At 40.1% G+C, this 53,628-nt stretch overlaps 1 protein-coding gene across 2 annotated transcripts; it reads right to left on the bottom strand.

The window, feature by feature from the left end:
- Positions 1–4,798: 4,798 nt before the first annotated feature.
- LOC135256903 (adenylate cyclase type 3-like) lies at positions 4,799–28,441 on the bottom strand. 2 transcript variants are annotated; one of them, XM_064339164.1, is made up of 20 exons: positions 26,267–28,441; positions 24,721–24,870; positions 20,174–20,304; positions 18,958–19,069; positions 17,929–18,056; positions 17,667–17,825; positions 16,300–16,450; positions 15,982–16,098; positions 12,744–12,886; positions 11,908–12,069; positions 11,626–11,713; positions 11,312–11,428; positions 10,203–10,483; positions 9,125–9,206; positions 8,433–8,591; positions 7,444–7,590; positions 7,212–7,319; positions 6,720–6,846; positions 6,482–6,606; positions 4,799–6,147 (listed from the first exon to the last, which is right to left on the bottom strand). In XM_064339164.1, the coding sequence occupies exons 1-20, from the start codon at positions 26,933–26,935 to the stop codon at positions 5,968–5,970; spliced, it is 3,336 nt and encodes a 1,111-aa protein (XP_064195234.1). In that variant the 5' UTR covers positions 26,936–28,441; the 3' UTR covers positions 4,799–5,967. The 2 variants fall into 2 exon arrangements, with proteins under 2 accessions (XP_064195234.1, XP_064195236.1); XM_064339166.1 differs by having other exon boundaries at positions 27,501–28,441.
- Positions 28,442–53,628: the final 25,187 nt, after the last annotated feature.

The raw sequence follows: 53,628 nt of genomic DNA, 5'->3' as shown, positions 1-53,628 counted from the left end.
ATTGGAAACATCAAGAAGTTCTATAATGAATCATATTTATTGTTCAGCACAGTAATTAAATCATGAGCATATAAATCAGATTTTTTGATAATGTAATTAACTGTGTGGTTATGTCAGTTTACATAACCTGAGACAGGTCAGTACACATTGCCATTGTAAAATGTTAAATTGATCAAAAATTGTATTTCAGCAAAATTGTTTCTAAAAACCCTAATTTCTTAAAATGTTAATCTTTAAATTCCTATGACTGCTGACTCAGTGGTGTTGAACCATCAAATAAAGTGCTCAAACCCACAATATAGAACCATCTGCAGGAATGTGGAAGTCTGAGAAATTAATTCACTAGGTCTGTATGTGCATACTATTAAAAGGTTATGTGAGCCCTGTTGTAATTGCTACATGTGCTGTGAAATGGAAATAGACATCATTTTTAAGTGGAGAATTTTGTTGCCCAACGTTTATTTTCGACTAATGTTTATCCCAATCATCTTGCTACATACAGAGAATTTCTTACAGATACTGTCACAAGGAGAAACATAGCACTGTCAGCAGTAGTCACTTAAAGACATTGCCCCTTTTTTAAGTTTGTGTCCAATCTTACATAATGTGAGACATGATGAATATATACAGTACAGGCCAAATGTATTAGGCCACCTGTAGTTTTTTTTTTTTGTTCTTTTTTTTTAAATTAATTTTATTTACTTTAGGTAGAGAAGAATTCTGTTAATATATGCACATTTATTGAACAATAAACCAAAGTACAAACTTTTAGTTTTTCAATTTCTACCAACACAAAATGATGAATTTTAATAAAAGTAATCTTAGACACAGCTTTCCTCGAAATAGCGTCCTTTGACTTTAAATACAATTACATTAATTATTGGAAGCATATCCAATCATTTTGTAAAGTGGGTGTTGGAGGGATGGGATGGCGGTAGAGGGGCAATTAAATTGAGTGAAATCTTATCTACCTTATCTTGTTTTTTAAAACCTCAGGTAGCCTAACGCCTGTCAGATATACTTGCTTAGATTATGGCCTTAGAGAGGGAAACAGTGAATTAGATACAATATTATATTGTTTCTAAGAATGTGGCCTAGGCTCCCCGTAACAACCATCAAAGCAAATGTGATTGGGGAAAATCTAGGCAGACAATCAATGGGTCTCACCTTCTGCAGAGTTTGTCTCAGAGGCAAACCAGAAGATGCAGGACACCATATTGGGGGTCAGAGACCCTGCACGTCTACATGCCTAACATTTCCCTTGAAGTTTGAATGCAATCTTTAGGTAGACCAATCCTCGTCATAAATGAGTCTAACCCCCCTTCCCTTCTCTCCTACACCTTAACTCGGCATCACCCAATCTGGGCAAACATCTTCAAGCCATGCTGGGTAAGGTATTTAAGATGGCCACAGGAAAAACACACAATGATGTGTTGCGGTTGGTTTCGGAGCCTTGGAGCAGAAGTAATGCCGACCAAAAGTTCTTCTCCAGGGCCTTTCCAAACTCCTCCTATGCCCTGGCTTTTGCTTCTCCACTGATTCAGCAGACTGCCGGTAGCAGTCTGCTGAATCAGTGGCTACCAACACCAACCAGGCCTGGAATGCCTCCTTCTTCAGCTTAACAGTTTTGGTTTGTCATTCAATGCACATATATTAATAACATTGGGCCTCTTCACCAATATCTTCCTAAGTCTTTTCTTAAATTAGTTCTTGAGAAAATTCCTAAGAAAAGTCTACGTCAGATTCACGACGTGTTCTTAAACCGCAGAATTGTTCGCACGTGTTCTTAAAATGATGAATCCCATTGTCCTAGTAAGTGTAAAGCGCGTGCCAGTTGTTCCTAATTAGCATAGGTAAACGCCCCGCCAATAGCCTACCCATAAAAGGGCATGAGACTGCAGGGCAGCGTGCACACACAGAAATCGAAAAGAAAAGTTGAGAGCGAACAAAGTCAATAATGCCCAAACGAAAATCTAAAGACGGTGGAGCACCGGATTCCAAACGTAAGAAAAACTTCAGTAGTTCTGAAGTGGAGGTTTTGCTGCGGGAAGTGAACAGTAAACGACCTGTCATATTTAGTAGCGTCAGTAGTGGATATAAAAGAACACAAAAAAGATGCATGGGATGATATTACTCGTTCAGGCAACGCTGTATCCGGAGTAGGGCGCACAACTGATGAAGTAAAAAAAAAAGGCAAAAATTAAATAAAAAAAATACTGGTGGGAGTGGACACGAGGAATTGCCTGTTATGCATTCAAACGACAAAGCGCTTCTCGTCACATTAATACCGCTAATTAAATAAACCGGCAGTAAAGTGCATCGGAGTAAACCCGTCGCTGCACAAAACACTGCACAAAAAATTTATTGCCAGTCATTTTGGTGTCACCCCTCCAGTGACGCCTCTGAATAAGTGTTCTCTTCTTCAACATGTCTATGTGTTTAAAAAGTGTTACCTAAGTGCTTAGTTTGTATTCAAAATTTAAACATTGGCTTTTGCAGTATAGACCAAACATTGCATAATTGAAACCCCCAAAAATAAAACGTCACTACAATGGTTTGATTTTTATAATTTATTTACAGATGAACTCCCGCTGAGGCAACCACTCTCTGAGGCGGAATCTGGCACCTTAATGCTTTGTAAAATAATGAAAATAATTATTTAAAAATATTATAAATGATACAAATATTATTGTAATTTAAATCCTATAATATTATACAACTGTAGAATTGAAGAAAACACAATAACCAATTATTTTGCACAAAACACTTGAGTGTGCGTAGATTCTGTTCTTATCTAAGAACAAATCCTAAATAAGAAAACATTGGTGAATGTCAGAATCTTCGTGAAAACTGCGTAAGTGGGTTTTAAGAAGAAAATTCTTCTTAAGAACGGTTGGTGAATGAGGCCCATTCTTCTCAACCTTAGGTTTTTTGAAAAAATCACAGGTGGCCTAATCATTTTGGCCTGTACTGAATATATGTCAATATGACGAAAATAAGACTGACTAGTAGGTATTCAAGAAGCAGAGAAAAACAGGCTGTATGCTTGGCATGGAATATGCCTTGTTTAGTTTCTGTGAAACATGTTGGCAAACATTTAGCTGTAACTTGTGCTCATTTTTGAATAATAATTTGGCATATCCCTTTTCCCGCAGAAAATGTTTAAGTATTTTTAGCATAATACAAGTGTCTTGGATGACAAAAATACATTGCAGTGAAAATATTTTCTGTAATATTATTTATTTCATTTTTATTGAATGTCCCTTGTATTGTTGGTTTCACCATAGTTGAAAATGTTTCTTGAGATTAAGGCCAGAGGCTCATGTCCCCTACAGGGGACAAAAACATATTTAATATCAATCTGGAAAACCTTGTGTTCATAGTAGGATCATGATAATCAGTACATACCTGTTTACATACTCACCCCTCACCTTAATTGATGCTGTGCTACAGGTACTGTTACCGAAACAATATGTGTGTTACATCAATACTATGTGTGTTACAGGTACATCATTCTGATACTGTGTGTTGTAGGTCTGAGCAGGAGTGGCAGCTAGCGGTATTGTTCCCTTTTTTAAAAAATGGGCTTTAACAGGAACAATGGGGCCATAGTACTTTCACAGGAAGTAGGAGGTGCCATGAGCCCTCTGTGTGTCACCTCCTTAAAGGCATAGTTCACTTTCTGGAGTTTTTTTTTTATATATGTGCGATGAAAGACATCTTAGATATTTACAGAATTTTCTGACAAATTGTCAGGTTTACAATGGTTGGTTTAGGTTTGTGGTTCAATGCAAAAAATATACCGCACATAACTTCAAATCAACTAGTGCAACACCACGTTACTAGAATGTGTACATATAATGCATTAAATTCCTAGCATTTATACACAATTACTATAAGCAAAATATTTTTATAATGCCCTAGTATTTATTTCCTTTAGTGCAGTGATCTGAGGTTATATAAGCTTTAGAAAGCAATTCTGACAGAAAATGAGATTAAACATTCATCCATCGATTATCTATACCTGCTTATTCATGGTCAGGGTCACAGGGGGTGCTGTAGCCAATCCCAGTGTGCATTGGGTTAGAGGAAGGAATACACCCTGGACAGGCCGCCAATCTGTCACAGGGCACACACACCATTCACTCACCATTCGCTCACACACTCATATCTATGGGCAATTTAGAGTCTCCAATTAGCCTACCTGAATGTCTTTGTACTGTGGGAGAAAAACGGAGTACCCGGAGGAAACCCATGCGGACAAGGAGATAACATGCAAACTCCGCATAGAAAGGCCCAGGCCTGGATTCTAACCCAAGACCTTCTTGCTGTGAGGTGACAGTACTATACACTGCACCACCATGCCACGCCTGAGATTAAATATAATTCATAATCAAATGAGCTATCCAGCAGCCCCCATATCTAAAATATCCTTAATCTTAAACAAAAACCGCCTGGGCGGTCAAATCTATCAAATCATTAAGTATGTGCCTTGGTAAAAGGCAAAAGAGAAATATCCTTTCCAGAACTCAAACCTGGCACTTGGTCACTGTTTCAATTCCATATGCACCGAGAGAGTAATCCCAAAGGGTTTTTTGTTTTGTTGCAAATATACATTCAATTACATGCCAAGAAATGTTTTAAACCCAGATTTTAGTGAGGAGCCCTTTCCGCAGAGACATATTACATCTGAATTTAAATTAGGAGATTTTATCCCAAAGGGAATGTGTTTTTTATGGGAATTAGTTTACCACCAACAAGATTCACAAACAAGTAAAACCGTACCACACTACAGAGATGGTGTATCACATTTAAAAAGTTTTAATCAAAGAATTCAAAGAACAAATAAATTATTTGAACAACATTATTCACAGTTCCCCAATCCTGAGTTTAAGGGCTTGAGAGATTAACATCAAAGGCTGTGTGGCCTCTGCCCACATATCTACATCCTGATTCCAGGCATTATACAAAAAGGGGGAGAGACAGTATGGTGTGAGATGACATTGTCCTAAGAGCAGATATCAAAAGGAATAGTCGGAAACAACATTGTTAGTGAAGGCTGGATATCTGATTTCACCATTTCACCATTTGAAGAATGGATCAAAAATGTCTACTTTCTGATTCCAGTGCTTTTGACACTGGTCCTGGTCTAAAATATTGTATAGCTTAGCTATTCTTTCTCTACTATCCCTGAAGTTATCTGAATGAAAGCGATGAAAAATGGTACACACATGGTTATGTATTGGACCTTTATACATTATTTCAGAACATTTTCCTACTTGAACAAAAAGCATGTTACAATCGGAGTATAAAAATATGCCTTGTAGGCAAAAGTGTGCTTTAGTACTTTGCAAGGAGGACAGGCAGGAGAGGTGGGGGTGAGAGTTTACTGAGTGGGATTTAAATATTGCACTTTCATCCATGTCACAGAGGAAGGACACTGAGGAAGAGGACTTTAGTCTAAGGTGTCAGACCTGCCTCTGCAACACCACCCCACAGGTAAACATACCTCATTCATGCACAAACGCACAGACACACACACACACAACCATGCACGCACGCAAGCACACACACACACACACACACATACACACTAGCCTTTAGGTTGTATAATTCCACACGGAGAGCTGAGGCAGCCTGCAGGCTTTTTGCTGTCATTTTTCTTTGTACTGAGCAGAATCTGAGAAAAGCAGTCAAAAATGTTTCTGCAGTATGGAAGTGTAGCACTAAAACTCACCTATGTGTAGTTCATCTTATGTATTTGTGCATCTTTGATTTTTCAAGTGTGCATAAAGCATATGTGTGCCAGGGAGCATGAGATCAAGAGAAGATGGGCATGTGAGTTTGTGTTTGAGTATGAAAGAAGGCGTTTGTGACAGAGGGTGTATCAGTGTGTGTCTGAGGGCAGGTCAATGTGTGAAAAGCGGTGTGTCAGTGTGTGACAAACAAATTGTCAGTGTGTTAGGGTTAGGAGTCAGCCACCTGGTGGGGCAGGTTGACAGCAGAGCCGTTGATGAAAGAGCCCTGTTTGTCCCGCCCCTTCATGAAGAACGTCAGGAGCTGCCCTTTTCCCTTCACAAAGATGGGCCCTCGCCTCACAAAACGGAATCCATACTCCTTCAGGACAATATAGCATTCCTCCACCACCTGAGGGCGTTAAAACCGTGCACATAGTTTGGGATACTCGAGGAAGAATACAATTCGACAATAAGAAACTGAAGCGAAATAAACTGTAATGCCCTGTCCTGTTCACTTTTACTGAGGCAGTGCATTTGAGCTGACAAACTATTGACTGACTTAACTCTATTTACGATCTTAGTAAAATGAAGCTGACCAATGATTCCACACTTTCAATCCAAGTGTCTAGGAAAATCATGAATTTACTATCAACCATTGCAATTTCCTAATTTTCTCCCTTCTCTCTGAACAGTAGCTGTTCTACTCTTCCATTCATATGATTGCTTGTACAGGTGTAATATACCTGGATGTTGCCCATGACTCCTGTTGACTCCATACGACTGGCCACATTGACGCTGTTTCCCCAGATGTCATAGTGGGGTTTCCGTGCCCCGATTACTCCGGCCAACACTGCACCCTTGTTGAGCCCTGAAGAAGAGTGTGGCACTTCCTGTTACACGTGTACATCAGCACATTCCGTATGCACACACACGCATGCACACACAATGATGCAGGCTCACACACACTCATAGTACACTGACCAATGCGGAGCATGAAGTTGTTGAAGGACTGGCAGTTGATGTTCGTGAGAGTGACCTTCATGGCCAGGGCAAAGTCGGCCAGGTCTGCAAGGTGCTGCCATCTCTCCCGGTCTGACATCTCATCCTTCTGCAGAACACAATACAGTCATTGTCGTCTTCATCATCATCATCATTTTCATCGCAATCAACATTATCATCACCACCACCTCATACCCTTGCCTGGAAGATATTTGTTATGTTGGATATTCATCAGCCTTCATCATCAACATTACCATCTCCAGCAACTACATCACTTCCTCCACCACAGACCTCTTAAAGCACCATATGTAGGCCACACCATATTTTAGGTTTAATCATGCTCATCATCATCATCATCATTATTATGAGTGTGCTAATGTATCTGTGACTCAGACAGGTGTGTATGTGCTACACAGTTGTGTCTGATGTAGGTGTGACATACTCAGGTGTATCTGTGATTTATTTGAGATTCACCTTGTATCCATTTGTGTTCGCTTCAGGTGTGACACCTGATGCTGCCATGTAAGTGCTTCCAATGGTTTTGATCTTGGTAATGCAGCGGAACTGAGGCAAATCCAGGAGCTGTCAGGGGTCAAAGGTCATTGACAAAAAATGCACTCTCATGGTTCAAGTAACTGTGCTATTTCACAATGAGCAAAGCTGCTCTGGTACAGTAGCCTTGGAAGATGGAAGTGCAGCTACTCACGCTGTCAAAGTCGGAGATGATCTCATTAAGGAACCTGAGACATTCGATGCCACCATTGTTGATGCTCTCCTCTGTGTAGAAGTCGGAGAAGTTTGGTATGGAGGCGAACATTACCCCAATCTCATCATAGGACTGGCTGTAGAGTTCCTGCAGAAAGCCACGATCCAACTCAGCCATAACACTTGATCCTTGATAGATTTATCAATCCATAATGACTTTTTTTATCCCTTAACATTTGCAAGCTGAAAGTCTGGTTACAAGTGGGCATAAATTCATCAACACTCAGGATCATTCATGTCTTCCATTATAATAAGATATTATAATGTTTAGATTTTGGCATTTACAGGAAACTTATCCAGAGTGACTCCTGGTTTTTCTGTAAACTGCAGTCTGTGTAAACAGTTATGTAAACCGTAGAACAGTGGGCAGGGTATGGGGGCTAACACATTCTCCTACTTTTGCTTTCAAATTAGTTTGTGCCAGTCCTGCAGTCTAACATGCTGCAAACCCAGAATAAATCTACTCAATCAATCTGCTGGAAGTGGGGTGAGGGGTGTCACTACAGTCCCGGGATTCATGTCCTGTGAACCCCATCTGGATCCATCAGTGTGGTTATGTTGCTGTCGTTGGTCTCAATGACTAATTTTAATCAACTGCCCGTTAAATATGTATCAACTTTTAAATCTTATTTGTCTTGCTGAGGGGAGACTCTTGTTATTTTTGTAATATGAGACAGAAGCAACAGTAAAAATTCAGAAAACTGAGGATAGATATAATATTTTTTACATTCTGGCCAAGACTCAATCTAGTTACAAGGTCCAAGAAGTTGTATAATGAATTTAAGCTTCACAGTACTGTTTCTTATACATTTCTTGTTCATTGTAGATAGCAATACACAGTAATAGAAGAAACACACATAAATAAATAATGCCAATTGTTATAATGCTTCTCCCAGTCCATTGTGTTCCTTTTTTAGCTAACTACCTCACCTCATCCCTTTTCTTTGATCCCAGAAAATGTCGAGCAACATGTTCCGGCAGCATGTTTGTGACCAGCGCTTCATTCCAACGCCTCATCTCAGAAACCTTATCCTTCTGGTCATGCACTTCAATCTTCCACAGAAAAAGAGTGCGTGCTAGCTTCTCAATCTGGGGGGCAGTGGAGAGAACTGTCTTCAGGCGTTGTTTGCAACTTTTGATCAAAACATTTTAAAAAAAGCAAGAGTGGACAGTCCACCCTCTTTCCAAAATTATTGCTTTATTCAGACAGGGACACAGTTGGAAAAGGGACTATGGCTGAGAATGTCTGCTGGCAGGGGACTGAACCTCTGCCTGAGCAGGGGGAGTTGCATAAGCTAAGAGAGTTGGAAACTACCAAATGAGCAACGTCTCTCCAGAAAAATTCATTTTAATGTTACAGTAAGCTTGTGTAAGCTTGTGGCCAATGATGGTTGTAGTCAAAAAGCTCATGCATAGCTATCAAATGGTGTAGTGGAACAGTTGTCCACATTTTGTGCATTGTAGGAAATGAAGAGATCGCCATTTCTAAAGCCAAAGATATGCAACATTATCACTATATTTGTAATATTATGCAGGGGTGCTATTCATGTTGTCTAGAACTTGAGTTGAGCCCCATATAGGGGAAAGGGACCATTGAGCAGGATGAGGGCGAAGATACATACGTGGCGGGCAAAATAGTAGAAGCCGAACATCATAATGATGATCATTACAGTCATGGAGTACTTTGAAGGAACGATATAAGGCCTGTGAACAGAAAGACTACATTTACAACCACTAAAGCTACTGCCACAGGTGTTGTTTTCAATGCAACTGCTCAATCATAACAACCACTAGTACCAATAGTAAGCACTTGCACTGTACATGTTGAAGTGGACATGGTTGTAGTAATCAAAGGCAATACTGAAGTTAATTTATGATTAATTAGCCTGATCAATAAACAGATGTTGTAATCACCCTCCTCATTTTTTCTTTATTTTTTGTATGTAACATAGACATGCACGGTTCTCCTCAGAAACGGGTTGTGTTGCCAGCTGCTTCTTTTGACACCACAGTCTACAGCTAAGCTTGCACAGAAGAGAGTTGGAGGAAAACATTTCTTTTGCATGCACCCTGTCGACTAGAAGGGGTCGCTAGATAGTGATGAACGTAGATCCCTAACAAACTGAACACTCCCATACCCTGGACTACACATTCACTAACTACGCATCTCCCTATGGAGCTACCTGCCATAGTTGGCACTAACACGGTACTGATGAGGCCATGAGGCTCATTAATGCACCACAGCGTAGCACCATAACCGAATGAGCCATCCAGCAGCCCCACCAACTAATTTTTGAGAAAAATTTATCTAATTCTTAAATTTATTGTTAAATTGGCATAGTTGCTCTGTGTAGTTAGGACTAGAGAACTCTATATACAGAGTATATATACAACATGAGGAGTTTTTAACAAAGCCTCTTGGTGTAATGTGTTTACATTATATTAAACACAGCTGGTGTTTTCTCACTCAAGCAAAGAAGCTGCAAACACTGTATTTGACTGATGTAATTTCAACCACGTTATCTTCTGACATACAAATTAGAGATGCTTCATGATTTACGGATAAATTCACAAAAACAATTATAAATCAAATAAAAAATTAAATGGCTTATTAATTCAACTAATTGGAAAAATTATTCAGAACATTTTATGGGTTACAGCCCTATTAATAATATGTACACAAAAAGAAATAATACTCACGTGTATTCCTTAAAGCGGACACGGTCATATTGGTCAAAGAGGTCCCACCAGCTGTAGATGTTGATCACACCAATAGACAGGGTGATGAGCAGCATGAGGGTGAGCTTGACCATGTGACTGACCTGCACCAGCATGGTGGTCGCTACGAGTGCCAGCACAGTTATGTAGCTGTAGTATTTGGGGTTATCCACACAGCCCCCCTCTCCTTCTGGCGGGCCTAGAAAAAGCTCCATATTGCTGCTGCTGTTCCTCAGTAAGAAAGGGGGCTGCAGGCAGCTTAGCTACAACATCGGCGCAATACAAGACCAACATCAGAACAGAATCAGAACTACACCAGAATCAGAGAAACATCAGAACAACATTACAGCAACATCAGCAGAAAATCATCACAACATTAGGGCAACATCTGCTCAGCATCAGACAAACATCAGCATATATTATAGCGTTGATGACACTCGGTGTTTCACAGTGTCTGTGTGAAGTGATAAGGGCAGAGACACACATTCCTCCAAGCTGAGCACCTGCCCCTTTTGCCCCAAGTGTTCAAGTTTCCCCTTCAAATAGATTAAAAAAAATATATCTATTATTGTTGGTGTCATTAATCTTTCATTCATCTTGGCAAAATATATCCTGTACAATAACTGTGTGTTGTTGGTTGCTGTGCCCTTTTCTAACTTCAAGCACTTGCCCCTCAAAAAGTCTCTGCACAGCCCTGACACACAGATACTATAAAACTATTTAATAGCTGTATTTATTTATTGCCAATTATTTAAAAACATATTTATTTGATTATATTTTAATCAATCATATGAAAGCAGTGACAACTATGACAAGTTGGAGACAGGAAAACAGATTCTTGCTCTTTTAAAAAGATTTTTCTCCAGCCTGGACGCCACAATTTTTAGGCCACACCTTTTCCTGTTCCTTTAAATTTTTTGTCTTGAAGAGCTTTAAGGCTAATGTCTTGGCAAACAAAAATAGTTTAAGTGGTGAAGAGAAGAAATCAGAAGAAATGAGACCGAGAAGACAGGATGAAGGCAAAAGAAAATTAGGAAGAGAAAAGGAGCTGGAGGAGGAAAAAGAGGGAGGAGGAGGATGGCATTGCTCACCATGTCCACGATGTCAGCCATGGTCAGGACAAAGATGGCTGCCATGGCCCATGTATTGCGGGCCCAGCGTGTTTGATCAATCCAAACAGAGAAGGAAACCAGCTTCTTGGGAAACATCTGTTCGACAGATAGTCACCAATTATTTGTCAATAAACGGTGATCCATTTTCAGAAATTCATTAACCCCAACATAATCAGCATGACTACCAATGTGATCTCATGAATTTAACATCTATCTGTATTTGTCTGCATAGATGGATTGCAATGATAGATTGGCTGGATGAAGTATACTAGTTGAAAGAGCTGGGCACTTACCTTGGGAAAGATGGCTGCCATTGAGCAAATAGTGAGAATAAGTAACAAGATTTCCCCAACAAGAAGTGTCACATAATTTACGGTTAGCCTAAGGAATTAGAAAAACAGAGAGGTATTGGTGTGTGTGTGCACAGCACAGGAGTAGAAATGCAGGAGAATATTTTAAAGATGTAAGTCAAAATTGAGAGAACACCATTTCCTGACATTCCACCATCATAACATTTGAGTTTAATAGCATCATTTGTTTAGTTGGGATGGCATGTTGATATTGAGTACGCATACTGTGGATCAATGAAGGTCTCCATGGCAGCGGTGAACAATAGGACTACACAAGAGCAGCTGAATGCAGCTCCAGTCTGCTTCTCCTTCTCCACCGAGTAGCGCATCTCCAGCTCTGGATCCATAAAACGCAGGGACAGAGAATTTGTGTGCTTCTCTTTGAGACTGCAAGAAGGGAGGAGGGTGGAATGGTAAGAGGAGATTGAAGGGCGATGGGAGAGGGAGAATGGGATGAGAAAAGGGAATAGTGAAAGGAAAAGAAGAGGGGGAAATTAGTACAGAAGAAGAAGGGGCGAGGAGAAAGGGGAAGGAGATGCGAAGAAAGGGGATAAATTAGTGTATATATTCTGTTGTACTATTACAGTAACAATGCTTGGTGGCCTACGCAGTCCCCCAGATCCAGAATCAGTCCTTGCCCTCCGCCCTCTCTGTTGTATTCTTTTGCTAATTTTAACCAGGAACATGACAGTGATCCCCACGGATGATATATTTGCAATGACCTAAAAGAATGTCAAACACCCAGCCACCACTTGATATGTTCACCAATCTCATAGAACATTACACAAAGCCACTCAGTAGTGGGTAGATGCACAATGTACTAAAAACAGGAGTGCCAATCATTCTCACACCTGTGTTTTTTGGCTATAAAATTATTAATTGTTAAAAACATTTCCCTGAGCAATTGTATTAGTATACAACAGAAAATATAGTCCCAATTTTGGGCTACCTGTGTTGTTGTTTAAGATTATCAAGAGTGCCAATACTTTGGGAAGGCACTACCTATGTGGCATGCTTTCAGAAGATTGTTATTGGCAGTATCTTGTAGTTAGCGCACTTACGCCTGCACAGTCTCCCGCTCCAGCAGGGCCTCGTTCAGCAGTTTGTTTAGCTCCAGCTCATCCTCCTGAGCATTGACCACCCTCTCTGCCAGGCTACGCAGTCGAAGCTGATGCCGGCGGTTCGGAAAGGAGGGGTTCACCACCTAAGACAAGACAGGGATCGCACATGCTCATATGTTTTGTGGAGACAGTAAAAGCTTTTCCCTCTTGCCCTCTAGTGGTGTGGACACCGGCACCCACTGAATTTGGAACCATCACATATCCAACATTCATTAAAATAAATTGGACAAACACACCACAAACTAGCACTCCGAGCCTTCAGGAGATTCTTCTGTGCTAAAAAGGCCATTTGTTCCCTTATCTCTTCTCCCTTTATCACACGACAATAAAACAAAAGGAGACTCCCTGTCCCCTGATGGCTTATTACACCCTAAACCACATCATAAACATATTTTAAAAAATACTCTCAACAGTGATCTTGCCTCATATATCTTTACATGAAAAAATCTTACACCCTTTCAGCTTTCAAGACAGTGCCTTAAATCACTAAATAAATCAGTCAGAAAAAAGTTTTAAATGTCCATATCTAATGTACTTGCATTGCATTCACTTCTAGTATATCCAATATTTGCATCTTTATGGTTATTTTGCCCATATAAATGTTTTTGTAATCCAAAATAGTTCAGTTTAATTGCAAGCTGTAGCTAATTCCGAGCTCCAACGTCATTTTGAACTCAATCTGATGCAGTACATCTCCTCAGAGAAAATTCCAGGGTGTGTTCCAATACTTGAAAAATGTATCCTTCTTTCCTCCACTACCACCTTGTCTCCTCCATGCCCTAGAAACTGATTTTTGTGTTTGGAGGAGACAAGTGAAGCGCCTTTATGCTGAGCTCCTCCTGGCAAGGATACATCGATATGTCCTACCGTGGAAGTATTTTCATATTTTAGGGTGACATCCCATAGAATCGGACACAATCCAAACTTTAGAAAGCGGTGATGGCAGAGAACTCAAATTTCCCCAATTACGCAAAATATTCAGTCAAATTTGCATGTGGTTCATTAGGTTATTTCTACACACAGTATCCTACCTGTAGGCTAGATTGCCTGCAACGGATAACAAAATGTCAGTTTGTTTTTGTGGCTCATATTCTACGGACTAATTTGGCAATTTAAGACGGGGAAGCTTTAAAGATTGCAGCATTAAATGGGATGACCATGTGCAAAATCTGAGACTGGCTACGGGACTGTTTGTGGGCTGTGCAAAATATACTGATTATGATAGGGCTATTTCATCAATAGGAGATGTCCAGCTGTCCCAATTGTCTTCACACCTCCTTCTCTCCTTTTCTCCACTTGTCTCCTCCCCATACTCCTGGGTAGGAGACGAGTGGTAGTGGGGGAGTGGAGGAAAGGAGCTGCGGAGCGAAAAGTAATAAGACGCACCCCCAGAGAAGCAAAGCTGTAGCCACGGTCTGATTACAAATCCGTTCTTAGGAGTTAGCTGGTTTTGGTTGTCTGAGCAGCGATTGGTGTCTTTATAAGTCACTTAGCAGCAGGGCAAATTAGCCAGGACTCTTAGCTTTAAAATGAACCCTCGGAGGAATTTCTGTGTTTAGGGGATGTTTATCTTACCAGCCGGCTCTGCAGGGCGTCTAGTTCGCTCACAGCTGAGGCGCACTTTCTTTAAATAACGCACTCTATAGAAAAATCCCGGACTCTTAAATACAGTATATAACCTAATAATGGCACATATTCTAATTAAATAGCTTTTCATTATGGCAAAGTTATTGAAGTACTGGACAAAAGTGAATTTTCAATGTGAAAACTAGTCTATCCTTAGAAACCCTTGTTGATTTTGACAGCTTTTAGATATATGCATTTATTTATTTTGCAGGATGTTGGAGATTAACTGTGTACCATAAATTTTCACTGGCTGATGTGGTAATGGTGGATTTTGAGAAATAAACAGCAGAGCAAATAAATTATAAGGCGCTTTATGTTATCTGTATCACATTTTAAAATATATTATGTTTGTGAATAATTCCTCACATATTTCATATGTTTTGATTTGATATGATATCATATTGTTTTGATAGTACATTTCTGACCTTCGAATACTGCCGTCATCCATGTCTGTGGTGTGTGTTTACACAAAGTTATAAGGCTTTATTTAAGAGCAGTGCAAACAGGGCAAAATTGCCTTTTTATTTCAAATGAGGAGAGAATTTCTGTGATACAGTACATTCAAAGCGTAACATGAACTAGCATAAGTATATTTATCAGACATGCTTGAACTTTACAAGCCTGCAAGAATGCTTTGTTTTCAAGATGTAAATTATCTAGCAGCCCCAAGAATATCCAAGAACTTGTCAGGTCGTAGAACCGTCTCCTATAGAGCTTCCCTACTATGGAATAACCTTCCAAAACATGAAAGGGAATCAGACAGTCTCAATATTTAAGTCCAGCACCTTTTCAGTGAAGCTTATAACCACTTATAGTCTAGATACAAAGCTGGAGAAGCATGCAGGCATAGTGTATCGTTTAATTATTGTCACCTATCAACAGTTGTGACCCTGTTACAGGCAGGCTTTGGGGGAGTGGGTAGGTTTCCTGCCTTTCTCATCTCTGTGTGGAGTCTCTGTCTCTGTCCTAGTAGTTGTGCTGTCATAAGTAAACTCCTAGCGAGAACTAAATGTTGCTTGCTCTACTCTCTATCTTTGTTTTCTACCTATAGCTATTCCCCAACTCTCATTTCTTTGTTTCTCACTCTCCCCAATGGGCTACATGCCCCATTTCCCTCCCACTCAAAACCTGCTGTTTGTTCCCCCTTTAGCCACTACTCCAGCCCGCTACCCAACCCCTGGACCACCACCTTCAGTTACACAAGCTTCATGCAACCTGCCCATAACTGACTGACTTTGTGTTTGTGAACTGACTCCCTGAGTCAGTTAGAGGAGAATGGGTGTCACTATTGAGTCTGGCTCCTTCCCAGTTTTCTTCATACATGTCTTCCAGGGAATTTTTCCTTACCACTGTTGCCTCTGGCTAGTTTTGTGGGGATTTAGGCCAGGGTAAATTGTCAAGGGTATAGTGACAAATCCTTAAAATGTGCTATATATAAAATTTGATTGATTGATTGAGTATTAAGGAATGGGGTTGGAATCTGGGTTTGGTATTAAGGTAGGGGGTTAAAATCTTGGTTTTTTGGAATGTCAGAACATGAGGTGTTTTATACCTGTGTGTCGAGTTCCTCAGGTTCCTCTGGTGGTGGTGGTGTGCAGGCTGTGCTCCCATTGCATTCTGTAGTATTTATCAATGCTGGAGAGTTTCGAGAGGGTGATTCAATAGACAGCTTCTCGAAGAAAATGAGAAATAAAGATTGATAGAGAGAATGAGAAAAAGAGAGACAGAGGAAGAGATGGTAGTGCATCCAGTTATTCATGGGGCTAATGCACAATCTTCTACATATGGAACACTACAGAGACCTAAATATCCCCCCAATACATACACACACATAAGGGTGACAAATTATTTGTTAAGAGATGCCACTCACCAGACCTTTTAGTCCATCCTTGGACACAACCACTAGGTAGGTCTCATAGCCCTTCTCCTTCAAGTATTCACAACGCTCGCCCCCATTACCTGGCTCCACCTCAAATTCCCCATGCAGGCTATCCATGGTGCTCTGAGAGATGTGGACCCGTCTGCAACACAGGCAAAAAAGTAGTAAGAAAAATAATAATCTGGTATATTCTGTTATACCCCAATGGGAGTGACCTGTAGTCCATGCATCAAAACCAAATCTTTTTGGCTGTATCTGTAAAAGACCATTGGAAATGATGTCATCGGGATATAATGCCACCTCTTCTTAAAATTTAAATGAATATGAATTGAACAATACCACGTAATGGCTTTGGATCTGTTGCTTTCTATATATTTTGCAATATATAAGACATAACTGAAGATTTGAAGTCTTGTTTTTGTTTAATTGCAGCCATTCTGGAATGGCAGAGAGAAGAGACATTATACTTGGGTGACATCATTGCTTCGGATGTGGTTCATCTGAATGGGGTGCATTTTATTTATTATTGGAAAATGTATTATATATGAACGCTAAAAATAAAACAAATTAATTTATACATGCTGAAGGTTCAGCACACAATTCAGAACAAAATGCAGCAAGTGTGGATGCAGTTCTGGTATGGGTACTGTACAAGTAGTTTGGGCAGAGGCTGAGGCAGAAGTTTGGTTAAATTACTATAGATAAAGTTCTGAAATAGTGGATCTAGCTCAGGCAGTATACTTAATCATTCTCCTATCCATCCACCAGATGGTGCCATTTTCCAGACCATAAATAATAGGGTAATTTTATTTATTTTCACTGAAGATGCTCTTAAGCAGGAACAATTTCATTGTTTTAACTAACCACCCATTTTACCGGCTCAGTTATTCACTGAAGAATTCAGGGTGATGAGCCTCACAACTTGGTAGTGGTTGAGGTGAGTTCCTTACCTTCACAGTGCTGTACATGCTTTTTATTAGCCATTTGTGAAGTGAATTCCAGTGTACCTGTTCACAGTCTAAGATTGAGTCAGTGTATGCCATGTGCACAGTAAGCATGTGTTTTTTTACCAAGCTGGTAAGGAATATAAATGCAGAATTTTGTGTAGTGGCTACACATACCTTAAGTGCACCCTCAGTATACTATGAGTATATTAAACGGGGTCCCCAATTATATTCTCAGTGCTCACTAGGTATACTGTCCGTATGCTGTTCATCTTGGCATATAAGCTCTCTGCCCAGATGACCCAGCCAACTTATCACAGCAGCAGCTCAGGTATGGTATAAGTGTAGAGGTACAGTATAATGGAGTACATTGACGGTTCTGTTCTGAAGGGTATTATCAGTACCCCCACGTACCCTGGGAGCCCCCCTGCCTCCATCTTGTTCGCGACGGTGACGTCAGTGGACCACACATCGTACTGCCAGCGCTTCTGCCCCAGGACTCCTCCCAGCACGGTGCCCGTGTGCACCCCCACACGCATGTCCACCTCCGTCTGAGTCTTTTCACGCACGTACCTGAGGACAGCCAGCATAGAATCAGGTTCAGACCTATACAGCTAGCATCAAAGCAAAAGAAAATAGCCTGCTACCCCCCACATTGACACCGGCCTGCACTCACGAGATGGCCTCTACCATGGCCAGACCCATCATGATGGAGCAGGCTGCGTGATCCTCACGGTAGTCTGGCAGCCCACAGATACAGTAGTAACAGTCTCCCAGGATCTTAATCCTCAGCTGGTGGTATTTCTGAAAAGAAAGATACATTCAGGAAAATGGATAAAATATGGTAGCCACTGTACCAGATACAACAGTGAACACAATGTGTTTGCACAGTGTGTTGACCCTTGTTAGGGAAGTGGCCGACTTTGGAGTTTTACTGTAGGTTCAATTCCCAAATAGAGCATTGTTGGTTGTACCATTCAGCAAACTACATAACTCAAATTGCTTCAGGAAATATATTTTGTGCTATATCCATCCATCCATTATCTATACCCGCTTATCATGGGCAGGGTCATGGGGGGTGCTGGAGCCTATCCCAGCGTGCATTGTACGAGAGGTAGGAACACACCCTGGAGAGGCTGCCAATCTATCGCAGGGCACACATACCATTCACTGACCATTCACATACTCATACCTATGGGCAAGATTCCAATTAGCCTACCTGCATGTCTTTGGACTGAGGGAGGAAACCGGAGTACCCGGAGGACACCCACGTGTACACGAGGAGAACATGCAAACTCCACACAGAGAGGCCCAGGCAAGATATATATGGCAATTTAATAGATAATTGATATAATTTGATAATAATTAACAAATTAAATCAAATAAATTTTATATGTTGGACAAATGAGGGGTTTTAACTGTTGATGCACTTTTGTTCTATATGCAGAGTGCTGAACATTAAATGAGGGTGTTAGCAGTTAATACGGATGATTTCAGAAATGGCCAAATTTCAAACAAATTCACTTCCCTGACACAGTCTTGTTGATAAAGCATTAATGAGAAAGAGATAGAGAGAGAGTTAGAGAGATTGAGAGTTAGAAAGGGAGAGTCAAAAAGAGAGCGCAAGAGATAGTGAGAGAGTGAGAGAGAGAGAGAGAGAGAGTGAGTGAATGAGTGAGAGAGGGAGTGAGAAAGAGAGACTCACAGCAGCCAGCTTGTCAAAGCGAGCGAACAACTCGTTGAGCAGCTTGACCAACTCCTGTGCACTACAGGATGAAGACAGCTGGGTGAAACCCACAATGTCAGCAAACAGGATACTGCAGGAGGGAGAGAGGAAAACAGAAAGAAGGGGAGAGGAAGGGAAGGAAAGAGGAAAGGGGATTGTGATAAAAGAGGAGGGAGGAAGAACAATATTAATAAAAGGTTACACATGTGAATGTGTGAATTAAGTAGGGTTTTTCTTCTGAAGACATAAAAATGTGTTTTTCCATACTTTATACTTGTGTAACCCAAAACCAAAATACCAGGATCTCTTTAATGTGTCAATTAACAACAGAATCACCCCATATCTATTTCCAGGAACCACATTTAGTCCCTACACCTGGCCAGGTACCCAGAGAACCCAACAGGAACCAGTGACAGAGCTAGTAACACTGTAGTTGATTGGATTAATAGTGCCATTGATTGGTCAAAAGTAATTGTCACAGAAATCATGTCATCATAATGGTCACTATCTTTCAGATCCTCAGGTCCAACTGAATCGAACACCTCCCTACTCTACCCATCTCAAATTCTCAAATTCTATTGAAAATCAGGGGATCAGTAAAGGTTCTGATTATGACAGTGTTTGTACTGTTTTCGTGCTGGAAATACTTAACGAGGAGTTCCTTCAGTATGCGTTTTCCAAACAAAACAGACCACAGGAACTATATTTAAATGCCATGCTCCTGGGTCCAGGATATTCACACAATACTTTGTCAGGAAAATGTCATCTAACTTGTCGCCAGTCGTCACAACTGTCTGCATCTGTGTCCCAACTGGCTATTGCCTCACGGTTGCCAAATGATTTATCCAATCATCTATTTACCTTTTTACCAGACTGGCTGCTGTCTCATCCATGTCCTCACCAGACTGCTTCCTGTCTCACTACTACTCAGTCTCATCTGACTGAAAGCTGATCCTTTATCGGACACCGCACTAGCATTTAACCCATGTCGTCACATTTATGTTATACTCTTGCAGTATCTCTGTGATGTCCATGTACAAATTCATCTGACATTCTCTGTGTTTACCTGACATTGTTGCGGCATATACTCCATGTCATTCTGTTTACCTGATAATGTCATAGTGTTTAACTCATGTTGTTATTGCATTCACCTGTTGTTGTCATGGTGTTTACCTCACGCTGTTATGGCGTTTACCTGACATTCTCGTGGCGGTACATGTACATGGTGTTAAACTGCTGCATCTCGTTCTGGTTGGCCTCTTTCTTCATTCCTTGCAGCATCTCATCCGCAATGTGCTTGGGCAGGATGGACAGTAACAGCTCCTCCTGCGGAACAGGGACAGGCCCCCTCTGTGAGAACCCAGCTAGCACAAAAACAGTGTTGCGGCCATATAGTGGCAATGTTATAACATTGACAATACATTCCAGTAACATTGGGCCTCGTTTGCAAAATGTGTGCAATCACATTTGACCGTAAACTGCGTGCAAGAACATTTCTGAGAACATTTCAGCATTCATCATTCTTTTTCTTATCTTTATTTGTTCATTCTGTTTCCTTATGTTAATCACATGAACAGGATTGCACATAAAATTTTCAAACAGTCAGCATTTATCTTCTCATGCACCTGGGATATGTTCAAAAACTAAGGTCTGCATATGTGGCATGAATCCCATTTCGTTTTTTTCACAGGAACAGAACAAAAGTAAGAATAATTTAAGAAAGCTTTTTTGAATTAGGCCCATTGTGAGAACATCTTGTGTTAGCTGGGTATGTGGCAATGACATAGAGGTACAAAGCTTCAGTAATTCTCATTTACGTTATGCTGTTATGGGAGTGGAGGTTCAGCCGTTTTAATGTAATAAACATGAAGTAATTTCTCATTTATTGTATATTTGATATATAAAATTCATGTAGCCCGAATTTTATAATACATGATGTATTTTTTGAGACAATATTTTATTGCCAGATGTTACGTTATACGTTAAAGCCAAGTATGCTGTTACATTAGCCATGTTTATGATCTATTATTTCCACACACCTGTATCCATCTGTAGGAGCTTTATATGCTCCATTTTACAACAGAAAAACACATAAATAACATGAACTGGTCTAGTCAGCTTTACACACCTAATTAAAGCAAACTCTCTGCAACATGACACAGTAATAATATTTCTATAAATGTATTTTTGTCAGGCACTGCGGTGCTTTAAAATCCTGGATTCCACAAAAAAAACTCCCTCTCATAGCAATTCAAGTTACAAACAAAGCAGTTAAGTGTGAGAGAAGAGGGAGAGGATGAACATTTTGCTATTAAATAAGAGTTGCGAGCATGATTACAGACAGCATGGTCTCTGGAGGTTGGTCACTATGGCAACCTGTAGCATTTTCACCCATTTCCCAGCAGCACTTGCTTTTCCATTTGTATTCTCTCTCTCTCTCTTTCTCTTGCTAACACTCTCTCTATCTCTCTGTTTTATAAATAACAGCAGAGAGCCAGTGGGATGAAAAGCAGGAGGTCGACTTGAGACTGGCCACAGGGGTTTAGAGATGGAGAGGAAAACACACAGGGAGAGGGATAGAGAGACCAGGGGGAAAGCGGACGATGGACACAAACCATGTAAAGGAAACTGAGAAACACAGAGGGAAGAGGGTATAAAAAGAAATGAAGGGGGAGACAGCAGCATGAAAAGTAAATAATGAGATGGAGAAAAGGAATGAAAGAACAACATGAATTGCGCTTTCTCCGGTCCAATTTCACAGTTCTAGATCAGCATTCACATTACTGTATATGCATTTATGCAGTACAACCGGACCATTAGCCTCAGACTGCACCATTGACAATTTTATTCATTTATTCACAGTCTAGCATCAAAATGTCCATGAAAAATGCAAGGTCCCAAATCAATACAGCCAGTATCACCAATGAAGTCTTTTCTAGCGTCACAGCCAAAATTAGGTAACATAAATGCCTCTCTCCCTCAAAAAGACATGCGCTGATTGTTCTAGAAAGAACTGGCTGTCATGCATGGGTTGTATACATAGGTGGTGGTTGAGGTGAATTTCCCTCTTTCACTGTACAGCCAAAGAAAAGTTTATGGAGCTGAATTTAACAGTTATTTTTACTGTTTAGACATTAAGCAAAGATATTAATGAACCACTGCCATCTTGTATATACTGTTAACTGTTAAATGTATTTTTTTACTTCTTTGCGCCCTTTCGGGGTCCACGCACTAATAGAAGGCTTCATGTTTTTAACCTTCGTACACATATTACAATACAAAAGCCCATTTCTCCCATAATTGTCTTTTTAAATGTTTAGTAACAGAGCTTTTTCTGTCTTAAACTGTTAATTGCCATGTTCCTGATTATTTCTATCCTGATCAATCATCCTGTCAATTATTTATATAACCCGTACACATAATAAGGGATAATTCCCTTTCATGGTACATCTGTCTGCTTCATGTTACATTATAATATTCAAACATTATACAGTAAAATAAATGTCTGTACAAGACACTGAGCTTAGCTCCAAGGGGGAGAGGAAGACATTGTGTTGATGGAGACAACATTGAGTCAGGAATCATATTTAACTGAAGTGACATATGGTATGCACTGCTGAGGAGAATCCTGCTGAGCAGAATACTGTGAAGCTAACAGTGCTGAGGTGAACAATGATAAGTTAGACAACGCTCAGGTAGACAGCTGAGGGAGAAATCACTGAAGCTGGCAGTGATGAGTTGGTGTAGCTGCACACCTGTCTTTATGTGACACCTGAATGCTCTAGGGACAGTATTACTGCTTCAGAAAGACAAATCATTCTTCATTTGGTTGAGTGCTGTGGGATAATTGGCTCATCAGCTGCAACAAATAAAGCCCAGTGCATTGAGCTGTTCTAAGCGAGCAGTCTGGAGAGAGAAGGATGGAAAAGTTGAAGATAAGGAGAGAGGGAAAAAGAAGGGAAACCAAACAATGGATGAACAGAGGGAGGAAGATGACACTGAGAAAAATGTGATAACAGGAAGACTGATTTTAAAAAAATCTAAATGAGAGGGACAGAAAAGAAAGAAAGGATTCCAAAAAGGGATAAAAAGCAGTGGTACAGATGAGAAAGGGAAATGGGAGGAGAGGAAAGGAGAAGGAAGAGGAATAAAGCAGGGGAAAGAGTGGGAGACACAAAGTAAAATTTTTAAGGAAGCTGCTGAACTCAGAGCTGAGCAGGAAAAAGAATGGCCCGAGCATCATAACAAACGGCCATATGTACTTAAAACTACACACAACACAACAGGAATGAACAAGACAGACAACGTCTGATTATGTGATCTATACTAATGGTATTATTAGACTTGACTGTTACCCAAAACATAATTATACATAATACATACATACAGTGAGTGCCGTAATGTTTGGGACAAAGACATATTTTTTATTGATTTGGCTCAGTACCCTACAGTTTTAAACTTGTAATCAAAGATTTCATTCATGTGGTGCAAGTGCACATTCTCAGCTTCTTTCTTTAGCTTTTTATTATGGTTTCATCATGTATAAATGACAGCACTTTCTATAAACAGTCCCCTATTTCAGGGCATCATAATGTTTTGCTGTTTTCATTTGCTTCCTTAGTACAGGTATAAGAGAGCTATCTAGTTTTGGTTCTAGCCTTCTGATTGCCTTAGGAGTCTGTCATTGCTGTTTGTTTACATGAGGACCAGAGTGCCGATGAAATTCAATGAATCAATTCCTTAGGCTAGCCAAAACTAACTGTTTGTAACCTCATTAAGAAAAAAGAGCTCAAAAATCACAAAAAGCCTGATAAGCCAAAGGCCTCTATAGTGAATACAATAAATTTGGAGGCATTTGGTGGAACCTGGGCAGGTAAGCCACTTCATTCCAGCTTACAGCTTCAATAGCAGCAGTTGAGTACATGATCAATGAAGACCAATTAGCCAGTATCTGTGGCAGTCATACATGCGCAAACCATAACACCCCCGCCACCATATTTCACAGATGGGGAGGGAGGGGGGGGGCTGCTTGGATCTTGGCCAATTCCCATTGGCCTCCATACTTTGCCCTTGCCATCACGCTCACACAAGTGAATCATGGTCTCTTTTATCCACAAGACCTTTTTTCCAGAACAGGCTAATTATTTAGGTGCTTCTTAGTAAACTGTAACCAGGCCATTAGGTTTTTGCAGCAAACTAGAAGTATGCATCTTGTAGAGTAGCTTCTGTATTTCTGTTAGTGTATATATATATATATATATATATATGTGTGTGTGTGTGCGTGTGTATAATGTATAAACATCTGTTTTAATATTGTCCAAGTGCTAAGTGCTGAGATGCTCTATTTAAAGTTGTTTTGCTATGTATTCCACAAAAACCATTGCTTAACTGTTTATTCCATAATAACAGCACCTGTTTGATAACAACATCAGCTCGGGGAGGTCAAAACAAGGCTAATCACAGCAGCAGCTGGTGTTCCTGCTCTGCTCCACTGGAGGTAACAGCACACCAGGGCTATGTACTGCTTGAGCCTAATTACCTGCCTGCCCTCCCCCACCTATGAAGAACTGTTCAAGAACTATGTATTCCCCCCCCTCCCTCTCTCACTTGCTCTCTCTCTCTCTCATATAAACATATAGGATAGATATAGTATTTTTGGCATAATGCTTCTGCAAAGTTTTGTGTAATCAAAAGTCTCTCTCCCTCACCTGCTGCAGACTCCTCTCTCTCACTCTCCCTCACCTGCTGTTGGCCCTGCTCCTCCAGATTTATCTTCACTTCCAGAGATTGCCGTGCTTCCAGAAAGGCCTTGCGGTGCTTGCGGTCAGCCATGAAGTAGGATATGATGCCCACAATGATAGCGCACAGATAAATCATTATGTTGGCCAGGAGCTGAAACGCAGTAGTCAAGACAGTTAAGAGACAGGCTTTCATGCACTTTCCTGCAATGTATAATCATATATATTAGAATTGCTATTATACGTATACTATATAATTTATTATTATTATATGATAATTATTTAATCTAGCAAAAGCTGGATAAGCAGCTGGACAGTATGTTATTAATAGAAAAAGGGAAGACTGCATTTTACCCTCTTCTCATGGAAACAATGACATGTCTATATGCTGCCAACCACCAGACTGTGATGTGTGAACATGCGTGTGTGTTTGTGTGTCCATATTTATGTAGGTGAGAGAGTATGTGTGTGTTTGTGTATGTGCATATGCTGTGTGACTGTTTATACCAAAGTATCTTTCCCACCTGTGGGATACACATGTCTATGATCAGTCATGTGAGACAGGAGACAATGACAGTACTAAGCATGAATGCACATTAAAATGCTCTTTCAGCTGTGACTTTACTAGCATACACAAAAGCAGACACACACACGTGCGCACACACAGATGAACCGTGCTCTCAGGTTGGGGACTCATAACAACGCAATACAAGAAAACAAACGCAAGTTTATGTTAGAGGTGAGGCTGCTGCTTTGAGTTGCTAAGCAACAGCTTCCAAGAGGGCTTTGTTGGAGTTGCCAAAAATACCTTACAGAGTCAGGGGGAAATTTTGGATCTCTGAGATCCCTTTTCACTATCTCAGCGTGGTAGGTACCTAACAAAATCTCACTACCAGAGGTCCAACAGAATCAGACCTCCCAATATCCATTTATGATCTTCACCTTGACTCAAAGAAAATCACTTCTTACAGTACAAGAACTGTTCAAGTTGAGTACCTTGTTAAAGGTAAAGCGGTTGTGCCTGCTGGAATTTAAATTACCCTTGCTTACACAACTAATTCCCTAAAACTTGCAGTGCAGTTCACTCACTCTACCCCAACAAAGCTGACAAAGTATTATGTACTGTTTATTTATATGTTTTTAGTGGATCAACACTTATCGCCATAGCCAAACTTGAACTTCTTAACCATTTCAAATGACTTCATAAACCAACTACACATCAGTGGCAGTACACCTCTTTTCACCAGCCAATTTATACCTTAAAGACAAGGTGTGTGGACTCAGTGGTCAATTGTTGACTTTAATTAAGCACTGAAGTGCTGAAAAAAAAACCAACAGACTACGTGCCCCGACAGACTGATGTTTGAGATGTTTGGTTTTGAAGAAGTGTTGAGTTGGGTCAGGCAGGGACTGGTCCCGGGGGTTTAAGTGTGATAAAATCCCTAAGGGCCCTCAACTGTTGCTCGATTGTTTAATTTCCCTTCTGCCACTTATCTCACAATATCCCACACCTATCTTCAAATGCTTTGAGTGCCCTCCTACCACCTCACCTGTCTGCACAAGAGTGCCCCATGTACATTCCCCTGCTGAGAAACAGTGACCCCCAGCACCAGAGTATACATGCCGCACGACAGCACAGTGAGGATGATGACGGGCAGGAGCCCAAGTGGCAGCGTCAGGAAGAAGGAGAAGATGAAGAAGGTCTGCCAGCCAACTGTATCACCGGCCTGGTGGTAGCCAGCAAAGTTCAGGCCCATGTAGCACAAGATCTGAAGAGTGATGAGCAACCAGAGGATGTAGGGCACCATTCTGCGGGCCATGTGGTTGGGCAGGTAGTTGAAGCGGCACAGCACGTAGAGCAGGATCTGAGCCGCAAGCCCCACAGCTCCCACCACCGTTGTAGCCAGCTTGTCGTGAGTGTACACCACCGCGCACATGATAATGACATAGCAATCGAATAGTGCAGCAAACACCACCAGGACCAGCAGGGTGTCATGCCGTTGCCGCCTGAAGTAGGTCTGGTAGAGTTTCTCGAGTGACTCGGGTACAAAGGTGAGCCGCAGGAAACGCGGCAGGCACAGGCAGTACCCAGAGCTGCGCACCGTCACTTCGTGCGTGCGGCCCGCCGCCTGTCCCAAGTCTGAGGGCAGCGTCACTGAGTGGTCCGCTGAGTGCTCCGCGGAATATTCCGGGTCTGAGAAAGCCTGGTTCTGAGGCATTGCCAGCGTTCTTCCTTTTACCCCCCTCAAAAAAGGGGCCTAGTTAGGGCTCTTGTGGACTAAAACTGCCCTCCTCTTCCTCCAGTAGACCACGTCTTCCCCTGAGAACAAGCCAATTCCCTCACTCCAGCTTTGTAGAGTCCTTCAATCCAGATACACTAGACAGCTTTCAACCAGTTCATCACATGTGCTTTGTATCATGTTTGCATGTTCAAACAGGAATGCCCTCTAATGTCTCTCATAAAACTTTAGAACTTGCCTACATAACATAATGAAGTTTTAATACACTTAGACGAGGCCAAGGGGTGACAGTTACAGTTCATTAAATGCTATTGCTTTCTTATTACGTAATAAATACATAAATGCACGTCTATGTAATTTCTGTAAGGGTCCAAAAGCAAGAGAAGGACTTATTCATAAACGAGTCAATAACATTTTAAACAGATTGCCATCTACAGATGTCCACTGTTGCAAAACATCAATTTAGAAGGCAGTACTATGTGATTAAGGATATTTTCTAAACTGTGTAGCTGCGGCAGACACCCTCGGAAGTCATGTAGCCTACCGTAGCAGTCACCAGCTTCGCTTCTGTTTCCATGGTAAAATCTCCAACAGACTAAGAACATTGAGTGCAAGAAACAATGCGATTATTTATTATTTTAGATTCTCTGGGTAATAAGGTGCCGGCAGTCGCTGACAATACAGTGATATTAAATTTAAGAGTGACAATACAATAATATAAAAATTTAAAAATTAATAATTTAACAAATGTAAAAATATAACCATTAAGGAAACGTTTTTTCTCGTTGCGTAGCGCTTATATTAATCAGTTCCTCTGAAATCATTTAAATCAGCGAAGCACTCTCTGCTTCCAATCCTTGCCATGAGCGAGGTATTAATTCCTCAGAATACCAACTGGAAATACTTGTTGCATTGTTGTTATGTGAAATTTTAATTTCACCGCAAACTTGTAAATTATATAAAGAATATTAAAGGAACATTAAAATAGTAAATAAATCGCAATGTTCTCTCAGTTGCATGTAACCACTGGTCCATAGCTCCCGCAATCTTCTCATAATTTTCAAACCATCCGGCCCGTTTTTAGGTTGTATTCAGGCGTAACCGCAATTGTATCATAATATAAAGTAACGATAACATGTGGCTTGCTCATTCAAATATGAATACAAATGTGCTATAATTCAGCCAAGTTTTCAAACTATCCTGCATCAGCCGACGGGTTCCCCTCTTCACGCAGTGATTTCTCTCCAAATTTCTTCAAAGAAATATCCTCCAGACACGGTTAAGCACATAACATCCGCTTTCCAAAGGAGGCTTCAGAAAACACATCCCGCATCCTCATTGTCCGCACTTGTGAGTTTCAGCCACTTCTTTTCGCATACTGTACTGATATCAGCTGTAAAATAATATGCGCCGGTGCAGGCAGCATTGCCATCTGATATTTAACCACAACGGCTTTCGCCTTGATCTCCACCCTATCTCTTCCAATGTTCTGTAGAAATGACGGAAGATAGTTCTTTACTCCTCTCCCCCCCCCCCTCTCTCTCTCTCTCTCTCCAATTTCATCCATTTAGCAATACAAATGCACAACGGTGTTACTGAAGTATTCAATTAAGCTAAAAATATACTAGGTAAAAGCACTAATACTTATGAAAGGCAAGTAAAATATAAGCTTATAAACTGTAACTCAAATTGAACTACTGCTTTAATACTCAATAAAGGGTGGTTATAAAGTGTTTATGATATATGGGTTGCTGCCCCCTCAGGATGTCAGGCAGCTACACGCTGTAATGTGCGCTGCTGGTTACACACAACTTGACACACACATATGAGAAAATTGAATGTAGACTGATATCATATCGATGCTTACAACCCACGGGTTAGTCTCCGGGTAGCCAGATCTGACCATTATGTCCTGTACGAAACCCGACCAGCCTGTACAATACATGATGTCATCTTCCGGACACTCAGCATCACGCTGCAAACATATTTTATATTGAAAGGATTATTTTTGCACAATACACAGTAGTGTGTCTTCAGGAATATACACACATTTTTGCTATGAGTTTATAGTTTCATGTCCGCAAGTTTGATTTCAGTTAGCTTTGACAGTTGTTTGGGATGTGTGTTAAATGTGGATTCAAAATGGGTCTCATTCACAAAACCTTTCTTAAATTCTTAAATGTTCCTATGAAAGACCAATATGGGATTCACGACACATGTGCAGACCTTTGTTTTATGCATATGCCAGGTGTACGAGATGATGAATGCTGACTGTAAAGTTTATGCGCAATCCTGTTCATGTGATTAGCATAAGGAAACAGCCATGAAGAAATACAGATAAGAAAAAAAATGATGAATTCTGTAATGTTCCAGGAAATGTTCTTACACACAGTTTACGATCAAATGTGATCGTGCACATTTTTGTGAATGAGGCCCAATAAGTCTGTTGATTTGACCACACCCCATAACAAAGTGAGGTAAGTCATGCTAGTGTACTGGTTGGCCTGGTGGTAAGTTAAAACAAAAAACAAATGGTGCCTGCACAATCTTGGTCTCATTACACTGGCAACCAGATTCAAGATTTTACTCATAATTTTTAAAACACTGTTTCCAAGCCGCAGAGTATATCTCAGAAGTTCCTCTTTTTCTTATATCTAGACGTGTTTAAGTTGGGGAAAGCCAAAGAAAGCCATCAACCCACAATGACATCATGGTGCAATGGTATGGGCGCCGGCCATCTTATGAAAGTCTGCATGGTTGTATAATTGCCAAAGTCTATGAAGCCACTTTACAAGATCAGGTGCACCCTAAGGTGTAAACACTATTCCCTCATGATGTCTCTATATTCCAGGTTGATAATGACCCCATAAATACTGCTAAACAAATTCAAGTGTGGCTTCATTAACACTAGGATGACGTCAAACGTCAAACGGCCTCCACAATCACCGGTTCTAAACATCATGGGACCTTTATGGGAAGTTCTAGAGTGCAGAGTGAGTGTGAAGTAGATTTCACCTCCTTCATCCCCTAAAGAACTGGAGGTTTCCCTTCTTCAAGAAAAGTCCAATATCCCACTAAACACAGTTCAGAACTTAAATGACAACATCCCAAGACAGATTGAAGCAGTTCTGAAAGTAAAGGTGGGCAGCGAAAACCCATTTAGACCGTGGAATTGCAATACAACATCAGACCTGCACAAACATGTACTTATATGACCCATTTAAAACCTAGTTTGAAACTTGCTTATACATTATATTCTTTTTAAATGTGTAGTCAATGCATGTAATCATTGTTGTCCAGTGTTTGAATCACATATTTTAAAATATACTGTACAATTTAAGATTGTATTTATTTTCATGCATTTATATTTCATAGTTTATTATTTTCAATGTCCAAATTCCCTTTGCTCTATTATTCCATTGTTTCATGGCTTTTAAAATGGGTTTGCATGAGTTATAGTCATAGTCAGAGGTGTAGCACAAAATTCTGGGCACTATACATAAGCAGTCTCTGTGGGCCCCCTTCCTCTCTTGATCCATGTCTCTCACGTGTCATTCCAGGCTTTGCAAGGGCACTCCCCCCATTCGGGCCCTGGGTAGTCAGTCCCTCTTCCCCTCCATTACAATGCCCCTGGTCATAGTCATAATCATGTCCTGTGATGAGAGAGATTCTGACTGCATAGCTATGTAGGAGAGTATTATATCAAAAGAACAACATTGACATTTCTGTATTCTTTAAGCAATGTCATAAAACACTTCAATGTAAAGAGGATCACCTTGTTTAAAGACATTATGATTTCCCATCAGCTAACTGTATTGAAAACAATTTAATTTCCATGGAAAGCATGCATCACAAGCTGTAACTGCACAAATTACTGCAAAAACTGTAAGATGACTTGTTTTCACTTTCTATGCAGGTCAACTTTTGTAAATTTGAAGAGATGAATCATTCATAAGGCCTATATAAAAAAGAATTTCTCCCATCACGGAAGCACTGTTGAGAAATGGCCCATATCATGGTCCTGATTGTAAACGTAGATAAGATCACTATCATAACTTCACTTCTCTGTTTTAAACCAACCAGGGAAAGGCAATTATTCTCAATAATCACCATTGAAATAAGTTTGACTAAATTTAGGTCAGGTCAGCTATATTGTCTTTTCACGTTTCCTCCGTAGGCTGATTACTGTTAGCAAATTGTTTAGCGTTTAGTGCATTTCTGCATTTCATAATAACAACTGTACAGTCATGATGCTGCATAATGGAGGTACCGGTCCCCCAGTTTGTGAATTTGAAAGTTAACTGGCTTAATCATCCAGTTCAGAAGAGAATGTGCTTGTGCATCTCAGACAATTAAAAGTTGGGTGCACTTCTTCACAGGAGTCACATTTCCCAAGATTTGAGTATGTTCTGTATCAGCTGAATAGAGTGCCTTTATAATTCGATTGCTATACAAAGGCACACAGAGTGCCAATTCTAACTGTTATGATTAAAGGGCAATTATCTCAATTAAAAATATAATTATTTAAATTGAGATTAAAAGAGATTTTGGTTGTTGCTGGCAAACGTTTTTTTAACCTTTTTTATTGAAGTTTTGGTCTCACATATGTATGCAGTAACAGAAAAAAGGGTCCAAATACAGAATTAGTTGTCAACATGGTGACATGTTAACCCCTTTTGTCATGGTACACCCTCCTTAGCTCCTCAGAACCTGCCCAGCCATTTTACAACCCACAACCCCGCACCACCCCACTTCCACATTGGGATCAAATGATAATAATTAAATTAAGAGTTAACGTGTTTACATGTTAACATGTTTCATTGATACCATGGCATTATATTTAACAATAGGTCAAGTTGGTCCACAGATTCTGCAAAAGCGATGGACACCCATCACATTTTCTTACACTTCACAGGCTTCTGCCATAAATACATTATTCTCTCAAGTGGAACTGAAGAGGTTCATTTTCTAAGCAAAACAGAGGCAGAGAGTGGAGCCATCTCTTTCCAGCATCGTAACTGTCACCAAGGCAATCCTACTGAAACCAACCTTACTCCCCCAGAGCATTAACAGGCATACATCCCCCAGTAGAGCGAGCCTTGGTTCAGTGGGAATGTCTGCCTCAGTTATTTGAACCAGAGCCCTCCAAACATTGTGGCTTTGAGATCGGGCACAACAGAACGTAGTGTAGCAGTGGCCGGCTAGACGGCCAGCCGCCTTGTCTTGTGCATAGTTGATGCATACATGTAACACTTTCTTGTGATAAACAGCTATTCTAGGATTGGGCTGAATAACCAGTTAGAATTTGCGGTGATTTGTGTCAGTTATTTGCATAAAGGGCTACATGCAAAAAATAAAAAGATTAATGTATGTATACAATAAATGTTATAAGTGTTTGCAGCCAGTTCTCCAATCCTTTGTTTATGCTTGAAGCTGCATTCACTTTGCGTGTTAATAAATGAGTGCAATAACTCAAAGAGTTGATCTGCCTGGCCTGTCCTTCACTGAAATGGCTACAATACATAGGAGTGTTGCAAACTCATTTTTTATTCTTGGGCTAATCGTCATTCATTCTGTGCATTGGGGTGTATTGCAGTCAATGTGTTGGTTTAAACTGAGTGAACTGACCACCAAATCATGATAAATACTTCCATCTATTCATTTTCCAAAAAAAAGATACAAATCAAGGGATTTTTTAATTCATCTTATTGGGACTGTAGGTCCAAGTAACTTCAATCATTTGAGTTCCACTGAAACTGTATGTTAAACATTCAACTTATAACCAAAAATGTTAAATATCATCCACATCCATTTTGTTTTGTTTGTGAGGTTTACTTTTGTTGGATTAAGGGGACATAATTGCAATAAAAAGAAGCTTTATAACCAAAACAAACAGCTGGGCTTATATGGCAACAACCTTGTCTGGTTCCACAAAAAATTTAAATTTAAACTTTCATTATTAATTTGCACTCATGTTATATAGGACTCAATAAAGCAACAATTTATAGAGCATTTTAACTACATTTTAGGACCTATGTCATCCTAAGTATTTTAATTGGATGATTACATGTTGCAGGGAAAATATTTTAAAAAAATATTTTGGCTTTTTATTGAATGTCCATCTCATTTGCATAGATTATTCTCTATGCAAATAAATTTGTTCCGCGCAGCAGTAAAATTGGATCAAACTGGCATTGCAGGTCAAATCTGATTCAAGATTCGGCAATTACATGGCCTATTTCTCACCTCAAATGTTTTCAGAAAAATTTTTAGTGGACTGTGGAATATGAGAAAGTTTATGAAAAGCCAACAATGTTTTTCCGACTTGAAAACGTTGAATTGAAACAGACATGCATTTATAACTAGACAGAAAAGTAAGCCTTCAGCTAACCTGGCTTGTGAAGCTCTGAAAGTAAGCCTGCACTGCACATGTTGAGTGCAAGACATTGGTTCTCCCATTAAAGTGAATGGGGAATAGTAGACTTGTGAAGGCAAAGTAAAACTTCCCTGATGGTATTTTTAAACTCAATTAATGATTGTTACATTTCATATGTAATATGTAATAAAATATGTTCATTTTAATAAATATTTTCCCAACAATTATGGACCAAAACAACCATTGTTTCACAAACTGCAAAGTTAATTATATTCATGATCACAAAAAATTGACCGATGAGGTTTTCCTTAGTTGTTAAATCTACATTGAATTCAATGGTCAGCAACTCTTTTGCACTGAACATGTGCAATAGAGTCTGTTTCCTGTTACGACCTAGACTTCACTGCCCAGCCCCTCCTACCCTCTCCAGTTCCAGTGTGCGCTGTACAGGCCGAAACCAAAAACCGCAGTGCGCCAGCAGTGTTCTATTGTATTAAAAATCAAGAAATGAATTTGTGTGCAGCAACACATTTCCAATTGGATATCTTGATTGACATTTATCAAAGTAAGGTCAGGTACTCTGCCATCACAATTGAGGCAGGGGTAGAGATTTTTGGTTGGATTTTTGACCACAGGTAATTTAATGAAGAGTAATTACATTCTAGATCAACCTTTTTTAAAAGTTCTAAATGTGTTCATATGCCTACTTTACATGAAACTGTTGAATCCATGCCATTCTGAAATAATATCATTTGACAGAAAAACTACTAAAAAAAGGTGCTGCCCTCTAAAGTTTTCTTTCTGCATTCCAAACAGTACCAAGATGCTTTTCAACCAGTTTTTTTCTGCCAAATGATATTATTTCAGAAAAAAATAGCATGGATTTAAATGTTCCATTGTAAAGCAGGCACACAAACACATAAAAATATCAAATAAAAATGTGATCTAGAATGTAATTACTCTTCTGTGAATTACCTGTGGTGAAAGACTGCCTGAGAGTTATTCAAGGAATATTAACAGGGTCAAATTTTTTATATTTTTATATTGGAAAATAATTACCTAATAAGCACCCCACAGCGTTACAAGAAGAGTTGACACAGAAAAAAATAAAAAAGCAATATGCCAGCAATCACTACCAAGATGTTTCAAGAGAACATGAAGCTATGGCACACAGACCTAGGACACTGGAGGGGTTATATCCAAAGGCTGGCCTGGGATCGCCTTGGGATCCACCGGGATGAGTTGGCAGAAGTCGCTGGGAAGAGGGATGTCTGTGCTGCTCTGCTTGCCCTTTTGCCACCGTGACCCTGATCTGGACTAAGCGGTTAGAAAATGGATGGATGGGATATGAGGCTAGAGACAGAAAGTTTCCGCCTTATTACGCATCCGATGTTAGGCCAAGTAAATCGATTGCTTCATTCCAAAGCCGCACAAAGCTGATTACTGATTATTTGAGATTTAGGGTCAGTCACTTCTGTCTTAGGTTATGATCAGAATTGGTTGGTGACCACAAATCAATGGAATGTTACTTTCAAAATCAGAACGCTCGTTCTCTATCCATTGATTTACAAGCAGATAATGAGGAGTGTGTTATGTTTGATGAAAGATTTAACGAGGCTTCGTCAATGCAGTCCGGAAAATGAATGACCCAGGTTCAGTTTCCACTTTTGTAGTTTTTTTTCTGAATCCCTACATTTGGAACAGCATTCCCCCATCATTTTTATGGTTTTATGATTTTCTTCTTTGGGCTCGTTATGGCTGTAATCAAAATGTATTCAGGATTTGAATTGTATTGTTAGCAGTATTTATGTAGGGATGTTTCATACATACCCACTCATCTGGGATAGCCAGTCCTGAGGCAATTGCTCAAATAAATCTGGTGAATGCACTTAAGTTCCCCTACAAGGTCTCTCTGGATAAGGGCTGAATGGATGTAATGTAATCTTTGTAACCTAAGGCACCTAATTAATATAATTTATAAACCTTCTTCCAGCTCCAAACTGGAATGCCTCATCTCTTTGGCTGGGAAAGGGAGTGTTTATTTTATACATTTAGAGATTTGAAGATTTGAGACTGGTCCAATGTTCACTTTGTGGACAAAGTTACTTAATTTATCCCCTGCTAGGGTATAAACAAATCATACATACTCTGATTACTTCCAATTATAATGTGGAGCCAGACAATGTTGTCCCTTGTGACTACTGCTATTTGCACTGGTAACTGAAACTCTTCTCTGCTCTCTGTGCTATAATCAGGAAGAATGGAACCTACAGGTCTACTTTTTTACGCACACAGTCTTCTGCTTTATGAATCAGACCCATTTTGGAGAAATTTGATAAATTCTCTGGATATAAACTGAATTTCAACAAGAGGGGGCAATTCTCGATCGATGGCCAATGCTCAGAGACCAGCTATCAAGTTTCAGTGTTCGGGGTTAACTAATACTGACATTTTCCAAAATGATTTTTCTGTGCCTCTATGCAGCAGGACCAGGTCAAACAGGATTTAACAATTTGGCCAAGACTGTGACTTTTGCTGAATGGGTGAATTAACTCAGCTGTAATATTATACTGTGATTACTATGTGCCAATGCAGAGATGAAAGAAAAACATTTAAAATGGCCTCAGCTTCATAAATGGCATGTGCATTAACAGGAGCCTGGTCCCAAAGCTAGTACGATGACTATATACAAGGAATAACCTTATTTTCCATGCAGCTGTGTGTAGATCCTCCACTGGAATATTTCCTAAACTAGTGGTTCTCAAACTCTGTCCTGAGTAACCAATGTATGCTGGTTTTATCCACAAATGCATAATTTTAACAAGCTGTTAATTTTTCTTAATTATGCATTTCATGTTTTGAGGGATTGTTTACTGTCTTAAGCCACACTCACATTGTATTCCCATTATTCTTATTGCGCCATATTGCAAACAATTACATAAAGAAAAGCAAAGCATTTTTTAAGTGATCAAATTAAAGAACAAGGTGAATCAACCAGCTTCTAATTGGTGAAAGTACGGAAACATGGGCACAAAAACCATTTAGTAGAAAATAAATAATTAATCATCATCATCATCATCATTACCTTTATTTAACCAGATAGGTCATTGATAACACATTCTCTTTTACAGTGACGACCTGGCCAAGAGGGTGCAAGTACACAGTCACAAATAAAAAATACCATAGAATACAAACACAACAGTAGACAAATATACTATATACAATATAAAACCATAAAAACACAACATATGAGTAGGGAATACTATAAAGAAAGAGGAGCATAGGCAGTGAACCAGGATAGGGTGGCAGGGGGAGAGTTAAAAACAGTTACATGAGTCTAACAAAGCACTCAAAGACAAAGAAAATGATAATGAGCCAAATCTGGATTGTCTTAAGAAAGAATGTTTAAATAACTTGTGTTCAACAACCTTTATTGAACAAAAGATTGGGAAGAATGAATACCAGCATACACAGAGGTGCTCTAACACAGTTTGGTTCAGTTTGATAACCACTGACCTAAACCATTCAGGACAGCAATGAATTCAGAAATCAGAAACAGGCTGCATATTTATGCAGTCAGAGCCCACCCCTCCACACCAATTTTATTGCCACCTAAATTTACGCAACCATGTATACTAATGGATTCAGTTTTCTGCACAATGTGGAATTTTCAAAGAACAATTAGTCTCGAGCCTCTGAATTTGCTGCTGTAAGAAACTCCTCAGATACATCAAACAGCAGAAGTATCTGAGTGGCCAAGGAACAAGTGTAGTCTTACCTGGAGCTACTGGAATGGGATTCATTTAATGTGATCTTGGTTATCCAACTCTAAAATAGTGTTTTTACCTTCCCTCTGTGCTAACAGCTGTGCACAGAAGGAAACTGCATGTGATCTGCCAGTAGTGTGGCTCTATACGGATCGCTATCTATTGTAGCTGGGTAGATGTGGACGTGCCTATGGTATGTATTGCCTGTGTTGATACAATTGTGCATCTTACTACGGCACTAGTGTATAGGTGAGTGACTACGGGGAGCAGATATCCTGAGTTCTATGCTTATGTTAGGACCCTGAAACCACTAGGTGTGCAGCGGTAACAGTCAAAAAGGAAAGCCAGGTTAAAGTGAATGCAGTGTATTGTGCAATGATGATAATATACAGATACAAAAGAGTTGTGCTTTGTGAGGTGGCTAAATGCATATGCATAGGAGGTCGTATTTATGAGCCTTCCTGAACCATTGAACCTTTCCCCTTATATATTCAAAGATCAAAGCAAAACACAAAGTCATCAAATAAAGACACAAAGATAACAAAACAGTGTATTAATGATCCATCTTGTGCTATCCCTGTAAGCATACCACACCGCCTTAACCTTTGCATCTGGCTGGGCGCTGGCCCATAGGTATTAAGGTCTTTAGTCACCCCACCACCTGAGACACCAACTTCTTCCCCGTGAAATCGGCTTTCCAACAATACAAAACATGGTTACACTGTATAATTGAGAACCTAAGTTTTACATAACACCAATCCAGAAGGATACTTTGCAACTGAGCACTGTCTCTTTATCAGACCCGGCTGACTCCCTGGCTGGCAGCACAGTAAACAGAGTCTGTTTTCCTTAGGGCACTTCTGTAAACTGCCTTGCAATGCACTCTGGTGCCCTCTATTGGTCAAAATCAGTGTACTACAAAAACAATATTGTACTGATTCTTGGCAAAATGCCCCATATTCATGAAGTATCTCAGTAGGAGTGTTGATCTAGGATCTGTTCTCCCTGTCCATATCCCAGCCTAATCAATTATCCTGATCCTAATCCAGTACTCCTATTTGAGCCATGGAGGCTGTTGTACTTCATGTTGTTGCAGTACAAATCATTTTATTTTATTTTTTTGCTGAAACATTACCCTCCTAGACTAGACCACAATAAATAATGTCTTATATCAGTATTTATGTATCCCTAAGACTAAATGAGTCAGGGTAGAGTTGAAATTCCAAAGGAACAAAATAACGGAATTATTTCATTTAAAGGCAAATAAACACCAAGAAGCTGTAACTTGAGTAGGACAACTGGATTGGAAATTCCAAATGGGAAAATATAAAAAAAAGGATCATTGGTCAAACTATATTATGTTCCACAAAATAAAGGGTCACTGCATGTCTCTCAGGCTGTAACAAATCAGCCACTGGACCTGACTGTATTTGCATTACTATTTATTTATTGCTTGAATATGGAGACTTTGCTTTTCTCACTCCATTTTTCATCAGACACCCATTGCCCTCTTGCTCTACTTGTACTTGTAGGGTAAGAATAATTCAGACCTGTCATTTTTGGTATTTTTGTGTTATTGTTATGTTTCTGCAACAGAAACTATATTGACACTGTTCAGGGTGATCAGTCAGCTTGTGACACAGAAAATGGTGATCATTCTCTAACAGGCACAGAAATGTGCCCAGGAAGAGTGGGGATATGTGCACAGGAAGAGCGGTGGGGGGTGGGGTGGGGGGTTTCGGGGGGGGGGGGGGGGGTGGGATTGGGGATCAGCGATTCAACCCTGTGTCTCTCTATCTCTCTCTGGACTATGTGGTTACAAATCTCTGTGATGACACTCAATCTCTCTGCAATGTGATTCAGTATCTCTGTGATGTAGTGCAGTCTCTGCTCTGTGCTTCAGTATCACTTTGCTGTTACTCAGTATATATGTTCTGTGGTTCAGTATCTCTGTTTCTGTGATTCAGTATCACTGTTCTGTAATTCAGTATCACTTTGCTGTTACTCAGTATCTCTGCTCTGCGGTTCTGTGATTCAGTATCACTTTGCATGTATTCAGTATCCTCTGTTACTGCAGTATCTGATAGTCCATAACTCAGTATCTCTGTTCTGTGATTCAGCATCTCTGCTCTGTGGTCCAGTATCACTTTGTAGTTACTAAGTCTGTCTGCACTGTGATTCAGCATGTCCCTGTAATTCTATGCTCTAACTTCATACTGAGATGACACTTGAATTCAGTTGGTATTCATCTAAACAAGTGCAATATTTTGAGCATAATTTTGGCTAACACATTTACATCAGAATCTTTGTGGGATTTTTTTTCCATTGATTCCATTGCAAAATGTTTCTGTCCTATAAGAGGGTCCTCTAAGAATTTGTCACTGAAATGTAAGGAAGGACCATGACATTTGGAGAGTCATAAGTGAGTCATAACTCACTGTGACTCCCTACCTATGCTCTGGATGTCTGCTCTTTGACAGAGAGACCATGTCAACACTGATTCTTTGTGTGTTTGTACTGAGTTTGACTAGGTCTGCGACTAACAAGTGGCCCTTGTGATATCAGAAAAAATGGATGTTGGCTCTCCTGAATTAGGTTAATTATTATTTCACTCTTCATAAGTCACTGCTTGAGCTGATGGTCGATAGGCACCCTAATGCAAAATGACTCAGGTTAACTCCAAAACAAATAAAAGCACCCACTGCAGAATCAGGTGGCTCCTCTAGCCAACAGGTGGCAGTGTGAACAAGGCTAAATGCAGATAGATGAGAAAGTAACTGTGTTGATCTAACCTACATTCTACCCCACAAAATACAGCAACAACCCTCCGATTCACATAGCCCTCCTCCTCAGGTTTCCTCACTGATTCCTGGGACTCTTTCACAAAGAGGTGTTTCACTGGAGAGCTTTCGTAACACTGGCTATCTGACCCCAATGACTCCCCCACTGTTAAAATTGTGGTCTGTTTGAATGAATCTGGGGATGAATTCTGCATTGCATTATGGGCTCTTTCATCATGGAGTCCACCGTAGTTTGCAACCACACAAATTTCATGCTGCAGAACAATCAAACTTAAACAGGAAACAGGGCACAATGTGCTTCTTACTAAAGCAGAGGTGTACGGTTCTTGAGGGCTGCCATGTCTGAAAGTATTTGGCATGTTTCAGCAATAAAGTGCTTGATTCATTGATGGTTTAAAGAGTCCACACCCTTTCTTTTACAAGGCCTAAATTAGCTGCTGAATAAAAGGCATTTACCCCAAAAACCCTCTCTTGATTGCAGCTGTCCATGGCAGAGTTCAAGATCAGAAAAACACTGAACACTTTAATAAAGTTAAACAGTGCTGAACATTAAGTTGTACAACATTAATACCACATTAGTAATAATTAAGCCTGGTGCACAGAAGGACACCGATTCTTAACTACATCACTTGTTGCTTCTGTTTACATGGTAATACATTAGAATTCCAAACAAATGGGAAAACTTTTCAATGATTATTACAAAATATTGCAAATCCTTTAGATTAAAAAATTCAGCATTCAAGGGAAATTGCAACAAGGTTTTCTAAACTTTTTGCCTCTTGAACACACTCCAGGACAAAAGTATGCACTACAGTTTCCACCAATGAGCAAACTTTTGTCCTTACTTAACATTCAAACAAATACAATGGCAATATGATGAATATTTATGAATTTTCAGCATGTGTACATAAAGCTCTGTAAAAAAAATGCTCAAGTTAACCTCTTAGTTTACAAAGTCCCACTGCCTTATCACAAGACTCCTCCAACGATCCATTTCCTTATGCACCAAATCTCTTGGACCAATATCTTCACATGGGTTTTCCTACCAGTGCTATGCTGATGACACATAACTTTCTCTTCTTTCCACCAACAAAGGAACATATCGCCTCATGCATCAAGGCCTGTCTTAATGATATCTTGTGTTGGATTATCAGTCAGCATCTCTGACTTAAACCGAGGTGCTCTGCATTCCACCTACATCTTCCTCCCTCTATGACCTCTCCATCTTTCTGGTAATATAAAATCAAGAAACTAATTCGCCCTACCCTTAACCATCTTCTCTCTATCTGCCTTCATTTACCGCACAGCCAGCTTCTCTCTACTCTGCTAGTTACCCTTCCAAACCCCCTTCTAGCCTCCCTCTCATTATCCTCAAATGTCTGATGGAGAGAGGGGCTGGTAGAAAGGGACACTTGGGGATCATCACATAATCATTAACCTGTTAGCAGGTTTTTATTTTGCCAACCCGGGGTAATCCTGTGCCATCTCCTTGTTTCAGTTGTTACATCTCCCCTGTCCCAACCAAAAATAAATAAATAAAATAAAATAATAATAATTTTTAAACTTCCGGAAATGCCTTTCGGAACATCTTGATACAAAATTACTGTACCATACCTCATTCTGAGATGTTTCATAATATATGTCACAATCGCATAATAATAATAATAGAAAATGATTAGAAGAATTTAGTATAAACAGGCAGTGGAAAAAATACCTATGACACACAGTCCAAGATGCAACAGTCTTGGGTGCCAGTCTGTCCAAAGGTCTAAACACCAGTCCATGTTTCTCTTCCATTCAATTGTTTGTTCATGTGTAAATCCATAAATCACATTCAGTTCCGTGTCACAAGTACTTGTGTTCTACACAAAATATGTAGAGACGCGTACAGGTTTAATTTTAAAGTTTACACACAGATAAGCTGTTTGGTGCGACGAGCCTGTAGACAATCTTACCCAGCTGTTGTGTTCATCTCTAATTCAAGCCCTCAATCTCATTGCAGCCAAAACAGACAAAGTTTAGGAGCAATTACTTAATTGGCTGCAGCTGTGGCTGCAGGCCTGCTTAAACACTGCTCCTCTCTCTGCCCGCAGCCAGCGCCTTAACCACGCCACCCCTCTACATTCCCCCACTGGCTAACTTAGGCCGAGGAACTGTCCGCCAGCAAACAAGACATTTACCTTGCGATAACCAACACAGAAGTCCACAGATCCAGCTTGCAAAAATACTAGCACAATGGGGCTCCTCTACGTTGATTCTTCTATTTCTCCCATCTCTAGTATAGCCTGTAGTTCAGCCTGTGCCATTTTATTTATCTGTTCAGGCAGGCAATATATAGGGCAGATAAAGCACCATCACCCCTGAAGACATTTCAGTATGATGGTGAATTAGATATGTGCACACTGGCAGGGGGGAGAACACATCTGCAAAGTGTTTCTGCAACAAGGCCACATCTGCTCACTGACCCACTAAGAGATGGTCATCTCAAAACCACCAAAGTGGAATTCGCTGGTTTTGTTACCTCTGAACACAACTCGTCTATCTCAATCAATATAGTAACAAGGGAAACAGGAACTGCCTCTCTCCACACTTTCATGAGATTGAGGTGGTATATATGCATTGCCCCACAGGGCTGTGACAATACTGGCACTTAGAAATCACTCTAATCACTCTAATCACTCTTTCCTCATTACATTCATTATAATCCAATGAATTGGATAAGAACTAGAAGGGAATCTGCCTTCACAAACGGCACTATTTCCACAGCCCATACATTTTTCTCTGATTGGCCAATGTGACATGTCACGTGATCATGGTAATGTTTGTCCCTTTTTCTATTACAGTGTAATGGCTGCTGCGGCCATTTTTAATTAGCAACAGCTGCTAGTTTATGATAAATTCAGCTAACTTTTGTAGCTAGCAAATCACCTAGTTCACGTGCTAACACCATAGCACAGTGACCAACATCCGTTAACAATATGCATACCACCAACAACACTGATGGTCAGTCAATAACAGATGTGCACAGATGTTTTTTGACTAATTTTTTATAAATGTCCAATGGAACTGCTACTAGACTAGTAAGCTGTCACCGTTGGTAGTCCGTCTTTGGTAGTCTTGGCAGTAGGCTACCATCGCTGCCTCAGGCTTTCAGTGGATCAGACTTGTGCGGCTATCTAATAGGCCTAAATAATGAGAAATCATGATGGAAATGGTGAAAAAGAAGCATATTTTGCATCCCCCAGAATGTCACTGTTCGTATATATATTGACAAAATAAACTATCTTCTTGTAGTTTATTGTCGATGGCATTTAAACCCAAGGTTAGTCTATTTTGAAATCGCCTCAGTAGCCAACCTTAAATTCTGTTTTGACTGACATGCGCATATTGCTGGTAGGCCAACCTGGACGTTGTGATATTTTTCAATTGAAATAGCCTAAATGTATTTCACAGGGTAAACTTGGGTCCGGTTAAGTAAGTGGTGCTAAGGCTGATTTTAACAACACAAACCCAAGTAGCCCGTTTTTGCCTGTCTCTCTGTCTTACCAGATACAGACCACTCCAGATCTTCTGGCCCAAAGTCAGCAACAGATCGGTGGCCAGGGCAGAATCTGAGGCAATAAGCATTCTGACGATAATATTCATTTTCAGTATAGTCTTTTTCCAAACTGTCATCACGATACTGGGGAAATGAGCCGTGAGTAGTTGTTAAAATAACTGTTTAGTCCGCCAACTAAGTGGGAAACCATTACCTATAAAGATCTTCTAGGATACTCCTAAAAGTAGCCTAAATAGGCTAATATTGATACAATACTTTTCATCGTCATACGCTACATTGTCTAAGAAGGCTTGAGATATGAAACAATAATATTATATATAAGATAACAGAATTCCTGCTAAGCCAGTAAACTTTATAACAATTAGCTAACATTTAGCTAGCAAGCTAGACTAGTTAGGCTATTTGCAAACCATGTAGCCATGTAACATTTAAGTTAACATACTGATATGTTTTATATCCTACATAGGCTGGCAACACTCAATTTGAGATGTTAGTCTATTGTCAGAGATACTACTCACGTTGAAACAATTTTATTAGCCTATTATGTGTAAAATAACAACACAAAGGTAATAGTCGCAAGCTAAGCTAGCAGACGTCATAACAAGTAGCTAGTGAGCTATTTACCCAGAGTTCTGTGGCTTTACCTCTCTGGTTATGAGACAAAAATTAAGCTACAATGGTGCTAGGCCTTGTAATGTGATGAAGCTGTTAAGTTACTATGGTTGTCTTGCGCCCTTGTTTCAAATGACATTGGTTTTCTCTTAACCAATCACAGATCAATGCATATAGTCAAAGCAATCAATATAGTGCTATTTGGTTATATTTTTCTTTATTCTGTTCAGCCTAGAAAAGTTTTTTGATCCAGGAAAAATCAACAATGTTATTGCCTGCTGCTATTGATTACCACGATATGAGCTTTTGACAGCTAATTCGCACTGGAGTGAGTTTGATTAATTTCTCACAGGAAATACAATAGACTGTAGAAAAATATGGATACAGTCACTGTGACATCACACACGGACTCTCCATAGGCATGGTGAAAAGCCTTTTGAAGCATGGGAAGTGCATGTTGTACAAACTGGAGCCAGAGACTGCACAGTTGGGACATGAATTCCGGTTGTTCACTAAGCGCATGAGATACAGCGACTCAGCAGTGATGTAAACTGCCAAGTCCCTGATTCGTCCACAAAATATTATAGTCTTGTCCAAATAACATGATAACTTAACAAATGGGGAGACATTAGACAAAGAAAAATTGACTTGGAACGAATGGCTGAAACACCTATACTGGAGCCAATCGCACTGGCACTAGTGAGCAATGTCTCTCAACAAGACAAGGAAGTGAGCTTCAGAACTGCAGCACAGTTTTGGCTGCTTGAGAAGTACATGACAGACTCATCAGTAATACTATTTCTGGACTGTAGTAACGATCTTGCGGTGGTACCACCTGCAGAAATATCAAATTGAATAGGATTAAATCAAGTGACCACGTTTCCCTTCTAGTTCTTATAACAGTTCAGTGGTATAAACATCACAGTTAGTGGTACAAATATAGCAATTAGTGGTATAACTACAGCACTTGCACAGAGCAAAAAAAGAAAAAAAGTATTTTCACTGAACAGAGATGTAAACTAGACAGTGCAAGATGAATATGAGTATGGACGTAAACATGAGAGTGCATGATCTACACTCTCAGAAAAAAGGTACCATTCAGTACCTAGAAAGGTACAATCGTTGTCACTGTGGCAGTACCCCTCGAAGGTACAGAACTGTACCTTTACCAGAAAAAAAGGTATCATTCAGTACCTAGAAAGGTACAATCGCTTGTCACTAGTACCTTTAGAGGTACAGTTATTTATGGGGTACAGTTTTGTACTTCTAAGTATAGAATTTGTACCCTTGTGTACCTTTATTTCTGAGAGTGTAGGAGTTCAACAGAATAATTACAAAGAAAAATCCTCATCTTCTTTGTCCTCACTGTATGACTAACATCCAGTTGTTTGTTCCTTCCAGACTGGCACATGCTCACATATGGTCATATGATGTATGTTTACCATAGAAATAACAATCATTCATTTTAAAAGGTGATCCTCCTTATGTTGAAGTGTTTTATGAAATGTCACTGCCTAATGAATACATCCATCCATCATCTATATCTACTTATTCTGGGCAGGGTCGTGGGGGTGCTGAAGCCTATCCCAGCATGCATTGGGCAAGAGTCAGGAATACACCTTGGACAGGCTGGAAATCTATCGCAGGGCACACACACCATTCATTAACACACTCATATCTATGGGCAATCTTGAGTATCCAATTAGCCTACCTGCATGTCTTTGGACTTTGGGAGGAAACCGGAGTACCTGGAGGAAACTCACAATGACAATCCATCAAGCCTGTGCCTGCTCATCCACAATATGGCTGTGAAGTATCGTTGCAATTGGCATAAATTTGTGGCCGTACACATATTTTGGGTGTGGGCAGCCATTTTGGTCTAAATTGAAATTACAGTCCTGTGGCCATCTTTTGACATATCGAAATTTAAAACAGCGATGTGCTGTAGATCACATTTGCTGTCATGCACAATAAATTGGCAGCCATACCAAATATGTCTGCCAAATATTTTGTTTTTATGCTTGGGAAAGAAATAAAAATGTAGCGAGAGGTGAAAGAAAAATAATAATTAGAAGAAGAATCCTAGCAAAAACAATAAGGGTCTTGGTGCTTGGCCCCCTTATTAAGGGAAACACTTGACAGGAAACACTAGCGACCTTGTGTGAAGGTGGAACTGTTACACACTGGCCATGTATTTCATGATAAAATTTAAATATGCCTTTCTGTGCTGTCTGTAAATGGGGTAGGGGAATATCAGACAGTATTGAGAGTGAGATAGAAGCATTGCAGGTTTTGGTCTTTCCATAGGACATATTGACAAAATTGATGAGAAAAAGAAATGATTATGCTGACCATATGCTTTAAAAGTGTGTTTATCACAAAACATTTCAAATGGTGTAGCAATATTTTTTGCATCTCTTAGGTGTGTATGAAGAAGTAATTACCATTGTGGTGTGGGGATGGCTGGTTTAAGCAGCCACACCTGCCCTGGGTCAAGCTAATTAGACCTGGCCAATTGGATAATTGGTTAAGAATTAGATAATTGGCCAGGCTAATTGGACCCAGGAACAGGAGTGGCTGCACCTGTGCGTAGTGAGGTAATCACTGCGCACAGGTTAAATCTGCCATCCCCACCCACACCAGGGAGCTCTCTGTCATGACAGGGTTTTTACATCTGCTCATTTGGCGTTACCATCTTGCCAAACCCTCGTTAATAAAATCTGGACTGTTGGAACATCTTCTCCCTGTGTCTCTGTGCTGGAGGGCCCTAAAGAAAGCCACTTCGGTGGCCTGTGGCAGGCGTGTTTGCCACAACCATATATGTAATTTGTGTCACCGCATCATTTGCATATCTACTGCTTTTTTCGACCAACGAAGAAGACATAGCCAAACAGCAACAAAACTGACCAGACTTTTTTTTTTTTTCATATTTGCACATTGTGACATTTAAGGGAATGATAGCTGGATGATAGGTGAGTACTTCAAGATTCCAATTCTGCATTTATCTCATTTTTGACCAAAACCACATGACAATGAATATGCAACATGCAGCTAAAGTAAACCCTGGCTAAGAAACCAAAGAAAAGGAAGGTGCAACAGGAGAGAGCAAACCATAGCCTTTTCCCCCTATGTTGAATATGTACTGGCACCACTGGGTAATCATGGATATCCCCATGCCTCTGGCTGAACCATGAATGAATTGTCATGGTTCTGTGTTCCGTCTCTGTCTTTCCTTGTTGGGCCGCCAGATGGCGGCACTTCTGTTTTGTGTTCTGCTCGTTCCCCTGTTAATTGTATTATTGATTCCAATTATTCTATTATTGTTTTTCAGTTGTGTCTAGTTATCCCTTCCCTCTGTGGTCTGATTGTGCATTGTGCCCTCCTGTGTCTCGTTAGGGTCTTGTCTATTTAAGTTCTCTTCTTCCTTGACTCGGGTGCTGGTTCCTTGTGTTTTGCCTGAGAGTTTGCCCGTGTTTCCCCGTGCCTCTTTTTGTCCACCTGTTTCTGCCCTGCCTGTTTAGCTTGTGATTTTTGGATTTTCTGTTTTCTGTTTGAGTTTTTGTAATTAAAGTCTGTGAATTTCCGTTTTGGAGTTCTTGGGGTTTTTTTTACTCTGCATTTGGGTCCATTCCCGTGCCAATCTGTGACATGAATCATGGTTTGTTGACTCTCTGAATCCAACAAAGCCTTTTGTGTACCCCTTGGATCCTTACCAGTATCATGTACATCCCCTCATTCAGGTTTTAAGAAAACACCTCCGCTAATGTACTCCTCATGTTTTCCCATTGATACTTCACACTAAGGTCATTGAAGCTAGTATGTATATACCTATGGTAATATTGCCTGGGCTTATTGTCTGCAAGAGGCATGTAACTCCTTCTGTAGCCCAAAGCTGGAGCCAGTAGACTGAACTGGCCCTCAATCTGCACTAAATGAGCCATTCCTTGATCAGATTTTTTTTCCCAATGAAAAGAAGCTTTCCAAGATCTACTCGTATGCCAAAGTCCAGCTGCTAACCAGTGTCAATTGCGAGGATGAAATTATTCACACCCACATGGACAACTGTATAGAGATGTTGTCTACATTACTATGTGTGGTGTGAAACCTGTGAATCGCTGAGAAAGAAAAAGGCTATGAGTCAAGACACTAGTATATATCTTAAGCATTTGCCTCATTACATTTAGCGGGTGCTCTTATCCATAGTGACTTACATAGCATAGATTCTACATATATTTTCCTTGCTGCATATTTTGACAGAAGCAATTCAGGTTGGGTGTCTTGTTCAAGGGTACAACAGCCAGTCTCCACCCAGGAATCAAACCTGCAACCTTGGAGTTGCAAGCCCAGTTCCCCAACCATTAGGCCACAATGCCACCCTCCTGCTTTATGATTGGACTATCTGAACAATCATATCTAAGTTTGGGGGTAACGAACAAAGGTCCCAACCACAACACTGCCTTGAGCTCCTGAAAGGCATTTTTGGCTCATTCTACTCATCACATGAATGTGTGCCAGCTCCAATTACATCTGTATGAAACGCTTAGGCACCTTGTCTGATTGCGAGTATAACATTTCTGAATAGGCAACTTCACTTACCCCTTCCATTGGACCGCAATCAACTACAGACACTTGGCAGAATGCTGAAGCAAGGTCTTCTAACTGGGCTGTACCAAACACAGAAGGAATTCCTATTTCCTCCATGTTGATGGGGAACAAAGCATCTTCAGGATGAGGCTGACTGTTCTTTAGGTCTGTCTTATAGTTTTTCTGATCTGATCCCATGTCTGCGAATAAGGGTGGCTCCATAGGCACAACAACTGAGAGAACCTGGAAGCCACTCTGTGGAACAGGAGTAAATTTGTTTTGGTTTTTGTAGGTTTTAGTGTACTCTTTCTTGTGGCTCATAGTGAGAGACGGTTTGCATGAGGATTAGTTTGCTTGGCATTCTAACCAATATGCCAACATATTTGCTAGCAAACCAATGTAGAGCCACATCAAACACAATGCTTTCTCCATATTAGTCCCTGCTGGACCTATTCTTCACCCTGGTTGTGGGACCACAGTATCACCCTCTTCATCTGCCAAGAATATTAGTGTGATGCCAGACAACAAACTGCCCATCTCTGAAAACATCATGGCAAACATTGAGATGCACTACTGTATATCACTCTGAATAAGAGTGTCTACGAAGTGACTGCAATGTAATATGTTTTTTCGCCACCAGTTAGGCTTGCGTAGGCAATGAGGTGGAGATTGACACTTAATTTTGTACTTTTGTAGGAAGACTGTGGGTGTTAGATTGACCAGAAGGGGTTTTTGGTACACCATGAAACACAGACATCCTGTCGACTGAGCTCCACAAGCAATGCTGGTATGGTCACGATTCAAAATAAAGATTTTTGCATGAGGGAAGATTGCTTGTTTTGGATCAGTGAACAGTAAATATGCTGGGTCAGTGCACAGAGAAAAATTGTTAGTTTACTGTTGACTTTTTGTTTGGCGAATAAACCAGTTGGATCAGTGAGAATGAGAGGGTATAGGCAGGCACAGTGTATGAAGAAGCTCATCCCCTGACTGACATGAAGCTTCATTATGGCAGTGTAGATCATGCCTTCAGCACTGTGCAATAATAAACAAATGGGAAGAAATGTGACTGCATAGTAACTAGTTCTATGTGTGCCTCTTTTGGCTGCAGCTGGCCTTCCACAAGAAGGGATCTGGAATTCCTCATCACCTTTTCAGTAATTTTCCTCACAGAAGGAATTCTGCATGGAAACTAGCAGGCAGCTGACATGGGCAGCCAGACCCAACTATGAGACTCTACTAGGTAAACATTCTTTTCCACTGAGGCATGTGCCATAAAGAATATTATTATGGGAAGGGTGGGGTGCCTTAAAAAACTGCTGGGTGAAACAGTTGGAAAAGACTAAGTACATGAAGCTATTGAGTTGGGTGCATGGAGTATGAGATGTTCTGGATTTTGCTGAGGGTACATATATGAACATAAAATCAGCATATATATATTGCCCTCCAGAAGTATGGGAATGGTAGCATGTAATTTGTTCATTTTCATATATATTTAAGGCATTTGAGATCAAAATATGAATATAAGACAAAAGTAAAATTAGCTTTTATTTCATGCATATAATGTATGTTTTACCATTTTACACAAAAAGCTATTTTGGTGACAGGTCTTAACTGTTGCTCAGGTGTTTCTTTTTCATGGATTGTTCACACATAAAGGAGCAGTATGTGTCTAGTCTTGGTTTTCGCTGTTGTTTTCATCTATGGAGATTGTATTTGGCATACACCATCATGAAGATTAGAGGACTAACTATGGCTGAAAAACAACTGATCTGTTAGCTCAGAAAAATAATTTTTGGAAAGACTGGAAAATGAATGAAACCGCTGGTGGATTCAGCAATAAAGACTGCACGGGTCAGCCCAGGAAGACAACTGCAGTTAATGACAGATGAATCCTAATGGCTGTGAAGAAAAACCCTGAAACAAAAATACAGAGATGAGCCAGATGAGTTCTGGAACAAAGTTTTATGGACCGAGGAGGCCAAAATTAACAGTTGCCAAAGAAATGGAAAGCCAAAAGTAGATGGTAAGGAACAGCCCGTGATTCAAAGCACCCCTCCCCCCATCTGTGAAATATGGCGGAGGTATGACTATGCTGTGTATGGCTGCTTCTGGAACAGACTCACTCATCTTTATTGATGATGCAACTGGGGATGGCAGCAGTAGGTTGAATTTGCAAATGTACATACAAATTTTGTAGCTACATACAAAGAAATTCCTCAACTCACTGTCTACGCAACACAAATTAATAATGGAAAAAAGTGAAAAGTTTTGGTCTGGTCAAGTCAGCTCAAAAACAGCTGTTTTTCTAAAATTGCAAAAACATGCATGAAAATGCCATTAAATTAATGCTGGCTGTCTGTAATTTTGCCTGATATTTTATCTCTAATTCAAATGCCTTAACTATATTGCAACAATAACAAATTACACTGTACTATTCCTATACTTTTGGAGGGCACGGTAAAGTGTCATCATTGTAATGGTCCATTGAAAGATCAGGAGATGTAGAGGGGTGAGAGAAGTAACGCAAGGACGAGGGTGAAGGAAATGGAAAGCAGGGGGGTTAAGAGAGATGGAAGGCCATATTATGACCCAGGAGGGAGGGGATGCTGAAAGCAAGAAGAGCCCCAGACAGTATTTGGGAACAGACGGTTTGTCCACAGTGACACACATGATGGCCCAGCAGCTCATAAAAGAGAGAAATGGGGGCATGGGTACATTACAATTATTACAGATCCACAAAAAGCAAACAACTGTATTTTCATACAGTTTTACTAATTTGCACTTCAATAGTACAACACAATATATTCTCAGATAGCATACAACAGTATTAGAAGATTACCCCAAACTAAGAAGCTAGAAGGTCTTATTGAAGGTACTTACAGTTAAATAAAGTACAAAGCAGAAATAATTACATTTCTTGTATTATAATAACCTTTATCTGTATTATTTTTTAATAAACACTAGAAGCAGACTAGAATTCAGGCTAATAGTGTAATAAGAATGAGTCATAGAGTAAGCAAATCCACATGTAGTTGGGACACATCAGGACATTTGGTGTTTACATTGACAATAGGCCCTCATCATTTTCTAATGGTATAGTGATTTATATTATTTGGATCTCTGGTTCAATTTGGAACATGTAAGGAGTGATTCATGCATCTTCTAAACCTTGGTAAGTCACCTAGCATGAGAAGTCCACAGCATTTCAGTGTCTGAGAGAGGTCCACATCATTTCAGTGTCTGAGAGAGGTCCACAGCATTTCAGTGTCTGAGAGAGGTCCACATCATTTCAGTGTCTTAGAAAGGTCCTCATAATTTCAGTGTACCTGAGAGAGGTCCTCATAATGTCAGTGTCTTAAAGAGGTCCTCAGAATTTCAGTGTCTGAGAGAGGTCCTCATAATTTCAGTATCTGAGAGAGGTCCACATCATTTCAGTGTCTGAGAGAGGTCCTCATAATTTCAGTGTCTGAGAGAGGTCCTTATAATTTCAGTGTCTGAGAGAGCTCCACATAATGTCAGTGTCTTAGGGAGGTCCACATCATTTCAGTGTCTTACAGAGGTCCTTGTAATTTCAGTGTCTGAGAGAGCTCCACATAATTTCAATGTCTCAGAGAGGTCCTCATAATTTCAGTGTCTGAGAGAGGTCCACATGAATTTCAGCATCTAAGAGAGGTCCTCATAATTTCAGTGTCTTAGAGAGGTCCTCATAATTTCAGTGTCTGAGAGAGGTCCTCATAATTTCAGTGCCTGGGAGAAGAAAAATAAGCCAAGGGTATTTCCAGGAGAAATGACTTCATGCTCGCCCACGCTCTGAGCTGGAAAACTCGTTATAGGGATTTGCTCCTGAATTTGGTCTCTCTCTTGCAGTTACATGCTGGCACATTCTGGTTCATTCCAATTCAAATGGCTCTCACCCCCAAATATTCTGTTTGCGTATGTGTGTGCGTGTGGAAAAATTCTGCCATTGGTCAGTCAGCTGGTTTCTGAGACATCTCCTGATGGAGGCTGCTCTGTTGAGTGAATACAAGGAGTATTTATAGTTAATGACAAAATGTTATGATTTAGGAAGATAATATTTCAACAGTCTCAGAGGGGCATGTGTTTTCTGCATCAATTTCTCTGGATCTGAGTTCAGGGGGTTTTTGTCCCGCACTTTACTTTTAGCGCAAAATTATTCTAGATGATTTTTCTTCTCCCCTATGGGGAACTGTTCACTCACAAGGCATTTAATACTTTCCAGTGTCACAAATGGCACTCATGTGACACTGGTTGTGACTCTGAAAACACTTGATAAATGGCCTTTTCATTCTTTCATGAGCTAACTCCAACCTTCTGCTAGCAGCGACAATTAACCTACAAAACTGGGCTTTACAACTTAAAGTTTCTGTTCAGAAGGTCAAATCCATGTTTTGTTCAAATTTACATGTGAAAATTATTTGGTTTCCAGTTCCTTGTGAATCTTTAACAGGAAAGAAAAATACAAATGTGGTCTAGCATCAATAGCTCCAAATGGATTCATCTTAATCATGGCAGACTTACCCTGCTATTCAGGTAGTTATCACAGTAACCAAATAAAATCTGTTAGATCTGTACAGTCTTTCGACAGTTTCCCAAAGTTATAACCATTCTTCAGTTTTATAAACACCTTTCTTGCAGCCAAATGCTGTCTTTTTTATAGAGAGAATGAAAGCTAGATGGAAAACACTGAAGTGCCAGTGACAAACTCTGCTAATCCATGCTCCTGTTTTATCATATTGGAAAGACAGACTCTGGAGAAAGAAGGAACTATGACCACAGTAATTTTTCACTCCTAACATTTTTGGCTAGACCGCAACAGCAGGGCCAGCCCTACAAACGCTAATGTCTGTGACTGACTGAGTGAGTGAGTGAGTGAGTGATGAAGTTACACCATTGGTCGGCTGAGTTATGACGTCACACCATTAGTCGGCCGGTCCAGCCATATGCTAGGT

Source organism: Anguilla rostrata, chromosome 6 (genome assembly GCF_018555375.3).
Source record: "Anguilla rostrata isolate EN2019 chromosome 6, ASM1855537v3, whole genome shotgun sequence".
Lineage (NCBI taxonomy): Eukaryota > Metazoa > Chordata > Actinopteri > Anguilliformes > Anguillidae > Anguilla > Anguilla rostrata.
This window is presented reverse-complemented; position numbering and strand designations above follow the sequence as displayed.

What these genes read in the sequence shown, in the direction of transcription:
- LOC135256903 (XM_064339164.1), bottom strand. Translation starts at nt 26,935, where the DNA reads ATGCCTCAGAACCAGGCTTTCTCAGACCCGGAATATTCCGCGGAGCAC. An exon ending in GAGGCAGGGGGGCTCCCAGG is followed by an intron (nt 16,451 to 17,666) that starts GTACGTGGGGGT and finishes CCTGTGTTGCAG; the next exon opens with ACGGGTCCACATCTCTCAGA. An exon ending in TCATCTCCGACTTTGACAGC is followed by an intron (nt 7,320 to 7,443) that starts GTGAGTAGCTGC and finishes GACCCCTGACAG; the next exon opens with CTCCTGGATTTGCCTCAGTT.